The sequence below is a fragment of the Anolis sagrei genome, chromosome 13, assembly GCF_037176765.1.
Source record: "Anolis sagrei isolate rAnoSag1 chromosome 13, rAnoSag1.mat, whole genome shotgun sequence".
In the NCBI taxonomy this organism is placed as follows: domain Eukaryota; kingdom Metazoa; phylum Chordata; class Lepidosauria; order Squamata; family Dactyloidae; genus Anolis; species Anolis sagrei.
The window spans coordinates 11891211-11963122 of record NC_090033.1 but is presented as its reverse complement, the minus strand read 5'-3'; the positions used below and the strand labels follow the sequence as shown (position 1 = coordinate 11963122).

Here is a 71912-nt window from a genome sequence, read left to right as displayed (position 1 = left end):
TGCAATGCATTGCCTCTGAGACCTGACACCTCTCCCATTCCCCCTAAAAGGGTCTCATAGGAACAATAGCATCATCATAATAATAGAAATAACAACCTTTACCCGCCACGTATTACTGTGGCCAATCTTCCCTCTTTCTCTCCTTCTTTCCCTCCCTCCCTCCCTCCCTCCTTCCTTCCTTCCTTCCTTCCTTCCTTCCTTCCTTCCTTCCTTCCTTCCTTCCCATCTTTCCTTCTCCTCTTCTTTCTCTATCTCTTTCCTTCCTTCCCCCTTTTTCTTTCTCTTCTGCTGTCTCTCTTTTCTTTCCTTCCATCTTTCCTTTTCTTTCCTTTTCTTCTTCCTGTAACTTTCCTTCCTTCCCCCTTTTTCTTTACCTCCCTTTCTCTTCCTTCTTTCCTTCCTTCCTGTCTTTCCTAGATTTTGAAAGGGCGGGAAGGGGCGGGGTGGGGTTTGGAGGTGGCGTGAAGTAAAAGGAGGTAAGATTGGGGCAGGGGAGTGATGGAGCGTGGGGTTGCGTGTGTGTGTGCGGCGGCGGGGGGAGTGATGGAGCCTGGGGTTGCGTGTGTGTGTGTGGTGGCGGGGGGAGTGGGGTTGCGTGTGTGTGTGCGGCGGCGGGGGGAGTGGGGTTGCGTGTGTGTGCGGCAGTGGGGGGAGTGATGGAGCGTGGGGTTGTGTGTGTGTGTGTGGCGGCGGGGGGAGTGGGGTTGCGTGTGTGTATGTGGCGGCGGGGGGAGTGGTGGAGCGTGGGGTTGCGTGTGTGTGTGCAGCAGGGGGTGTGTGTGTGCGGGAAGCGGCGCGGCGGGGCTTGGAGTGGGCATGGTTTCCGCAGAGGGAACGTTGGCCGGAAGGCCATGTGCGTGCGCCAGGGAACTTGCGGCTGGGCGCCAATGCGCATGCTCAGTTGTTTTGCCGTTTTGTGTGTTGTTTTGTTGTTTTTCATTTTGAGTAGATATGTTTGTACCTTGTGGGTTGTGTTATGGGCATGGCAATTTTGGTTAAGTTTCGTTGGGTTTTTTGAGTTTTGTTGTTTTGCCGTTTTGTGAGTGTGTTGTTGTGTTGTTTTTCATTTTGAGTAGATATGTTTGTACCTTGTGGGTTGTGTTATGGGCATGGGAATTTTGGTTAAGTTTCGTTGGGGGGTTTTTGAGTTTTGTTTCCTCGTTGGATGCCCCTAACAAATTTATATATATAGATGTTACTACTATATATTACTATATTAAATAGACTTAGAAGGGACTCTACCATGGTATTGGGGGAGAACAGAGAGGAAGGAAGGAGAGAAGAAAGGAGGGAAGGAAAAAGGGAAGGACTGAAGGAGGGAAAAGGGGAGGGAAGGAAGGAAAGAGAAAAGGAGGGAGGGAAAGAAGGAAGGAGGGAAGGAAGGAAGGAGAGAAGGAAGTACCAACGGAAGGAAGAAGAAAAGTAAAAAGGAAAGAAAAAGGGAGGGAAATGCAGGAAAGAAGTAAAGAAGGAAGGAGAAAAGGAAATAAAAAGTGAAAGAAGGAAGGAAACAGGGAGGGAAGAAAGGAGACAAAGGAAGAAGTAGAGAAAGGGGGAGAAAAGGAAGAAAGGAGAGAAGGAAGGATGAAACCAAAGAGGGAAAGAAGGCATGAAAAAATGAGGTAGAGAAAGGGGAAGGAAAAGGGGGGAAGGAATAGGTAGGTACCTCTCTTTCATATTATTATTATTATTATTATTATTATTAATTTTATTTGTACCCCGCTAGCATCTCCCGAAGGACTCGATGTGGCTTACACAGGCCGAAGCCTCAGAACACAATACAGTAGAAACATAACACACCATAAACAAAGCAAATCAAATAATTAAGCGAAATAACAACAACAGTGACAATGCAACAAGACACTTTAAAACTGGGCCGGCCGGCGCGCTGGGGTACAGGGTTAAAAGTGCTAAAATGGCAGGAGGAACATCGGATTAAAATAGTGCGGTGTGCAGCAATATTGATTATACTAAAGTGCTTCTAGGACTTGGGATGGGGGATTCCTAATCTGAGAAGGCACATCGGAACAGCCAAGTTTTCAGGTTCTTTCTGAAAACTGCTAAAGTAGGGGCCTGTCGAAGATCTTTTGGAAGGGCATTCCAGAGTTGGGGGGCCGCCACAGAAAAGGCCCTGTCCCGTGTCCCCACCAAGCGTGCTTGCGACGTGGGTGGGATCACGAGCAGGGCCTCCCCAGATGACCGGAGCGAGCGTGTGGGTTTGTAGATGGAGATGCGGTCACGCAGGTAGGGTGGTCCCAAACCGTTCAGGGCTTTGTAGGTAAACACCTGCACCTTGAATTGGGCTCGGAAAATAAATGGCAGCCAGTGGAGCTCCTTAAACAGAGGGGTAGACCTCTCTTGATAATGAGCCCCGGTTAACATCCTGGCTGCTGCCCGCTGGACCAATTGAAGATTCCGAGCCGTCTTCAAGGGCAGCCCCACGTAGAGAGCATTGCAGTAATCCATTCTAGAGGTGACCAAGGCATGGACCACCCCGGCCAGATCAGCCTTCGCGAGGTACGGTCGCGGCTGGCGCACAAGTCTCAGTTGTGCAAAGGCCCTCCCGGATACCGCCGATACCTGAGCCTCAAGTGTGAGCGAAGAATCCAGGAGGACTCCCAAACTGCGGACCTGTGGCTTCAGGGGGAGTGTAACCCCGTCCAACACAGGTAGCCACCCTATACCCCGATCCGGTTTACGATCGACTAGGAGGACCTCTGTCTTGTCAGGATTGATCTTCAGCTTGTTCCTCCTCATCCAGATCGATACAGCGGCCAGGCACTCGTCCAGCACCCGAGAGGCCTCCTTGGAATTAGGTGGAAAGGAGTAGTAGAGTTGTGTGTCATCCGCATAAAGATGGCACCCAACTCCAAAACCCCGGATGACCTCTCCCAGCGGTTTCATGTAGATGTTGAAAAGCGTGGGAGACAGAATAGAACCTTGCGGGACCCCACAAGTCAAAGGCCAGGGGTCCGAGCAGGCGTCTCCCAGCTTCACCATCTGGGTTCGTCCCTCCAGGAAGGACTGGAGCCACGACAGAACCGTGCCCCCGAGGCCCATCCCAGAGAGACGACCCAGAAGGATACCATGATCGATGGTATCGAAAGCCAGTCTACTCCTCCATCTCCATAGTCCAGATATCTACCTCTACTTTGAAAATTCTTACTATAGGCCACAGCAACGTGTGGCAGGGCACAGCTAGTTATAAATAAATAGAGGAGATGCAAGTAATATAAAAATAATATAAATATAAATAAATTGAGGAAATGCAAGTAATAAGTAAATTACAGGTATTATTATTATTAGAGTCATCGCAGATCAGAAATCATTTGAATGCACACAAGGACAAAGAGCCAAAACGTGGCAAGGCTCTTGTGTTTGCAATACACTCCTCGTCTATCCGTGACTAATGTGATAAATTAAAAAAAAAGTCCTTGGGGGCATCAATGGAAGAAGGAGGTAACGATCCTGAAAGTACAATTGCAAAGGCTGGATGGGCATCTGTCGGGAGGGATCGGGTGGTGTCTTTCTACAAGGAGGACAGACTCAATGGCCCTTGGAGGTCCTAGGATTCTACGAAAATAAGATAAGCCCTTTGAACTGGGAACGGCACTTTCTTTTGGCGACAAACAACAAATAGCAATGGCTTTGTATGGAACCGCGTATATGGCATTTCAGGGATCCTTGTTTACCAAATTGACAGCATTCATCTATGCGAGTGGATTAGCCTCTTGTGACTCCACGGAGAGAAAGAGAAGTTCACAAGAAGAAGGAAACAAAAGCAAAAAAATATAATGTTTTGTTCCCCGAGAGAGAGAAAGCGAGAGAGAAGGGTGGAAATGCCTCCTACCTGTGTGCAGAGCCTCTTGTGCATGGGGTCCCCTTCCAACAAGGGCCTCGGGATCGAGGCTTCGTAGGACTTCAAGCCACCCAGTAAGTAGCGTCCTGGTCTCCAAGGTGATGACAAGGAGTTGTGTTAAGAGCTCTTGCACACGCGCCTCCCTGAAGCAGCAAAGCAAGCCTGGCAGGGAGGGGACCAAGGCCCAACCAAGACATGGATGGAGGCCTTTCAGGTCAGTAACCTCACTTAGTGTTGGAAGCCAACCTCGCACTGCTCAAGTCTACAGTCCTCAATGGGAACAGTTAGTTAACTTTAGACTAGGCTCCCTGGCTCCTGAATGCCAGTTGGAATGTATTCTATTTGTTCTCTCTGTTGTCGAAGGCTTTCATGGTCAGAATCGCTTGGTTGTTGTGAGTTTTCCAGGCTGTCTGGCCATGTTCCAGAAGTATTCTCTCCTGATGTTTCACCCACATCTATGGCAGGCATCCTCGGAGATTGTGAGGTCACTCATTCTGCAGTGGAGCTGCACTCAAAATATTCCTACTCCTCCCTTAATCCTTGGTGGTTTATTTGGTCACTGAAAAATGCATTCAAAATGCAAAAGTATTCAACTTAGATTACTATTTATCATAAAATATTTATCAGAAGGAGAAAGATAAGGCGCAGGAGCAGGAAGAGGAGGAGGTGGTGGAGGAAGAGATGGAGAAGGCGATAAGGAGGAGTTGGAGAGAGCTGGAGATGGAGAAGGAGATGGAAAAGGAGATGGGGATGGAGAATATGATGATGGAGGAGGAGGAGGAGGAGATAGTGATGGAGATGGAGATGATGGTGGAGGTGGAGGAGATGGAGGTGATGGATGAGCAGGAGGAGATGGAGATGACAGAGGAGGAGCAGGAGGTGAAGATGGAGATAATGGAGGAGGGGAAAATAGAGGTGATGGGGGAGGAGGAAATGGAGATGGAGGAGGAGATGGAGAAGATGGAGGAGGAGAAGATGGAGATGATGATAGAGGAGGAGGAGGAGAGGAGGAGGAGATCGTGATGGAGATGGATATGATGGAGGAAGAGGAGGAGATGGAGATGGTGGTGGAGGAGGAGATCGAGATGATGATGGAGGAGGAGGAGGAGCAGGAGGAGAAGATGGAGATGATGGAGATGATGGAGGAGGAGATCAAGATGATAATAGAGGAGGAGGAGGATATCGTGATGGAGATGGAGATGATGGAGGAAGAGGAGGAGATGGAGATGGTGGAGGAGGAGGAGATTGAGATGATGATGGAGGAGGAGGAGAAGATGGAGATGACGGAGGAGGAGGAAATGGAGATGATGGAGGAGGAGAAGGAGATGGAGGAGGAGGAAGAAGAGGAGATGGAGACTGAGACTGAGGAGGAGGAAGAGATGGAGATGAAGGACGAGGAGGAAGAGATGGCGATGGTGGAGGAGGAGGAGATTGAGATGATGATGGAGGAGGAGGGGGAGGAGCAGGAGGAGAAGATGGAGAGGAAGGATGATGGAGGAGTAGATGGAGATGGTGGAGGAGGAGGAGATCAAGAAGATAATAGAGGAGGAGGACGAGGAGGGGGGGAGATCGTGATGGAGATGGAGATGATGAAGAGGAGGAGATGGAGATGGTGGTGGTGGAGGAGATTGAGATGATGATGGAGGAGAAGGAGAGATGGAGATGACGGAGAAGGAGGAAATGGAGATGATGGAGGAGGAGGAGGAGGAGGAGGAGGAAGAGGAGATGGAGACTGAGATGGTGAAGGAAGAGATGGAGATGGAGGAGTAGATGGAGATGATGGAGGAGGAGATGGAGATGGTGGTGGAGGAGATTGAGATGATGATGGAGGAGGAGGAGAAGATGGAGATGACAGAGGAGGAGGAAATGGAGATGATGGAGAAGGAGATGGAGGTGGAGGAAGAAGAGGAGATGGAGATTGAGATGGTGGATGAGGAGGAGGAAGAGATGGAGATGAAGGACGAGGAGGAGGAGATGGAGATGATGGAGGAGAAAGAGGAGAAAGGGAAAAAGGAGAAGAAGGAGATGGACATTGAGAAGGAGAAGGAGGAGCAATTGTGGGCAGCAGTTGTGGGCAGAGAAGGTTCGAGGCCTTGGGAAACTACGACTCCCAGAATTCCATAGCATTGAGCCAGGGCAGTTTAAGTGGGGTCAAACTGAATTGTTGATGCATCCGAAGACATATCTGTAAATACATTTTGCAAAGACACGCCATACTCACAAAACTTCCTCGATGAAGGCAATCTCCAATCTGCTATAATCCCCCCCCCCCCCCCCCGCTTTCGACTCAATTACCTCTATGTTTTCCAACATCTCACTTATCGTTTGCAAGCTTTTCTGACAAGCGGAGGGACACTTTCAGGCGCTGTTGACATTGATTTCCTCTTATTAGAGGCCATAATTAGTTAAGAAGAGAGCTGTGATCAGAAATTCGGGATTGGACAGCAAGTTCTAACATGTTTTTCTATCCAGAGATGGCGATATTATTTGGACCTTTTCTAATTGCATTGACACGTCTAGACTTTAGGGAATGCGTGACACAAGGAGCAAACGAGTGGTTAATTTCCCCTTGTTAGTGTGGTAGAGGTGCATAGAACGAGGACGAAACTCCCAAGGGCCACCTAGTCTGGCCTCATTGTGCCAAAATACACCATCAAAGCCCTCCCAGCAGATAGCCATGCAGTTTCCGATTGAAAACTTCTCAAGGTGCATCCAGCATCACGGCTTAATGCTATGGGATCATAGACGTTGTTGTTCATACTGCAGTGTAGATGCAATCTGAATTGGCAATGGCAATACTGCGGGAACGGGCAACACAAGAGATGGGCATCCCTTGGAGACTCCTATATAATTTGCAAGGAGCAGCAGGCGAGCAATTAAAAGCCCGCAGAACTGGCAAAGGGAGGAGAGGCCAATTGATTCTCCAGCTGGTCCCCAGCCCTTTCTCTCTCCCCTAAATACATTATTTTTTATTTCTCTCGCTGATCGGTTTACAAGGTGGTTGTCATTTCTTGAAAAAGTTCAATCCAGCCATACTGGCACAGGCCAGTTGGACTACTGCTCCATATTCCACATGGGGCTGCCTTTGGAGACTGGCCACTTATAAGGTCCATATAGCTCCCCCCCCCCCCTTGTTAATTGGGCACACACCCATACGCACTCACTGTTGCTCTGCTAACAAGTGTGTGTTGCCAAGTTGTAAAAGATAAATAGATAGAATGATTCCCAATTCATATAGCAGTTCAAAAACATGCAAATGTGAGTAGAGCAATAGGTACCACTCTGGCAGGAAGATAAGGGTGTTCCATGCAGTCATGCCAGTGGCCACATGACTTTGGAGGTGTCTATGGACAATGCCGGCTCTCTCTCTCTCTACCTCTCTCTCTCTGCCTCTCTCTCTCTACCTCTCTCTCTCTCTAGCTCTCTCTCTCTCCCTCTCCCTACCTCTCTCTCTCTCTACCTTTCTCTCTCTCTACCTCTCTCTACCATCTCTCTCTCTCTACCTCTCTCTCTCTCTACCTCTCTCTCTCTCTACCTCTGTCTACCATCTCTCTCTCTCTACCTCTCTCTCTACCTCTCTCTCTACCTCTCTTTCTACCATCTCTCTCTCTACCTCTCTCTACCTCTCTCTCACTACCACTCTCTACCTCTCTCTCTCTACCTCTCCAGCTCTCTCTCTCTAGCTCTCTCTCTCTCTCTACCCCTCTCTCTCCCTACCTCTCTTCCTCTACCTCTCTCTCTCTACCTCTCTCCCTCTCTCTCTCTACCTCTCTCTCTACCTCTCTCTAGCTCTCTCTCTCTACCTCTCTCTACCATCTCTCTCTCTCTACCTCTCTCTCTCTCTACCTCTCTCTCTCTCTCTACCTCTCTCTCTCCCCCTCTCCCTACCTCTCTCTCTTCCTCTACCTCTCTGTCTCTACCTCTCTCTCTCTCTCTACCTCTGTACCTCTCTAGAATTGGGAGGTTTGGCTCAATTCTATCGTTGGTCGGGTTCAGAATGCTCTGTGATTGTAGGTGAACTATAAATCCCAGCAACAATAACTCCCAAATGTCAAGATTCTATTTCCCCCAAACTCCACCAGTGTTCACATTTGGGCATATTGAGTATTCTTGTAGAGTTTGGGCCAGACCCATCATTGTTTGAGTCCATGGTGCTCTCTGGATGTAGGTGAACTACAACTCCCAAACTCAAGGTCAATGCTCACCAATCCCTTCTAGTATTTTCTGTTGGTCATGAGAGTCCTGTGTCCCAAGATTGGTTCAATTCCATCATTGGTGGAGTTCAGAATGCTCTTTGATTGTAGGTGAACTATAAATCGCAGCAACTACAACTCCCAAATGACAAAATCAAATTTTTTTTAGTGAAGGACATACATTGGACTGTTAGGTGTCTTGTGTCCAAATTTGGTGACAATTTGTCCAGTGGTATTGGAGTTCTGTTAATCCCACAAACGAACATTACATTTTTATTTAAATAGATTTAATTTAATTTAATTAATAATCTATTTTTATATTATATCCTACTTGGATAACGAGGGATCGCCTAAGTAAGTTTTTTTATTAAAGTATGTAAATGTTGTTGTTGTTGTTGTTATTATTATTATTATTAAGTTGCTACCCCTCTATTCTGTTTTGGTTAGACCACATCTGGAATATTGTGTCCAATTCTGGGCACCACAATTCAAGAGAGATATTGACAAGCTGGAATGTGTCCAGAGGAGGGCGACTCAAATTATCAAGGGTCTGGAGAACAAGCCCTATGAGGAGCGGCTTAAGGAGCTGGGCATGTTTAACCTGAAGAAGAGAAGGCTGAGAGGGGATATGATAGCCATGTATAAATATGTGAAGGAAGTCATAGGGAGGAGGGAGCAGATCAAGGGTCTGAAGAACAAGCCCTATGAGGAGCGGCTTAAGGAGCTGGGCATGTTTAGCCTGAAGAAGAGAAGTCTGAGAGGGGATATGATAGCCATGTATAAATATGTGAGAGGAAGCCACTGGGAGGAGGAGGGAGCAGGCTTGTTTTCTGCTTCCTTGGAGACTAGGACGCAATGGAACAATGGCTTCAAACTACAAGAGAGGAGATTCCATCTGAACATGACTGTGAGAGCCGTTCAGCAGTGGAACTCTCTGCCCCGGAGTGTGGTGGAGGCTCCTTCTTTGGAAGCTTTTAAACAGAGGCTGGATGGCCATCTGTCAGGGGTGATTTGAATGCAATATTCCTGCTTCTTGGCAGAATGGGGTTGGACTGGATGGCCCATGAGGTCTCTTCCAACTCTTTGATTCTATTATTATTATTATTATTATTATTATTATTATTATTAAGTTTTAGGGAGCTGTCCAAACAGGCTGCAATACCCCGACGAGGCTGGATGGTCATCTATCAGGGGTGATTTAAATGCAATATTCCTGCTTCTTGGCAGGGGTTGGACTGGATGGCCCATGAGGTCTCTTCCAACTCTTTGATTCTATGATTCTATTATTATTATTATTATTATTATTATTATTATTATTATTATTATTATTATTATTATTATTATTATTAAGTTTTAGGGAGCTGTCCAAACAGGCTGCAATACCCGGACGTGGCCACATGATGGCAGCAAAGGAGAGTACATTGGAGCAAAAGTTTTGGGGCAAAAGGCAATTTAATAGAGCAGAAAACCCAGGCGGGTGCAATCTGGACATGTCCCCTAGAGGGCAGCAAAGAGACCGCACGATTAGAACGAAGGAGCTCATTGGGACCCTGCCTGGGGATGATGGGATCCGTTGGCTCCAGACCTTGTCAAAACAAACCAAACAAACTACAACTCTCGCGATCCCATAGCCTGAGACCTTGTCAAAACAAAGTACAACTCTCAGGATGCTATAGCTAATGAATAAATGAAAGAATGAATTTTCTCTCCACCCCCGCAGTTTGGAATGGAACCTTCGGAGCGGCATTGAGTAAATAGGACTCTGGACGGAACCATTCCAAAGGAGGGGAGTCTTGGAGAGTTTGGGTCCCTTAATAGCCCATTTCCCGGCTTCCTCGCCCCTTACCTGCCTGGCTCTGGATTCCAAGGTGGCAAAGGAAGGTGCCTATTCCTGTGGCTTGGCTCTGACTCCCCTCCTTGCCTCGTCCAGCAGTCAATGGGTTTCTATGGAGGGGGAAAGTCGCCTGGTTAACCCTTTCCCTCCAGGGCAGAAGCAGAGGGAGAGGGAAAAGGCGCCTTTTGGAGGCCAACCGGCGGGAAGGGAGGGAGGGAGGAGGGAGGGCTGCATTGATTGGCTGCAGAACTATTATTATTATTATTATTATTATTATTGTTTCTCCCAAATGCAAACCATCTAAAACAGTGTTTCTTAGCCTTCCTAATGCCTCTTATTGTGGTGACCCCCAATATTATTATTATTATTATTATTATTATTATTATTATTCTCCTTGCAACTTCATAACTCTAATTTGGTTACTGTTATGAATCACAATGTAAACATCTATTTTGCAGGATGTATTTTCATTCACTGGACCAAATTGGGCACAAATACCTGATATGCCCAAGTTTGAATACTGTTGAGGTTGGGGAAGGGGATTGGTTTTGTCATTTGGGAGTGTAGGTGAACTACGACTCCCAGACTCAAGGTCAATGCCCAACAAACCGTTCCAGTATTTTCTGTTGGTCATGGGAGTTCTGTGGGGGAAGTTTGGTTCAATTCCACTGTTGGTGGAGTTCAGAATGCTCTTTGATTGTAGGTGAACTATAAATCCCAGTAACTACAACTCTAAAATGTCTATTTCCCACCAAACTTAACCAGTGTTCAAATTTGGACATATTGAGTATCTGTGCCAAGTTTGGTCCAGAGCTATCATTGTTTGTGTCCACAGTGCTCTCTGGGTGTAGGTGAACTATGACTCCCAAACTCAAGGTCAATGCCCACCAAAGTGTTCCAGTATTTTCTGTTGGTCATGGGAGTTCTGTGGGGGAAGTTTGGTTCAATTCCACTGTTGGTGGAGTTCAGAATGCTCTTTGATTGTAGGTGAACTATAAATCCCTGCAACTAGAACTCTAAAATGTCTATTTCCCACCAAACTTAACCAGTGTTCAAATTTGGACATATTGAGTATCTGTGCCAAGTTTGGTCCAGAGCTATCATTGTTTGTGTCCACAGTGCTCTCTGGGTGTAGGTGAACTATGACTCCCAAACTCAAGGTCAATGCTCACCAAACTGTTCCAGTATTTTCTGTTGGTCAAGGGAGTTCTGTGGGGCAAGTTTGGTTCAATTCCACTGTTGGTAGAGTTCAGAATGCTCTTTGATTGTAGGTGAACTATAAATCCCAGCAACTACAACTTCCCAATGACAAAATCAATCACCAGTATTCAAACTTGGGCTTATCAGGTATTTGTGCCAAATTTGGCCCAGTGAATGAACATATATTTCTGGACCATCTTAACAGCATCCACCCAAACATCCAATTCAGCATGGAAAAAGAAAATGAAGAGTCCTTTGTCCCACCCTGGTCATTATTCCACAGATATATAAACCCCTTTTCCTAGTTCCAACAGACCTCACTACCTCTGAGGATGCTTGCCATAGATGCAGGCGAAATGTCAGGAGAGAATGCCTCTAGAACATGGCCATATAGCCCGAAAAAACCTACAACAACCCAGTGATTCCGGCCATGAATCCTTCTACAATATATAACATTTGATGTGTAATATTTTATTATCTCTGGTTAACTTTTAATCTATAATATTTATATTTAATTAATAATATTTATATCCTATTTATTTAACATTTAATCTATAATATTTCTATTATATTTAATTAATAATATTTCTATTATATTTATATCACATTTGATCTATAATATTTTATTATATCTAGTTAACTTTTAATCTATAATATTTATATGTAATTAATAATATTTATATCCTATTTATTTAACATTTAATCTATAATATTTAATTATATTTAATTAATAATATTTCTATTATATTCAATTAATAATGTTTCTATTATATTTATTTAACATTTAATCTCATATTTATATTATACTTAATTAATAATATTTCTATTATATTTATATAGTATTTGATCTCTAATATTTTACTATGTCTAGTTAACATTTAATCTATAATATTTATATGTAATTAATAATATTTATATCCTATTTATTTAACATTTAATCTATAATATTTAATTATATTTAATTAATAATATTTCTATTATATTCAATTAATAATGTTTCTATTATATTTATTTAACATTTAATCTCATATTTATATTATATTTAATTAATAATATTTCTATTTATCTAACATTTAATCTATAATATTTTACTATATCTAGTTAACATTTAATCTATAATATTTATATGTAATTAATAATATTTATATCCTATTTATTTAGCATTTAATCAATAATATTTCTATTATATTCAATTAATAATGTTTCTATTATATTTATTTCACATTTAATCTATAATATTTTATTATATTTAATTAATAATGTTTCTATTATATTTATTTAACATTTAATTAATAATATTTTACTATATCTAGTTAACATTTAAGCTAAAATATTTCTATTATATGTAATTAATAATATTTATATCCTATTTATTTAACATTTAATCTATAATATTTTATTATATCCAGTTAACATTTAATCTATAATATTTAATAATATTTATATCCTATTGATTTAACATTTAATCAATCATATTTCTATTATATTTAATTTTTATATCCTTTTTTTGACATTTAATCAATAATATTTCTATTATATTCAACTAATATTTGTATTCTATTCAGTTAACAAGGTTTCTAATATATTTACTTAGTCACAATGTTAATATTATTTACCTAATATTTAAATAGCACTAATTGCAACCACAAAAAACCAGAAAAAGTGCTCAGTTTGAGAGGAAACCCTGCGAAACTACATTTCCCAGCATACCCTGGGCCGCCGCGCCTCCTCTAACCCCGCCCTTTCCGGTCTGGCTAAGGCCCGCGAAGATTCGTCCTGATTGGCGGGAATCTTAGAATCCGGCGCGGGAGGGGCAGCGTTGCGTGAGGGGTTCTTCTCCCCTCAGGGCGCATGCGCGTGAGCTTGGTCTGTATGTCTGCCTCTCTCTCCTTTTTGACCCATAGTTTGACCCAATTCCCTCTATTTCCTCCTATTTTTCTGTATTAGACATCTCTATATTGTCTCTAACTACATAGATAGCAGGCCTGGGCCAACTTGGGCCCTCCAGGTGTTTTGGACTACAACTCCCACAATTCCTAATAGCCGGTAGGCTGTTAGGAATTGTGGGAGTTGTAGTCCAAAACACCTGGAGGGCCCAAGTTGGCCCAGGCCTGCTATATACCTATATTATCAACTATATCTGTCTCAAACCCCTATATAACTCTCTATAGTCTCTATACCATCTATTCTATGTATTTATACATAATTTAATAATATTTCATTTATATTTATTTAACATTCAATTAATATTTCTGTTTTATTTATTTAATAATGCATTCCTTTAATATTTATATAAAATGTTCATATTTACTATTTATTATATTTGCTTAACATTCAATTAATATTTCTGTTTTACTTATTTAATAATGCTATCCTTTAATATTTATATAAAATGTTCATATTTACTATTTTTTCTACTATATCTGCTTAACATTCAATTAATATTTCTGTTTTACTTATTTAATATTTATATAAATATTCATATTTACTCATATTTTTCCTATTATATTTGCTTAACATTCAAGTAATATTTCTGTTTTACTTATTTAATATTTATATAAATATTCATATTTACTCATATTTTTCCTATTATATCTGCTTAACATTCAATTAATATTTCTGTTTTACTTATTTAATATTTATATAAATATTCATATTTACTCATATTTTTCCTATTATATTTGCTTAACATTCAATTAATATTTCTGTTTTACTTATTTAATATTTATATAAATATTCATATTTACTCATATTTTTCCTATTATATCTGCTTAACATTCAATTAATATTTCTGTTTTACTTATTTAATATTTATATAAATATTCATATTTACTTATATTTTTCTACTATATTAGCTTAACATTCAATTAATATTTCTATTTTACTTATTTAATAATGCATTCCTTTAATATTTATATAAAAATTTCATATTTACTAATATTTTTTCCTATTGTATTTGCTTAACATTCAATTAATATTTTTGTTTTATTTAATAATGCATTCCTTTAATATTTATATAAAATTTTCATATTTACTAATATTTTTTCCTATTATATTTGCTTAACATTCAATTAATATTTCTTTTACTTATTTAATAATGCATTCCTTTAATGTTTATATAAAATTTTCATATTTACTAATATTTCTATTATAGTTGCTTAACGTTCAATTAATATTTCTGTTTTACTTATTTAATATTTATATAAAAATTCATATTTACTTATATTTTTTCTACTATATCTGCTTAACATTCAATTAATATTTCTTTTACTTATTTAATAATGCATTCCTTTAATATTTATATAAAAATTTCATATTTACTAATATTTTTTCCTATTATATTTGCTTAACATTCAATTAATATTTTTGTTTTATTTAATAATGCGTTCCTTTAATATTTATATAAAATTTTCATATTTACTAATATTTTTTCTACTATATCTGCTTAACATTCAATTAATATTTCTGTTTTATTTATTTAATAATGCATACCTTTAGTATGTATATAAAATTTTCATATTTTTTCTATTATATTTATTTAACATTCAATTAATATTTCTATTTTACTTATTTAATAATGCGTTCCTTTAGTATGTATATAAAAATTTCATATTTACTAATATTTTTCCTATTATATTTGCTTAACATTCAGTTAATGTTTCTGTTTTACTTATTTAATATTTATATAAATATTCATATTTACTAATATTTTTCCTACTATATTTGCTTAACATTCAATTAATATTTCTATTTTACTTATTTAATAATGCATTCCTTTAATATTTATATAAAAATTTCATATTTACTATGATTTTTTCCTATTGTATTTGCTTAACATTCAATTAATATTTCTGTTTTACTTATTTAATATTTATATAAATTCATATTTACTTATATTTTTCCTATTATATTTGCTTAACATTCAATTAATATTTCTGTTTTACTTATTTAATAATGCATTTCTTTAATATTTATATAAAATTCATATTTACGAATATTTTTCCTATTATATTTGCTTAACATTCAATTAATATTTCTTTTATTTATTTAATGATGCATTCCTTTAATGTTTATATAAAAATTTCATATTTACTAATATTTTTTTCTACTATATTTGCTTAACATTCAATTAATATTTCTTTTATTTATTTAATGATGCATTCCTTTAATGTTTATATAAAATTTTCATATTTACTAATATGTTTTCCTATTATATTTGCTTAACATTCAATTAATATTTCTGTTTTACTTATTTAATATTTATATAAAAATTCATATTTACTTATATTTTTCTACTATATTTGCTTAACATTCAATTAATATTTCTATTTTACTTATTTAATAATGCATTCCTTTAATATTTATGTAAAATTTCATATTTACTAATATGTTTTCCTATTATATTTGCTTAACATTCAGTTAATATATCTGTTTCATTTATTTAATAATGCATTCCTTTAATGTTTATATAAAATTTTCATATTGACTAATATTTTTTCTACTATATTTGCTTAACATTCAATTAATATTTCTTTTATTTATTTAATAATGTATTCCTTTAATGTTTATATAAAAATTTCATATTTACTAATATGTTTTCCTGTTATATTTGCTTAACATTCAAATAATATTTCTGTTTTACTTATTTAATAATTCATTCCTTTAATATTTATATAAAAATTTCATATTTACTAATATTTTTTCCTATTATATTTGCTTAAAATTCAATTAATATTTCTGTTTTATTTATTTAATAATGCATTAATATATGTGTGTGTGTGTGTGTGTGTGTGTGTGTGTGTGTATATATATATATATATATATATATATATAGCTATATCATCTATATCTCACTTTATATCTTCCTCAAGCTGTACTTCTATAATATTGTTTCATTTTCCGCCCCTATTTTTTCCCTATTGGCATTTTATCCATTTTCTCCCATTGCTTATTTACTTATTTATTTACAGCATTTATATTCCGCCCTTCTAATTTGATCATATTCTATATTTTCCAGGTGGGGAGATGGTTGGCTTTCTTTTCTTCTTCTGGACGGATTGGGAGCCGATCCTTTCCCATTGAGAGGAGCTTCCTTCACATTATATATGTTTTAGGATATTAGTATCTTCGTTCTTATAGAACTAATATTGACCTTCGTGAACTTGGACAGTTTCATTCCAGAGCATTTTGGGAAGACTTTCCCCATCATTCCAGCAAAAAAAAAAAAAAAAAAAAAAATCAATTTCCCCTCATTATGTGGAATATGGATATTCTATATTCAAGGACAGGGCCCTTTGTCTGAGAGAACAACCAGCAAGACCTCTTCTTTCTTCAGTGGAGTAAAGGATCAGGAAAGAATTGGACAGCATGAATTTCTCCGAAATACTCAAACTCTCCAACCAGTTGTGCAAGTTCTCTCCAGATGGGAAATGCCTGGTGAGTTTCCTGCTTTGTTCCTATTACGTTTGTAGGAGGACTTAGAGGGTAGATTTATTTATTTAGAGGGTTTACTTATTTATTTCCTATATTTATACCCTGCCCTTCTCACCCCCCCCCCCGGGGGGGGGGGGGCTCAGCAGCCTCACAACAAGCACCATAACGGTGCCATCATAAACATAAAACATTTCAATAAATACATTAAAACTGAAACAATTGATTAAGCACACCAGTTAAAAACCAAATCCAAGTCTGGGTCCATTTATTGTCATAGGTTTCCACTTTCACGTTCAGCAGTGGAACTCTCTGCCCCGGAGTGTGGTGGAAGCTCCTTCTTTGGATGTTTTAAAGCAGAGGCTAGATGGCCATCTGTCAGGGGTGCTTTGAATGCAATATTCCTGCTTCTTGGCAGAGGGTTGGACTGGATGGCCCATGAGGTCTCTTCCAACTCTAGGATTCTATGATTCACTAGTTGAACGCCTGGGCCCATAAGCACATCTTAAGTTTCCTTCTGAAAGACAGGAGGGAGGTGGCCAGTCTGATGTCTCTGGGGAGGGAGTTCTACGGGGGGGGGGGGGCACTGCTGAGAAGGCCCTGTCCCCCATCCCCACCAGTCATGTTTGCGATGGTGGTGGGATCAAGAGCAGGGCCTCTCCAGGTGATCTTAAACTTCGTGATGGTTCGTAACAGGAGATATGTTTGTTAGGGATGTGTTAGGGATTCTTCAACTTTGGATGAGGAAGGGTAACAGGGAAATGCTCAGGAATTGGAGGGAGAAGAAGAATCAGACAATGAGGGTTTGAAAGTGCCCACATTTCTAGAGAGACAAAAATAAATAGAGCACAGACGGCGTTCAGCTAAGATAGCTGCTAAAAACGCTGAGCTAATTGGGAGACACCCTAGCACCTCCAGTATCAGGAGCAGTCAGCTTTTGCTGGTAACAAAGACCCTGATACTGTTGTTTTCCCTCCAATGAAATCTGTTTTGTGTTTACTTCTAAGAACTTAGTTCATTATCTGATGGAAGACTGGTGTTTCTTTTGCGACTTTGTAAGAGACTTTAATTTGTGTCTGGATTAAGACTTCCTTGTTTTCTTTTGCACTTTTCAATTGCATTTGCTTATCCTTTTTGTTTGCTGGAGTAAAGCTTTTTTCTTTTACTTTCAACATTGTCTAAAGGCTGTTTTTGAAGGGCAACTCATTTAATAGAGTGGGGAAACCCCCTACTAAATATTACCTCTCTCTCTACTTATTAACACTTACTAACAGGATAGTAGGATTCTTTTTTCACCTGTTAAATCCTCAACCCAGTTTAATGGACACTGGGGAACTATTTTCATAGAGGAAGTGTGTTAATAAATAGTGGTTGTTGTTGTTGTTTACTAGCCTTGTCCAAATGCTGTTGCTCCCTACTTCCACCCCTTCATTCTCTTCACCTCCTCTCCGTTTCACCTTTGCTTACTTTCCTTCCCTCCGTCTTTCTTGTCCCCTCCCTTCTTTCTCCATTCCGTTTTTCCCCTTTCCCTTCCTTCCTTATTTCCTTCCTTCCTTAAAAGAACCTACGAAATCCTTCTCTTCCTTTTTGGAAAAAGAGGGCGAATCCTCTTTTGGAAAAAGAGGGAAGCATGTGAGACTAAAGCAGTATTTCTCAACCTGGGGGTTGGGACCCCTGGGGGGGGGGGGGTCACGAGTGGGTTTCAGAGGGGTCACCAAAGTCCATCAGAAAACACATATTTCTGATGTTCATAGGAACCCTTTTGACAGAGAAGGCTAAAGATCTCTCTGTCCTTCCGTTTTGGTGTTGGTGAACTACAACTCCCAGAATTCAAAAATAGCCCCCCCCCCCCCCCCACCACCAACCCCACCATTATTCAATGTTGGCCATGTAGGTAGTGTGCCAAGACTGGTTCAATTCCATCATTGTCAAAGTACAGAATGCTCTTTGATTGTAGGTGAACTATAAATCCCAGCAACTACAACTCCCAAATGTCAAGGCCTATTTTCCCCAAACTCCACCAGTCTTCACATTTGGGCATATTGAGTATTTGTGCCAAGTTTGGTTCAGTTCCATCATTGTCTGAGTCTACAGTGCTCTCTAGATGTAGGTGAACTACAACTCCAACACTCAAGGTCAATGCCCACCAAACCCTTCCAGTATTTTCTGTTGGTCATGGAAGTTCTATGTGCCAAGATTGGTTTAATTCCATCATTGGTGGAGTTCAGAATGTTCTTTGATTGTAGGTGAACTACAAATCCCAGCAACTACAACTCCCAAATGACAAAATCAATCCCAACCCAACCCCCAAGGGAAAGCTTGCGAGACTGGAGGGAGGCTCATGCCAGCGAGTCCCTTCAGGTCATGGGACAAATTACAGGGAGCAATCACCCCCCCCCCCCCCCCCCGGTTTAAGGAGCTCCATTGGCTTCCATTCATTTTCCAGTCCCAATTCAAGGTGCAGGCCATCACCTATAAAGCCCTAAACGGTTTGGGACCTGCCTACCTTTGTACCTTTGCATCTCCTACCATAAGCCTGCACGATCCCTTTGATCTTCTGGGGAGGCCCTCCTTTCTCCCCTTCCCCTATCATAGGCATGGCTAGTGGGTACGAGGCCTTCTCCGCTGTGGCCTTCTCCGCTGTGACTACCTGACTCTGGAACTCACTACCAGGTGAGATTAGGCAAGCCCCCACCCTAGCAGCTTTTAAGAAAGAGCTAAAAACTTTTCTGATGTGCCTTTGGAGAGTGACCACTTAACCCATTTTTGTAAGTCTCCACCTACGGTTTGTTTACACGATGCACTTTCCCCCATCCCAAATAAAGCCCAAGCCCCACTGCTCTCCACGTCTCGGACTCGTCCATTTCAAATACACCTTTTCTACTTCCTATCTCACCGAGGGTTTTAATGTTTTTAGCACTTTATCTTGCACACTGGGCCCACCCATTGTGACTGCATTTATGATGATTTTGTATTATTTCATTTTATTTTAGTTATTTTTTATTTTATTTTGATGTATTATGTATTTGTTGTATTTATTTTCTGTTGTCTTGTATATTATTTTGTGGTATTATTTGTGGGGAGATGGTGGCGGGGTATAAATAACGTTTATTATTATTATTATTATTATTATTATTATTATTATTAGTTTGGCCCAATTCTATTGATTGTAAGTTAACTATAAATCCCAGCAATTACATCTCCAAATGTCAAGTCTTATTTTCCCCAAACTCCACCAGTGTTCACATTTGGGCATATTGTGCATTTGTGCCAAGCTTGGTCCAGATCCAGGCATGTAGCCAGGGGGGGGGGGGGGGCTCGGGGGGCTTCAGCCCCCCCCCCCCCCCCGAAATTCTCATGGTGGTTCGCGAAAAGGCCTTACGGGTGCATTATTTAAACTGTTATGTTTATTAATATCATGATTTGATCACCATTCTCAATATATCCCATATGTATGGGGGTATTGGGGTAATGATACAAAAGGTTTGCTAGGCTAGACCCTCTTTCACTCAGACTCAGCCCCCCCCCGAAACTCAGCCCCCCCCCGAAACCCCCCCTGAAATTTTTTTAGCCCCCCCCCCCCCCCAAATGAAATCCTGGCTACGGGCCTGTCCAGATCCATCATTCTTTTGAGTCCACAGTGCTCTATGGATGTAGGTATTGTTGTTGTCTTTAATCATAATATAGTATTTATTTATTTATTTATTTATTTGTATACCGCTTTTCTCAGTCCTTAGGCGACTCAAAGCGGTTTACACAACAATGCAAAATATCACAAAACAGTATAATGCAATTAAAACAGATTATAACATCAACAATTAACAACAGTATAACAATCATAACGCCTCAACGCCTTATATGTATATTGTATATACATATAATATTTATAATATTATAATGGAATACAATATAATACGAGTAATAATAATACAATATTATAATTACAGTTATATATTTACATTACATGTAATATTACTAATATAATATAATGGTATGGTGCAATATAATGGTGTATAGTACTGATGTTGTGCTGTGCTAATAATATAATATATTGTATGAAAATATTTATTGTAAGCTGCTCTGAGTTCCCTTTGGGCATATAAATGCCGTAAATAAATAAATAAATAAATAAATAGGTGAATTACAATTCCCAAACTCAAGGTCAATGCCCACCAAACACTTCTAGTATTTTCTGTTGGTCATGGTAGTCCTGTGTGCCAGGTTTGGTTCTATTCCATCGCTGGTGGAGTTCAGAACGCTCTTTGATTGTAGGTGAACTATAAATCCCAGCAACTAGAACTCCTAAATGACAAAATCAATCCCCTCCCAACCCGATCAGATTTCAAATTTGGACGTATTGGGTATTTGTGCCAAATTTGGTCCAGTGAATGAAAATACATCCTGCATATCAGATATTTACATTACGATTCATAACAGTAGCAATGAAAATAATGTTGTGGTTGGGGGTCACCACAACATGATGAACTGTATTCAGGAATTGCGGCATTAGGAAGGTTGAGAAACTGATATAGTTATGTATGTTTTCTCGTTCAGGCTTCAGGAGTGCAGTATCGTTTGGTGATTCGCGAGGCCAACACCCTCCAAATCCTGCAGCTCTTCACCTGTTTGGACCAAATCCAACACATTGAATGGTCTTCGGACTCTCTCTTTATCTTATGTGCAATGTACAGGCGTGGAATTGTGCAGGTGAGGTTGTTTTAAAACTTTTACAGAAGTTTGGCATTTAATGACATTTCATAATGCTCTCATTCAAAAGCAATACACTATGTTAGCATAGGACAGAATCCTAGAGTTGAAAGAGACCCCCAAGGGGCATCCAACCCAACCTCTTTCTCCTATATAACCCAATGGTTCCCAATTTTTTTTTTTTACCAGATACTACTCTTACTACCAAAAGGCTTAGGAATCGGTTGTTGTTGTACTTTAGATTCGTGCTGCATGTCCAAGTTCCTGAAGCATTCTCTCCTGAACTTTCACCCACATCTATGATATTGTGATATTTATGATACTGTAAACCACCGCCTCCTTCTGAGAAAAATGTCACAAAGGACTACCACCTCACCTGTCTCATAGGAAACCTGCTACAAAAAAGGAGTTTTTTTGTTGAGTTCCAGGGTCCGAGAAGCAAATGGCAGAAACAGAAGCATGGCCTACCTCAGGGGAGCATGCTTGCTCCATCGATGCTTAACATCTACACAAATGACCAGCCACTGCCAGAAGGGACAGACAGTTTAATCTATGCTGATGATTGTGCCATCACTGCTCAAGCAGAGAGTTTTGAAATGTATTGTTGAAGGCTTTCATGGCCGGACTCACTGAGTTGTTGTAGGTTTTTTCGGGCTATATGGCCATGTTCAAACACGTCTTCCCAAATAGCTCTCAAGGACACATGAATACCCATCAACACCTTGCCGACTGCAAGGAACTCCATCTCCCAACCCCACTTTTATTCACAAATCATCCTCCGAACTGGAACCAGCTGACACTCTGTTACCAGCTGAAACCCCCTTACCCCAATTCCTCCTCAGAACTGGAATCAGACAACACCCCACCAGGCCTCCTTTCAGCTGAAGCCCTTTGCTGATCCCTCCAATTTCTCCATCTTCTATCCAGACCCAAAACTCCCCAAGACTCAGCCGGATCCCCAATGTTCCAACCAGAGAACCCCACAAACGTGTCGCTACTTGTGGGCTCTTCACAGACGTTCTGAACTTTAGTCCAGTCCATTTCTCCATCCTCTGAACTTGCCATACCACTCTCCACAGTCTCACACCCATTATTCCCTGCGAAGCCCTCAAATGATTCATCATCACTGGATTCCATAATTATTTCCCTGATCCGCTCTCTCTGTTGCTCCTCATCGGAGTCTTGCTCACGAGTAGTCTTTCTTCCCCTCCTAATACTCCCAGTAGTATCATTACTTGAAGACTCCATCACAACCGAAAACTTCAAGAGCCAAGGACCATTCGCCTGGAAGTGTGCTCTTAATGGTGGTGTCCTTGTAATTATTATTAATAATATCAATTATTAATAATTGATAGTTCCAACAGACCTCACTACCTCTGAGGATGCTTGCCATAGATGCAGGCGAAACGTCAGGAGAGAATGCCTCTAGAACATGGCCATATAGCCTGAAAAAAATCTACAGCAATCCAGTTTTGAAATGGCTGAACAGATGCTCTCTGAAGCTTTAGGTGCTTTTACTCCCAAATACTGGGAAAAGCAGCTGATTCTTAATCCATCTAAAACACAGGCGTGTGCTTTTCATCTTAGGAACAGATAAGTATCTCGAGCTCTGAGGATAACCTGAGAGTCAGTCTGGACTGTGCTCTGACTTAGAAGAAGCACTGCTTGAATATCAAGCTAAAAGTGGGTGCTAGAAATAATATCATACGAAAGCTGACTGGCACAACCTGGGGATCACAACCAGACACAGTGAAGACATCTGCCCTTGAGCTTTGCTACTCTCCTGCTGAGTATGCATGTGTGGAATACATCTCATCACATTAAAACAGCAGATGTGGCTCTTAATAAGACATACTGCATTATCACAGGATGTCTACGCCCTACACCCCTGGAAAAATTACAATATATAGCCAGTATCGCACCCTCTGACATCTGTTGAGAAGTAGTCTGTAATGAAAGGACCAAGGCATTGACATCTCCGGCCAACCCTCTGTTCAGATATCAGCCAGCATGCCAATGCCTTAGATCAAGAAACGGTTTCCTAAGATCTACAGAAACACTTGCAGGAACACCTCAGCAAGCAAGAGTCCAAAAGTGGCAACCTTAATCAGTGGCTGAGACTAGATGAGTGACAGCCTCCTGGGCACACAGAAGACTGGGCAACTTGGAAAGCGCTGAACAGACTGCCCTCTGGCATCACGACATGCAGAGACAACCTTAAGAAATGGGGCCCAAGGTTGAGTCCATGACATGCGAGTGTGGAGAAGAGCAAACTACAGACCACCTGCTGCAATGCAACCTGAGCCCTGCCACATGCACAATGGAGGACCTTCTTATAGCAACACCGGAGGCACTCCCAAGTGGCCAGCTTCTGGACAAAGGAAATTTAGGATAATGCCAAGTTTTTAACTTTGTAGTTTTTCTATTCATTATAACTATATCCTCAATTCACTTCGGACACAATAAGTAAATCAATCCGGAGAAGGGCCACATAGAACGACATGAGCTTGACTGGATTATAGAGTAAACAAGCCTTTTTCCTTGGAAAGGGTCTTGCACTTCTATGGCTTAAAGAAAAAAACGGAGAACGTAGCGGGATCTGTCACCAGTCTTTCATGGTCTTTGTTGAGTCTCCTAGAGATCTGTCCTCACTTGACCACTCTTCCTCCTTCTTGTCTCAGGTCTGGTCCTTGGAGCAGCCCGACTGGCACTGCAAGATCGACGAAGGCTCGGCCGGACTGGTGGCCACTTGCTGGAGCCCTGACGGCCGTCACATCCTCAACACCACTGAGTTTCACGTAAGTCTGAAAACAATATGGGGGCAGCTTCTCAGAGATAATCAATGTTACCATCTACAATCTTGCCCCACAAAATAGCTTGGAGCAGTGTTTATCAACCTGAGGGTTGGGACCCCTGTTGGGGGGGGGGGTCATGGGGAGTGTCAGAGGGGTTGCCAAAGACAAGGGTCATGAGGGTTCTGTGTGGGAAGTTTGGCCCAATTCTATCATTGGTGGGGTTCAGAATGCTCTTTGATTGTAGGTGAACTATAAATCCCAGTAACTACCACTCCCAAATGTCTATGTCTCTTTCCCCCCAAACTCCACCAGTGTTCAAATTTGGGTATACTGAGTATCCATGCCAAGTTTGGTCCAGATGTATCATTGTTTGAGTGAACTACAACCCCAAAACTCTTTTATTGTTGGCAAACTATAAACCCAAATGTCAAGGTCTATTTTCCCCAAACTCCATTAGGGATTGTGGCGCAGCTGGCTGAGTGTCAGCTGCATTAAGATCACTCTGACCAAAAGGTCATGAGTTCGAAGCCAGTCTGGGTTGGAGTGGGTTTCCAACCAATTGTGTGTAGCCTGTTGTCGACCTTTGCAACCCGAAAGACAGCTGCATCTGTCAAGTAGGAAAATTAGGTACCACCTTAAAGTGTGGGAAGGCTAAATTAACTGATTTATGAGCCCATAAAGAAGACTCCAGCAAAGCATTCCAGCGGGGAAGCATGCGGGGAATGCGGAAGTGCTTCATCAGCATCAGTGATGGACGATGAAAGCGACAGTTCCCCTGGAGGCCAGAAAAAGTTAAATAGCCTCTGTGTATGTCTGTATATGTTTGTATGTCAAAAATTGGCATTGAATGTTTGCCATATATGTGTGTACACTGTAATTCGCCCTGAGTCCCCTGCGGGGTGAGAAGGGCGGAATATAAAAGCTGTAAATAAATAAATAAATAAATAAATAAATAAATAAATAAATAGTGTTCACTTTTGGGCATATTGAGTTTTTGTGCCAAGTTTGGTCCAAAACCATCATTGTTTAGTTCCACAGTGCTCTCTGGATGTAGGTGAACTACAACTCCTATACTCAAGGCCCTTCCAGTATTTTCTGTCTCTCATTGGAGTTCTGTGAACAATAACTTCAAATTACAAGAGAGGAGATTCCATCTGAACATGAGGAAGAACTTCCTGACTGTGAGAGATATTCAGCAGTGGAACTCTCTGCCTCGGAGTGTGGTGGAGGCCCCCTCTTTGGAAGCTTTTAAACAGAGGCTGGATGGCCATCTGTCAGGGGTGCTTTGAATGCAATATACCTGCTTCTTGGCAGAATGGGGTTGGACTGGATGGCCCAGGAGGTCTCTTCCAACTCTAGGATTCTATGTGTGCCAAGTTTGGTTCAATTCCATCATTGGTGGAGTTCAAAATGCTCTTTGATTGTAAGTTAACTATAAATCCCAACAACTCCCAAATGACAAAATCAACACCTCCCCCAACCTCACCAGGATTCAAATTTGGGCGTATCAGGTATTTGTGCCAAATTTGGTCCAGTGAATGAAAATTCATCCTGCGTTTCAGATATTTACATTAAATAATAATAATAATAATTAATAATAATAATAATAATAAATACTTTATTTATACCCCGCTCCACCTCTCCCAGGGGGACTCGGTGCGGCTTACATGAGGCCACGCCCGTCAGTACAGCACATACATTGTAATACAAAAACATAACAAAACCAGAAAATAAAATACATAAAATGGAAAGAAATATAATAAATGATACAAACAATATAAAACAAGCAATTAAAAGCAGAGGATTTCACTGGGCAGGACCACACTCAAGGCGCTATTGTCTAATGTTTATTGCTATTGTTTGAATGTTTATTGCTTGTTTTTTGAGTTTATTTATTGTTGTATTTGTTATGCTGTTGTTTTATTGATGTGTTGGGCCTCGGCCTCTTGTAAGCCGCACCGAGTCCTTCAGGAGATGTTAGCGGGGTATAAATAAAGGATGATAATTATTATTTATTTTTTTAAAACACTGGGAGAAGGACCATATCTAATATATATAAAATTTCTGTGCATAATGAGTACCTTAAAAACAAAAGAACCAATGAACGAGATCACACCAAATTTGGCAACAAAACGTCTCAGTACACAAGGAGTGACCATCACTCAAAAATTATAATTTTGTCATTTGAGAGTTGTAGTTGCTGGGATGTATAGTTCACCTATAATCAAAGAGCATTTTGAACTCCACCAACGATGGAATTGAACCAAACTTGGCACACAAGACTCCCATGACCAACAGAAAATACTAGCAGCATTTGGTGGGCATTGACCTTGTGTTTGGGAGTTGTAGTTCACCTACATCCAGAGCGCACTGTGTACTCAAACAATGATGGATCTGTACCAAACTTGGCACGAATATTCCATATGCCCAAATATGAACACAGATGGAGTTTGGGGGAAATAGACCTTGGCATTTGGGAGTTGTAGTTACTGGGATTTATAGTTCACCTACAATCAAAGACCAAAGACCATTCTGAATGAACCCCACAAATGACAGAACTGGGGCAAACTTCCCAGAACCCCCATGACCAACAGAAAATACTTAAGGCTACCCAGTCCAACTACCTTCACAAGGGCAAGAAAACAGAGAGCCATCCAGCCATAGATATAGATAGATATATATGATTCACACACACAGAGATATAGTATCATAGATTTGAAAGGGACTCCTAAAGAAGGACTATAATATGTTGCATGTTCCAGAGTAGGCAAACCAGACAATCTCCACATCAACACTGTCAAAGAAACAGCAAGAAATACTGTTTACCCACAAGCATAAAGACATTACATATATTAGAAACCACCACTTTCTAATTACTTTATTTTCCATATCACCAGACTGGGCCACAGCAACGCGTGGCAGGGGACTGCTAGTAAATTATAAGGATGCGGATCCCAGAATGAGAGAGGATTCAATTGCAATGAAAATAATTTAATGGTTGGGCATCACCACAATATGAGGAAGTGCATTAGGGGGTCACGACATTAGGAAGATTGGAAACCACTGCTATGGGTCCTTTAGCGTGATTTTGTGGGCTTCTTCTGGTTCAAATTGACCATCAAATCAAGCTTAGAAGTTCTTACGAAGGTGTTTCTTCAAGTTAAAAAAAACAAACATTTTTTCTTTTGTGGTTTTCTACTTTTTCCTGCACTGTGATAGTGGAGTTACGTTGCTTTGTTTGTGCACTGGGTGATTGCTCTTATAGTTTCTTTGGGGCTGCGATGAGCACCAGCAGCCATTTCTGTTTTGTGGCCTTCGCAACTGGAGACGTCTACTTGGGTTGAACAATACTTTCTGTCCAGGAATGCGCCCGGCATAATCTTTTCTTAATCCTGTGCCGACAGACACAGCTATGTAAGAAGTCCCCTTGACCTAGTCAAGTCTGGGGCAAAAGTTGAGAGTCGTTTGAGAACGGGAGGTTATGGAAGCATGGGTTTGGGGCCACGGAGACCCACCTGCCTGGGGCTGTCAGGGCATGGGCGCCATTCCTCATCCCCAGCTCTTCAGTCCTTTTTATCACATTACTGTCTCAAGACAGTGTTTCTCAGCTGTTTTGAGGCTATTCAAAAAATGCTGCTGTAGCTTCGGATTTGCTCCTCACCCTTCCTTCCACTTTCCCACAAAACAACAGCTGGGTGCTTAGGAGACAACTTCCCAGACGGAGGCAAGTTTGAAAAATATCAACTCAGACAGTAAACCAATGTTAGGGAGAGAAATCTGGGGAGGAAAAGGTTGCTTGAAGGGTGAGTCCCTCCATCGGACAAGGGTTTGCTGGAATGGTTTGCATTGGGAACATCTCTTCCCCTAATGCTTCGCAATAACGGCTTTATAGGTTATTGTTGCTGGCTGTCTTCAAGTTCACTTTGACATATAGCGTCCCACTGAGTGGGAGCAACCATGACTTCCATGATGGAGTCCATCTGGAATGGTGTCTTTTTCTTTCCCTCCTACCTTCTGGCTTCCCAAGCATTGTTGTCTTTAAACATGACTTCCACGATGAAGTCCATCCATCTGGAATGGGGTCTTCTTCCTTCGCTACTACCTTCTGGCTTCCCAAGCGTTGTTGCCTTCAACCATGACTTCCATGATGGAGTCCATCAAATTGGAATGAGGTCTTCTTCTTTTCCTACTATCTTCTGGCTTCCCAAGCATTGTTGTCTTCAACCATGACTTCAATTATAAGAGTCCATCCATCTGGAATGGGGGCTTCTTTTCCTACTACCTTCTGGCTTCTTAAGCGTTGTTGTCTTCAACCATGACTTCCATGATAGAATCCATCCATCTGGAATGGGGTCTTTTTCTTTTGCTACTGCCTTCTGGCTTCCCAAGCATTGTTGTCTTCAACCATGACTTCCATGATGGAGTCGATCCATCTGGAATTGGGTCTTCTTTTCCTACTACCTTCTGGCTTCCCAAGCATTATTGTCTTCAACCAGGTCATCCATGATGAAGTCCATCAATCTGAAATTGGGTCTTCTACTTTTCGCTACTACCTTCTGGCTACCCAGGTGTTGTTGTCTTCCATGATGGAGTCCATTCATCTGGAATGGGGTCTTATTCTTTCGCTACTATCTTCTGGCTTCCCAAGCGTTGTTGTCTTTGACCATGACTTCCATGAGAGAGTCCATCCATCTGGAATGGGGTCTTCTTTTCCTACTACCTTCTGACTTCCCAAGCGTTGTTGTCTTCAACCATTTCTTCCATGATGGAGTCCATCCTTCTGGAATGGAGTGTTTTTCTTTCCCTACTACCGTCTACCTCTCCAAGTGTTATTGTCTTCAACCTATGGCAATTTATGCAGGAGAGGTCTCCAAATTGCTTTATCTTCCACTGTCCTGCAGATCTTGCAGACGCAGGGCAGCCAGGGGTTCCATGATAGGATTGATGGGCAGTGTGGTGTTTCTGGAGGATATCGGCAGGGCTCTTGTTCATGTTCATGGTGCTTACTATAACCTGCAATGTCATTGGGGGAAGCAATAGCTGTGGAGGCAGGAGCTTGTCCCTGTAAGTTGACACCCCAGCCATGAGCGGAGTGAGTGAGTGAGCGCGAGAGGGGTGGCGACGGCCTGTCAGCTCGTTTTGCGCTGCCGCCACCGAGGCCAAGGATGGCGCTGCCGCCTCCTCCTCCTCCCCCGCCGGCGCTGGGCCCTTCCCTGGCCTCAGAGCCGCCCCCTTCTCCTTCTGCTTCCCCTCTGGTTCCTTCTGCTGCTTCTCCTCCTCCTCCCCCGCTGGGGGTGCTTCGGGTGCCAGTGCTGTGCCTGGCCTAGTATGCCCTGAGTGCGGGTGGCAATGTGGTGAATAAGGTGCTGCTGGGCGGTTCCCGTGCCCGGTGAGGGTCTCGCTGTGCCACGTGCTGGGCCTGGTGGCGCTGCTCCCGCCGCTGCTCCACGCCTGGAGGGTGCCCGCCGCCGGCCCCACCCAGCTCCCGCCCCACGCCTACCCGCGCCTCATCCTCTCACTCACCTTCGGGAAGTACCTCGCCTCCGTCTCCGCACACGTCTCTCTCTAGAGGGTGCCCGTCTCCTACGCCCACACCGTGAAGGCAACCATGCCCATCTGGGTGATCCTGCTGTCCAGAATCATCATGAAGGAAAAGCAGACGACCAAGGTCTACCTCTCCCTCGTCCCCATCATCGGTGGAGTGCTGCTGGCCACCGTCATAGAGCTCTCCTTCGACACCTGGGGCCTGGTCAGCGCCCTGGCCGCTACCCTCTGCTTCTCGCTGCAAAACATCTTCTCCAAGAAGGTCTTGAGGGATTCCCGCATCCATCACCTTCGCTTGCTGAACATCCTGGGCTGCCTTCTTCATGATCCCGACATGGGTCCTGGTGGATCTGTCTTCCTTTCTTGTCGAGAATGACTTGAAGGAAATTAAAAACATGCATATGGGACCAGGCCTTTGGGTAATCTGGCAGACTGACAAGGACAATGATGACTAAAGCTTTGGAAACGGACTATGACAAGCGGAATGAATTTATTAATTACGGTCTTGGCGAAATGATGGCCACCAGGCTGGCTTTTAATTGTATTAATGTCATGTTTTAACTGTTTATAATTATTGTTACTATGTATTTTATTGTGTTAAATTGTAGACATCAAACGTATGCCGGTTGGAAGCTGCCCTGAGTCCCCCCCTTAGGAGGTTGAGAAGAGCGGGGTAGAAGTACCCGAAATAATAATAATAATAATAATAATAATAATAATAATAATATGCACACATACATATTTTCACTTTTATTATGTGTATAGATTAAAATGGTTAAAAACTATTTAGTTAAATCCAGAAAAAACCCAAAAACTACATAAAAACATTTCTCAGCCAACAGGCATTTTCTGAGAAGCAATGGAAAATGCTGCCTGTTTTGCAGTTTCCTCTGAGAATCCCCCTTTCACATTCTAATTCTGTTTTCAGGATGTCTGCCTTCTGCCGTAAAAAAACCATGCTATTGTTGAACGCAAAGGTGTTTTTTAAAAGAAATATGAGCCTTTTCACTCATATCAGCTGCGAGGATTAAATAAAACAAAAACGTAAACTTCCCCTGTCTCTTTCTCTTGTTTCCAACAGCTGCGGATAACTGTATGGTCCTTGTGCACCAAATCCGTGTCTTATATCAAGTATCCCAAGGACTGTCAGCAGGGTAAGTGGAGCTAACATGAGATAGCAAAGTATTTTTTAAAAAGAAACCATGTGTCCACGAACAGGGCCTAAAAAGCATCTGCCGTAAATTTATTTATTTATTTATTTATTCATTCATTTACGGCATTTATATGCCGCCCTTCTAACCCCGAAGGGGACTCAGAGCGGTTTACAAGGTAATATATTACATACAATATATTATATTATTAGTACAATATCAGCATTAAACATTGCTATATTGCACCATGCCACTATATCGTAATATAAATGAAAATACAGCCAATCCTCCGTGCTATCCATTAGGCTTATGCATAATTTTGAATCATAATCGTATATCAGATTAAATTCATTAAATTTGTGCATACAACATGCAGGAAAGGTGTGAGTATGTGAGTGGATTTAAATATTGAAACACCAGGTTTTTTTCGTTAGTCTTCTATACCGTTGGGATGTCTCCCAGGGTCAGTTTAATTTTCAATATAACAATTAAGCAACTTTGGTAAAGCCAAGAGAATATGAAGCGCTTTAAAAACCATCCCTTTTGCCCCGTCGTCGTCATAAGGAACGTGCTGTGGGTGGGACTAATAGAGATTGAGAACACAGCCATTTTAAATATGGTTTGGTAAAGTGAGGGCCCCAATGGCAGAGAATGCAAAAGGCCCTGCTGTAAACTACATTTCCCAGAATGCAATGCTGCTCAAGACCTAAATGAGGACTGGCTCCATCAGTCACTGTTTACAGTTAGGCTAGTATAAAACTGATAAAAAATAGAAGGCACGCAGGCGGCTAAATATCTTTTGACCAAAAACAGGCAACAGCAACGGCATTGTCTGTAGCCTCCAACATTTCCTCCTCTGTACATGAGGCAGGGAACAGTGGACAAGCATCCACATGCGGAGTTGTCTGTTCTGCTCCACAGTCATACAAGGTTTGGGATTCTTTTCAGTCGTGCCATTTTGCCAGGTTGTCTTTTGATCTGCCCACTCCGCTTCTGAGTCTGTTCAGGGACTTCCAAGTTGCCCATTCTTGCCCCTGGAGGAAGACCCTCCCTCTTGGGGAGCCATCCAATTGGGATTTCCAGGTTGAGCTGCCCAGAGGGATATCCTTGCTGTTGCTGGAAGGACGCCAAGAGGAGTGGTGGTTCTCATAAGCTTTTCCTTGATTTGAGTCTACTGGGAGGAGGCTGGTAGCCATGCAGTCGGTGGCTTTCACAGTGTTCATCCTTATTTCTCTCACATTTATCAGCAACTTCCCATCACACAAACTGGGAGGTGGGGGGGGGGGGGGGGCGGCATTGCCAGGTAGCGTGTAGAGTTTATCAACATATGTATGTTGGAAAGAGAGGAAAGAGCCATCAAGATGGCCTTGATGCCATGGAGACATTGTGAGGGAGTCCCTCTCAGAGCTGGAGAAGGAAGAAAGGAAGAAAGGAAGAAGGGAAAGCTGAAGTAGGGAAGGCAAGAAAAAAGAGAAAGGAAAAGGGGAAAGGTATGATGGGGAGTGGGGGAAACAAAGAAGGGGAGAAAAAGGGGTTGGAGAAAAGGAGGGAAGAGAGAAAAGAGAAGGGAAGAGAAAGGAAGAGAAGAAAGAAGAGGGGGATGTACTGTATATACTTGAATATACTTGCATATAAGCCTAGTTTTTCAGCCTTTTTTTAGGATGAAAAAGTCCCGCTCGGCTTATATTCGAATCAAGCTTATTTATTATTTTACCCTGTTATAAATACACCTAACAACCCAATGTATGTCCTTCACTCAAAAAAAATTGATTTAGTCATTTGGGAGTTGTAGCTGCTGGGATTTATAGTTCACCTACAATCAAAGAGCATTCTGAACTCCACCAATGATGGAATTGAACCATACTTGGCACACAGAACTTCCATGACCAACAGAAAATACTGAAAGGATTTGGTGGGCATTGACTTTAAGTTTGGGAGTTGTAGTTCACCTACATCCAGAGAGCACTGTGGACTCAAACAGTGACGGATCAGGACCAAACTTGGCACCAATACTCAATATGCCCAAATGTGAACACTGGTGGAATTTGGGGAAAATAGACTTTGACATTTGGGAGTTGTAGCTGCTGGGATTTATAGTTCATCTACAATCAAAGAGCATTCTGAACCCCACCAATGATAGAATTGAGCCAAACTTCCTACACAGAACCCCCATGATCAACAGAAAATACTGTATTTTCTGATGGTCTTTGGCGACCCCACTGACACCCCCTTGCGACCCCCACAGGGGCCCCGACCCCCAGGTTGAGAAACACTGCTCTAAGAGTTAAGTTACATTGAAACCATCAAGCTCCTTCTACATTTCAATAAACTTGTTACTGTTTTTCCTAAAGTCTTGTCTCTGATAAGTTAAGTCACGCTGCACAGAAGAAAGACCAAATCAATATTATTAGCTATAAGCTATGCTATCAATTTAATAAGCCCTTACAGAGTGGTGGCTCCTTTACAAACGTTTACAAATTGGTGGCCTCATCACATCTTAGCAAATCGTCACAAATTGGTGACATCGTTACATCGAGTATATGGCGGAAACGGAAGAGGGGAGGAAGCTTTGGCTTCCTTGGAGACATTGTGAGGTAGACCCTCTCAGACCTGGAGAAGGTAGAAAGGAAAGAAAGGGAAAAAGAAAGGAATGAGAAAAGGAGGGAGGGTAGAGGGGAGAAAGAAGGAGGAAAGGAATGTGGAAAAGGTTTGGAGGGGTAAAAAAAAAAAGGAAGAAGGGATGAAAGCAGAGGGGCAAGTGGGCCCTTCAACACCTAAGCTCAACTTCAATTAAATTCACATCCTGATACCTGATATTCACATCCTTATACCTGAAACTTGATATTCGAGGCCACCATTCTGTTTTCTTTTCACACACATTCAGCCTTTTTCTCATCCAAACTTGTCAGCATGAGAGCTATTCCGAAGTGCCTTGAAGAGCTGAAAAAAACCACTCCAGAGCAGATGTAATGTGTGTTTTATGCACGTCCTCTTGGACGACAGAGTCCAAATATGGCACCAAGAGCGCCCCAAAAGACAATGGCTCTTCTGTCCAGGCTTTTGTTGGTTTTCCCCTTCTTTTGCGGTTTTGATCTTTCCACCTCCTTCAAGCACTGCTCTCTTTCCTTTTTGGCAGGAATCGCGTTCACGAAGAACGGGCGCTACATGGCCTTGGCGGAGAGGAGAGACTGCAAGGACTACATCAGTCTTTTCGTCTGCAGCGATTGGCAGCTCTTACGGGTAAAAACCCATCTTGGATCCAGCTCTAGAGAGTCAGATTATTGGTTCACCAATTGGTCAATGTAGAAATTTGGTTGTTGCTAATTCGTTCAGTCATTTCAGACTCTTCGTGACCTCATGGACCAGCCCACGCCAGAGCTCCTTGTTGGCCATCACCACCCCCAGCTCCAAGGTCAATCCAGTCACTTCAAGGATCCCATCCATCCATCTTGCAATATAGACTCCGGCCCAGTTTACCTGTCCGAACGGATTCTCCCCTATGAACCATCAAGGTTGTTAAGACCTTCTGGAGGGGCCCTGCTCTCGGTCCCACCACCCTCGCAATCGCGTCTGGTGGGGACGAGGGACAGGGCCTTCTCTGTGGTGGCCCCTCAGCTCTGGAACTCTCTCCCACTGGAGATTAGATCTGCCCCTTCTCTCCTGACTTTTAGAAAACTGGTGTGATGTTTTAAACTATTGTTTATGAATCTTTTGTTTTGAACCAGACTGAGTCCCTCTGCAGAAGTCGAGAAGACGGGTATATAAAAGTTCTAAATAAATAAATAATAAATAAATGCTATATACCATTATACACTCAAGTATAAGCCAACCTGAATATAAGCTGAGGCACCTAATTTAACCACAAAAAAACCTGGGAAAACTTTATGACTTGGGTATAAACCAATGGTGCAAAATACAGCAGCTACGGGTAAATTTCAAAATAGAAATATTATTTATCGTGTCAGGAGCAAACCAAACAGTTGTGTTGCATTTTTAACAAACAAACAAACAAAACACAAAGTTTGCAAGCTTGGTAGTTGATTAAATGTCCTTTGACCAGTATCTGGCCACTTGGAGTGCCTCTCTTGTTCCTATAAGAAGGTCCTCCATGGTGCATGTGGCAGTGTAGAGAAGAGCAAACCACAGACCACCTGCTGCAATGCACCCTGGTGCATTGCAGCAGGTGATCTGTGGTTTGCTCTTCTCCACACTCACATGTTGTGGATTCTACTTTGTAGCCCCATTTCTTAAGATTGGCTCTGCATCTTGTGGTGCCAGAGCGCAGTCTGTTCAGCGCCTTCCAAGTCGCCCAGTCTTCTGTTTGCTTGGGGGGAGTCTCTCATTTGGTATCAACCATTGATTGAGGTCCTGGATTTGAGCCTGCCACTTTTGGACTCTTGCTTGCTGAGGTGTTCCAGCGAGTGTCTCTGTAGATCTTAGAAAACTATTTCTAAATTTAAGTCATTGACGTGCTGGCTGATACCCAAACAGGGGATGAGCTGGAGATGTCATTGCCTTGGTCCTTTCACTGTTGGCTACAAACAGAGGCACAACTCTGTGGCAAAAATGATTCACTGGAACTTATGTCACAAGTACCACCTGGTGGGATCATAAACCTGCAAAGGTGGTGGAAAAAGAACACACAAAAATACTGTGGGACTTTCGGATCCAGACTGACAAAGTCTTGGAACACAATACACCTTGTGGAAAAGAAAAAAAGTTTGGTTGTACAAATTCCACACCAATGGAGAGAATAGGAAACACTGGGATGTCTATTTTGGATGAAACACATAAAATCTAGGATGAAATTGTCCCCAAATTTCACTTCATAGTGTGGTGTTTGTGGAGGACATTGGCAGGGCTCTTGTACATTGGTGCGCACTATAACCTGCAATGCCATTGGGCAGAGGGCCATCAATGTCTCCTGAGCAGTGGAACCTATAGCTGTTTATGGAGGCACCAGCTTGTCTGTGTAAGTGGACAGCCCAGCCCCCCCCCCCCACACATATTTTCACTTTTGTGTATAGATCATCAACCCATTGCAGATCTAGTTCTGGGTGGTTTCTGCAATTTATTTATCGTGTCAGGGGCAACCAGACCATTGTATTACATTTCTAACAGAACAAAACAAACAAACAGATAAAAAAACACAAAGTTTGCAAGCTTGGTAGTTGATTAAATGTCCTTTGACCAATATCTGGCCCCTTGGAGCGCCTCTGGTGTTGCCGCAAGGAGGTCCTCCATTGTGCATGTAGCAGGGCTCAGGTTGCATTGCAGCAGGTGGTCAGTGGTTTGCTCCTCTCCACACTCGCATGTTGTGGATTCCACTTTGTAGCCCCATCTCTTAAGGTTGGCTTTGCATCTTATGGTGCCAGAGCGCAGTCTGTTCAGCGCCTTCCAAGTCGCCCAGTCTTCTGTGTGCCCAGGGGGGAGTCTCTCATCTGGTATCACCCATGGATTGAGGTGCTGGGTTTGAGCCTGCCACTTTTGAACTCTCGCTTGCTGAGGTGTTCCAACGAGTGTCTCTGTAGATCTTAGAAAACTATTTCTTGATTTAAGTAGTTGAAGTACTGGCTGATACCCAAACAGGGGATGAGCTGGAGATGTCTCTGCCTTGGTCCTTTCACTATTGGCTGCTACTTCCCGGCGGATGTCAGGTGGTGCGATACTGGCTAGACAGTTTAATTTCTCCAGTGGTGTAGGGCGCAGACACCCCGTGATAATGCGGCATGTCTCATTAAGAGCCACATCCACTGTTTTAGCGTGGTGAGGTGTGTTCCACACTGGCATGCGTACTCAGTAGCAGAGTAGCATAGCGCAAGGGCAGATGTCTTCACTGTGTCTGGTTGTGATCCCCAGGTTGTGCCAAGATGGCAATGACTCTTGCTTTCCTCCAGTCTCTGCAATAAAAGCTGGCTTTGAGGAACTAAACAGGCCCATTGGCCTGCAAGACGATGAACTGCAACTTGTGGTAAGTAGTGTTTATAAAACTCTGGCTTGCTATTTATATTACTAACACTATGCACTTTCCTTTTCTCTGTTTGGGTGGAAGCATTTTGAAACTGAAACTCAGGATATGGCCGGGATTGAATGGGCTCCGAATGGCTGTGTATTGGCAGTATGGGACAGCTGTCTTAAGGTGAGAGGAACCATATTATTTTTAAAGTATTTATTCGCTGGGAATAACTAGCATTTATATAAGCAGATAATTTGTTTTCACTGCATTGTACTTGGAAGGAAGACAACAACAACATTTTTTTATTGATTAGCCAGTTGACCTTATCAAAAAACAGACAGTGCAAACACAACATACAACATACATCTAGTCCACTTAAAATAAAAATAAAATATATAGGTATTTGTCAACTTAAAACCAATATAGCTTAGTCGTAGATATAAGCATCAACTATCCGCATCTCCATAGAAAGGTAGACAGACAGACAGACAGATGGGTGGATGCATAGATGGAGTCCGTTTTTGACATGAGATAGAAAGATAACTGAATGTATAGATAGATAGATAGATAGATAGATAGAGACAGATATGATATATCTTTTTGTATAAGAGATGGGTGGATGGATGGATTGAAATGAAGATAGATAGATAGGTAGATGATAAATATGATACCTCTTTTTGTATAAGAGATGGATGGATGGATGGATGGATAGAAAGAAAGATAGATAGATGATAGACAGATATGATATGTCGTTTTGTATAAGAGATGGGTGGATGGATTGAAATGTAGATAGATAGATAGATAGATAGATAGATAGATATGATGTATCTTTTTGTTTTAGAGATGGGTGGGTGAATAGATGGATAGAAAGAAAAAAGAAAGAAAGAAAAAGATAGATAGATAGATAGACAGATATGATTTGTCTTTTTGTATAAGAGATGGGTAGGTGAATTGATGGATGCATGGATAGATAGATAGATAGATAGATAGATGGATGGATGGATGGATAGATAGATAGATATGATGTGTCTTTGTATAAGAGATGGGTGGGTGAATAGATGGATAGAAAGAAAGTAAGAAAGAAAGAACGAAAAAGATAGATAGATGAGTCTTTTTGTATAACAAATGGGTGGGTGAATAGATGGATAGAAAGAAAGAAAGAAAGAAAGAAAGAAAAAGATAGATATGATGTGTCTTTTTGTATAAAAGATGGGTGGGTGAATAGATGGATAGAAAGAAAGAAGAAAGGAAGAAAAAGATAGATAGATAGATAGATAGATAGATAGATAGATAGATATGATTTGTCTTTGTATAAGAGATGGGTGGGTGAATAGATGGATAGAAAGAAGGAAGGAAGGAAGGAAGGAAGGAAGAAAAAGATAGATAGATAGATAGATAGATAGATAGATAGATACGATGAGTCTTTTTGTATAACCAATGGGTGAGTGAATAGATGGATAGATAGATAGATAGATAGATAGATAGATAGAAAGAAAGGATGCAGCTTTTTGTAAAAAAGATGGGTGGCTGGATGGATGAATGGAAAGAAAGAAAGAAAGAAAGAAAGAGATAGATAGATAGATAAATGATAGACAGATATGATAGCTCTTTTTGTATAAGAGATGGGTGGATGGATGGATAGATAGATTGAAAGGTAGATATAGATATGAAACCTCTTTTTGTATAAGAGATGGACGGACAGATGGACAGACAGGTAGATAGATGGATAGATAGATAGATAATCAACAGATATGATACCTCTTTTTCTATAAGAGATGGGGAGATACCCCAAGAGCCATCCAGTCCAACCGCCTTCTGCTAGGAAAGAAAAGCACAATCTAATCACTCCCAACAGAGGGCCATGCAGCCTCGGCTTAGAAGCCTCCTAGAGAAGGAGACTCCAATGGACTCCCAAAGCTGTTGAACAGCTCTTCCCATTGGCCTTTTTCGCTGCTGCATTACACTGTTGACTTATGTTCAGCTTGGGGTTTTACAAAGGCTCCTAGATCCCTTTCACATCTCTTGTTTTCTTGCCTTTCAAGACGTCAATCTCTTCCTTTCAGTACAAAGTGTTGCTCTACTCGCTCGATGGCCGCCTGCTTTCTACTTACTCAGCCTACGAATTGTCGCTGGGTGTCAAATCCATTGCCTGGAGCCCCAGCAGTCAGTTCTTGGCCATCGGCAGCTTCGATGAAAAGGTAAACGTCTTATAAATAAGCTTTGAAAGAAAAAAAAGATGGAATCTGTTTTGTAATGTTTTGCTTTTCTTTGACCTTGTTCTTGTTGGGCTTTTCCCCTATTGAACAGGTGCGCATTCTGAACCATGTGACCTGGAAGAAAATAGCTGAGTTTGAGCATCCTGTCGATATCGTGAGCCCAAAGATAGTAAGTAGGACAAGTGGGGGATCATTAAAAAAGAACGGAGGCCAATAATAATACAGTTGAACTTTATTATTATTATTATTATTATTATTATTATTATTATTATTATTATTTTACTGACACAAAAACACAGTATGTCACAGCAAATGAGATCTATATGCTGGATTAATAATAATAATGTATAATAATAATAATAATAATAATAATAATGTGAGTTGTAGTTTATGCATTTTGTACAATTAAAATTTGACTTTTTCAAATGACTCGGGTAACGTTAAGCTAATAATAATAATAATAATGTTCAACTGAACTATTATTGAACATTATTATTATTATTGAACATTATTATTATTATTATTATTATTATAAATCCAGCTGTAGCGAAATTGCTACTCTATGTTAAATTTTTGGTGTATAGCTCTATGTTTACATATGGCAGATAGGGAAGAATAGGCACGGACAGGGTAGCAACAGCAGAGATATGATTCATTTGCATGTGGAAACCGATTGGTCATATGCAGATTAGCGTAGGCCCAGGATTTGGAAGGGTTGCTAGGCCGAAATGACAGTTGGGAAGAGCAGAGCTAAACATTCCAAAGGGGCGGAGCTAAAGTTTAAAAATAGGCAGTTATAGAGAGTCAAAAGTGTGAGTTAGGAATTGTTGTTTGTGAAGAGAGTTAGGGATTCCTGTTTGTGACGGACAGTTAGGAACTTCTGTGAGAGAAAAAAGTTAGGAACTCCTGTTAGAAATAAGCAGTTATGAAGATGTGTTAATGATTTCTGATATATAGAAGCAGTTAGTTAAATAGAGCTCAAGTTTTAGGAACATAAAGAAAGCCAGTGGTGCTTTAGTCAAAATATAATTTCAGTCAAGAGTGTGTAAAGCAAGTAACATGTTTGTGAATGTGAAACATTGAAAGTCTATTTCAGAAAAGTAAACCAAGTATATTATACTGACTGTAAACCTCAAGATTGCAACAAAACTCAAATGTAACCACAAGCGTTGGAGCCAGAATTTATAAATAAACTGTGTTACTTTGTTATACAGAAGAGTGTCTCAGTGCCTGTACAAAGGTTAAACAGCACACAGAAAGTCCCAGTTAATATAAAAGAAGAAACTGAATCATTATAAGAGCAAAGAGGTTTTTCTTAAAAAAAGAAATAGTCTCTCTCCCTCGCTATACCAGCCTATAGATTCATTTCCTGTGACATACTGTGTTTTTGTGTCAGTAAAATAATAATAATAATAATAATAATAATAATAATAATTATTATATTCGGGTCGGCTTATACTCGAGTATATACGGTATTTTAACATTGTCATGGTGGGTCTGTGTGCCATCGTTGGGGTTCACTGAGCTCTCTGGATGAGGGCAGACTACAATCCCCCCCCCCCCCCCCCAAAATCCCTCCAATATTTTTAGTTAGACACAATGGTGATATGTGCCAAGTTTGGTCCAGATATTTCGTTGCTGGGTTTTATAATTGTTATTCTTATATGTGTGAACTATTGCTCCCATCATCCAGGGTCAGGTCCACCCCCAGAACCCACCAGCATATCAAAGAATTGACTTGACTTTCTCTTTAGATTATTTATAAGGAAGTGGAGAAGTCGCCGGCAGTGGATACGGAGAAGCTGGCTTTTCCTCCAAGCAAGAAAATGGCCGGCTCTCTCTTCCGTACGAAGAGTAAATGTGAGCTCATGCATCTTCTTCTGCTTTTGTATGTTCATAATGTTGAGAGTTTTGTACTTTAGGATGGAAGTTGTGGCTTTTCTTGGTCTCCTAAACTTGGTCTTGTATTTGTTTCCTTACATACGAGAGGCGTTCATTAAAGATTTCCCTTGACCCACTTCTATTTCTCACAGGATGCTGAAACTACCCATGTGTAATGGTATAAGTCTCTATAGGTTACGTGCCAATTTACAACTCAGAATGGTATTGATGTTACAGATGCTGAAGTGATGTGAGATTTGATAATGGACCTAGTGGAATACAGAGTAGTCCTCAAGTTCCTTTACTCAAAAGTCCGCACACCAAAGGAGACGTTCGATGAGATAGAAGAGGTAGATAGTGAGGATTAACCATCATAGGATGGAGTCAAGAACTGGCATCGTCAGTTCCAGTGTGGTCAGACTTCTGTTCAACCATCTCTAAGCTCCCTGCTTGAGCGGCAATGGCATGATAATCAGCATAGATGAAACTCTCTGTCCCTTCTGGCAGTAGCTGGTCATTTGTGTAAATGTTGAACATTGAGGGAGCAAGCATGCTCCCCTGAGGCAGGCAGTTCTTCTGTTTTCACCATTTGCTTCTCTGGCCCTGGAACTCAACAAAAAAGCTCCTGTTTTGTAGCAGGTTTCCTATGAGGCTGGTGAGGTGGTAGTCCTTTGTGATATTATACATTTTTCTCAGAAGGAGGCGGTGGTTTACAAAGGAGATGAGATGAAAAGGTTTGTAACGATGATTTCCCACCGTCCATTCCAATGTCCATTCCAATGTGGTCAGACTTTGGTGCAAACGACTTTTTCCTTTAATACTCTTGGGTGTAGTTGATCTGGCCCCAGGGACTTGATCTCATTTAGAGTGGCCAGGTATTCCTGGACGACTTGTTTCCCAATGTGGGGTTGGATGTCCTCTAATCCCTCATCCACTCCATCTTGCTGAGGTTGAAGATGACTTTCTTTATGTGAGAAGACTGAGGCAAAGAAGGCATTAATTAGTTCTGCCTTTTCCCTATCCCCTGTCAGCACTGCCCCATCTTCTCCTCGAAGAGGCCCTATCGCCTCCTTGTTCTTCCTTTTTCTACCGACATAAGAAAAGAAGCCCTTTTTATTGTTTTTAATGTCCCTGGCAAGCCTGAGCTTGTTTTGTGCTTTAGCCTTGCAGACCTTTTCCCTACAGGAGTTGGGAAAATAATTTGTTTGAATTCTTCTTTGGTGATTTCTCCCTTTTTCCACTTCTTGTGCATGTCTCTTTTGTGTCTTTTTCATTCTGTGTCTTTTCCATTCCAGACGAAATTGTCCCGGTCCCGTTGTCTTTGCATCTTGTAAAGCCTGCTATGGACCAGGCAAACCCAAGGATTGGGGTTGGGATGTTGGCTTTCAGCTGCGACAATTGCTTCCTGGCCACTAGAAATGGTTAGTATGCCTTGCTGTATATACACTCTTTCGTTTTCAAATAAATGCAAAACAGTGATTGGCTGTTGCTAGATATTTATCATGTCCGAAGCAAATTGAGAATATAGTTATAATGTATAAAAAATCAAAAACAAAGTTAAAAATTTGGCATTAACCTAAATGTCCTCTGACCAGAAGCTGGCCACTTGGGGTGCCTCTGGTGTTGCTGTGAGAAGGTCCTCCATTGTGCATGTGGCAGAGCTCAGGTTGCATCATAGTCAGTGGTCTGTGGTTTGCTCTTCTCCACACTCGCATGTCATGGACTCCACTTTGTGGCCCCATTTCTTAAGGTTGGCTCTGCATCTCGTGGTGCCAGAGTGCAGTCTGTTCAGCGCCTTCCAGGTTGCCCCGTCTTCTGTGTACCCAGGAGGGAGTCTCCCATCTGGTCTCAGCCACTGATTGGGGTTCCACAATTTAACCTGCCACTTTTGGACTCTTGCTTGCTGAGGTGTTCCTGCGAGTATTTCTGTAGATCTTAGGAAGCTATTTCTTGATTTAAGACATTGGCATGCTGGCTGATATCTGAACAGAGGTTGAGCTGGAGGTATCATTGCTGGCTGCTACTTCCCGACGGATGCCAGGTGGCGCAATTCCAGCTAAACAGTATATCGTATATAGTTGAGTATAAGCCAAACTGAATATAAGCTGAGAACCTAATTTTACCGCAAAAAACTGGGAAAATGTATTGACCCGCGTATAAGCCGAGGGTGAGTGTAGCGAAATTGCTACTCTATCTTAAATTTTTGGTGTATAGCTCTATGTTTACATATGGCAGATAGGGAAGAATAGGTACAGACAGGGTAGCAACAGCAGAGATAGGATTCATTTGCATATGGAAACCGATTGGTCATATGCAGATTAGCGTAGGCCCAGGATTTGAAAAGGTTGCTAGGCCAAAATGACAGTTGGAGAGAAAGCAGAGCTAAACATTCCAAAGGGCCGGAGCCAAGGTTTTAAAAATAGGCAGTTAGAGAGTAAAAAGGGTTAGTTAGGAATTGCTGTTTGTGAAGAGAGTTAGGGATTCCTGTTTGTGAGAGACAGTTAGGAACTTCTGTGAGAGAAAAAGAGTTAGGAACTCCTGTTAGAAATAAGCAGTTATGAAGATGTGTTAGAGACTTCTGATATATAGAGGCAGTTAGTTAAATAGAGCTCAAATTTTAGGAACATAAAGAAAGCCAGTGGTGCTTTAGTCAGAATATAATTTCAGTCAAGAGTGTGTAAAGCAAGTGACATGTTTGTGAATGTGAAAGATTGAAAGTCTATTTCGGAAAAGTAAACCAAGTATATTATACTGACTGTAAGCCTCAAGATTGAAACAAAATGTAACCACAAGCGTTGGAGCCAGAAGTTATAAATAAACTGTGTTACTTTGTTATACAGAAGAGTGCCTCATTGTCTGTACAAAGTTTAAACAACACCCACAAAGTCCCAGCAAATATAAAAGAAGAAACTGAATCAGTATAAGAGGAAAGAGGTTTCTCTTAAATAAAGAAATAGTCTCTCTCTCCCTCGCTACAGTGGAAAATGCAGCAGCTACTGGTAAATTTCAAAATAAATAGGTATCAATAAAATTATATTAATTGAGGGACCAGTAGGTTAAATGTTTCTGGATATTTACATAAAACTGTAATTTAAGATAAGACTGTCCAACTCTGATTAAACCATTATTCTGACTTTCTTCAATGTAAATGTGCTTACATATCCTTCTGATAATAATAGAGTAGAATAATAAATGTAATAATAATAATAATAATAAAGTAAAATAATAAATGTCATAACATCAGAGTAAAATAGTAAGTGTAATAATAATAGAGTAAAATAATAAATGTAATAATAATAACAATAATAAAGTAAAATAATAAATGTAATATCAGAGTAAAATAGTCAGTGTAATAATAATAAAAATAATTAGAGTAAAATAATAAATGTAATAATAATAAGTAAAATAATGGAAATGTAATAACAATAGAGTAAAATAATGGAAATGTAATAACAATAGAGTAAAATAATAAATGTAATAACAATAATAACTATAATAAAGTATAGTTATACATAGGAAACGGTATAAGGACTATGAGAACGGATTCTGATTTTATTGAGGCGTTGATATGTTAACTGATTGTTGTTGTTTGTTGTATATGATGTGTTTTAACCACTTGCTATTGTTATGATTATGTGTATTGTGTAAACCGCATTGAGTCGCCGAGTTAGGCTGAAAAATGCGGTATAGAAATAAAGCAAATAAATAAATAATAAAATGAAAAATGTAATAATATCAGAGTAAAATAATAAGCTTAATGACAATAATAATAATTAATAGAGTAAAATAATAAATGTAATAATAACAACAACTACAACTACAACGACAGAGTAAAATAATAAATAACCTTGACTCGAGTATAAACTGAGAGGGACTTTTTCAGCCTGAAAAAAGGGGCTGAAAAACTAGGCTTATACTTGAGTATATACAGTAATTTCTCCAGTGGTGTTGGGCATAGACATCCAGTGATACTGGCCAAAGAAGGCTCTTCGTGGACAGTTCCTGGGAAAAATTGAGAGCCAATTTGACGAAGAAAAAACATGGCATTAGAACAAGTGCCATCAAAACCAGAATTGAAAAGTTGCTGACAGATCACAAGTGTAGACTCTGCAAGGAAGCAGATGAAACAATAGATCATATCCTCAGCTGCTGCAAGAAGATGGTGCAGACAAACTACAAGCAGAGACATAACACCGTTGCTCAGATGATTCAGTTTGAAGAGACCTCATCCAGTCCAACCCCATTCTGCCAAGATGCAGGGAAATTGCATTCAAAGGTTTAAAAGCCTCCAAAGAAGGAGCCTCCACCACACTCCGGGGCAGAGAGTTCCACTGCTGAACGGCTCTCACAGTCAGGAAGTTCTTCCTAATATTCAGGTGGAATCTCCTTTCTTCTAGTTTGAAACCATTGCTCCATTGCACAGGGATTGTGGCACAGCAGGCTGAGTGTCAGCTGCATTAAGATCACTCTGACCAAAAAGGTCATGAGTTCGAAGCCAGCCCGGGTTGGAGTGGGTTTCCAACCAATTGTGTGTAGCCTGTTGTCGACCTTTGCAACCCAAAAGACAGTTGCATCTGTCAAGTAGGAAAATTAGGTGTGAGGAGGCTAAATTAAGTGATTTATGAGGCCATAAAAAAGACTCCAGCAAAGCATTCCAGCGGGGAAGCATGCGGGGAATGCGGAAGTGCTTCATCAGCGTCGCAGATGGACGAGGAAAGGGACAGCTCTCCTGGCGGCCAGAAAAAAAGTTAAATAGCCTCTGTCTATGTCTGTATATGTTTGTATGTCAAAATGGGCATTGAATGTTTGCCATATATTGTACACTGTAATCCACCCTGAGTCCCCTGCGGGGTGAGAAGGGTGGAATATAAAAGCTGTAAATAATAATAATAGTAATAATAATAATAATAATAATAATTGCGTCTATTATTTATTTATTTATTTACTTTGCTTCTATACCGCTGTTCTCAGCCCAGGGGCGACTCACAGCGGTGTACAACATGGGACGAACAACTACAAAACACAGTATAAAAACAATTCTCAAACCATTATGCAAAAAACATTATACAAAAAGCATTATGACTTCCTCTCACATATTTATACATGGCTATCGTGTCTCCTCTCAGCCTTCTTTTCTTCAGGCTAAATATGCCCAGCTCTTCGAGCCGCTCCTCATAGGGCTTGTTCTCCAGGCCCTTGATCATTTTAGTCGCTCTCCTCTGGACACATTCCAGCTTGTCGACATCTCCCTTCAATTGTGCTGCCCAGAATTGCACACAATATTCCAGATTCATTGGAACTTGTGTCACAAAGACCATCTGCCTGGGACAAAGAATTGGTGGGATCACAAGTCACAGAAAATGAACATGTCAAGCTACTCTGGGACTTCTGATTTCAGACAGACAGAGTTTTGGAGCACAAGATTCCTGACCTCATGACTGTGTTAAAAAACAAGTATGGATCGTCGATATTGCAATCCCAGGCGACAGCAGGATTGAAGAGAAACAACTAAAAAAGCCGACACAATACGAGGATTTAAAGATCGAACTGTAAAGTCTCTGGCACAAGCCAGACAAGGTGGTCCCAGTGGTGATTGGCACACTGGGTGCAGTGCCTAAAGACCTTGGCCTGCACTTAAACACAATCGCACTGACAAAATTACTATTTGTCAGCTACAAAAGGCCACCCTACAGGGATCTGCACGCATTATTCGCCGATACATCATGCAGTCCTAGAGACTTGTGATCCAATACAAAAGCCAGTAGAGTGACCTTGCTGTGTACTAATCTTTTGTGTTTCAAATAATAATAATAATAATAATAATAATAATAATAATAATAATAATAATGTATTGGACTGTGTGCCGAATGCCCTTTCACGTGTGGTGTTTCCTTTGGATAGATAACATCCCCAGTGCGGTCTGGATTTGGGATGTCCAGAAGATGAAGCTGTTTGTGATCTTGGAGCAGCTCTGCCCAGTCCATCTCTTCCAATGGGATCCTCGTCAGCCCCGGCTGGCCATTTGCTCAGGGAACAACAGAGTATACCTGTGGTCTCCAGCAGGATGTGTCTCGGTCCAGGTGCCAATGGATGGTAAGAAGTCCCAAGCCTATCTGCGTGACTGCATTTCTGTGTACGAACCCACACGATCTCTTCGATCATCCGGAGATGCCCTGCTCGCGCTCCTTCCTCCTTCACAGGCGCGATTGGTGGGGACAAGGGAGCAGGCCTTCTGGGTGGTAGCCCCCCAACTCTGGAACTCACTTCCAAAGGATATCAGGCATGCCCCAACATTGGCAGTCTTTAGGAGGAGCCTGAAAACGTGGCTGTTCCAGTGTGCCTTCCCGGAATAAGGAAATAATTCCCAGCAAAATGTCCTTACAAATGCACTTTAACTACTGGATTGCGCTGGACTGCGCCCCTAACTTCTTAAAACCCTCCTACCTTGTTCATGCCCAGCGTTATTTTTTAAATTTTAAATTATTACATTTGGCCCGGCCATAGGTTTTTAAACCCTTGTGTATTATTGTTTATTGGTTAATGTTTATATGTGACTAGCCGTCCCCTGCCACGCGTTGCTGTGGCCCACATGGGGGTTCTGTGTGGGAGGTTTGGCCCAATTCTATCGTCGGTGGGGTTCGGAATGCTCTGTGATTGTAGGTGAACTATAAATCCCAGCAACTACAACTCCCAAATGTCAGGATTCTATTTTCCCCAAACTCTACCAGTGTTCACATTTGGGCATATTGAGTATTCGTGTAGAGTTTGGTCCAGACCCATCAGTGTTTGAGTGCACAGTGCTCTCTGGATGTAGGTGAACTATAACTCCAAAACCAAAGGGAACTGCCCACCAAACCCATCCAGTATTTTCTGTTGGTCATGGGAGAACTGTGTGCCAGGTTTGGTTCAATTCCATCATTGGTGGGGTTCAGAATAATCTTTGATTGTTGGTGAACTATAAATCCCAGCAACTACAACTCCCAAATGTCAAGATTCTATTTTCCCCAAACTCTACCAGTGTTCACATTTGGGCATATTGAGTATTCGTGTAGAGTTTGGTCCAGATCTATCAGTGTTTGAGTGCACAGTGATCTCTAGATGTAGGTGAACTACAACTCCAAAACCAAAGGGACACTGCCCAGCAAACCCTTCCAGTATTTTCTGTTGGTCTTGGGAGAACTGTGTGCCAAGTTTGGTTCAATTCCATCGTTGGTGGAGTTCAGAATACTCATTGATTGTAGGTGAACTATAAATCCCAGCAACTACAACTCCCAAATGTCAGGATTCTATTTTCCCCAAACTCTACCAGTGTTCACATTTGGGCATATTGAGTATTCGTGTAGAGTTTGGTCCAGATCCATCAGTGTTTGAGTGCACAGTGCTCTCTGGATGTAGGTGAACTACAACTCCAAAACCAAAGGGAACTGCCCACCAAACCCATCCAGTATTTTCTGTTGGTCATGGGAGAACTGTGTGCCAAGTTTGGTTCAATTCCATCGTTGGTGGGGTTCAGAATACTCTTTGATTGTAGGTGAACTATAAATCCCAGCAACTACAACTCCCAAATGACAAAATTGGGGATAGGGATAGGGGTGCTGGGCTGGGGCCCTTTCCAATGTTGAACTTCTGTCTATTTTTGATTGAATATGTAATTTACCTTTTTTTTAACCACCCGATGTCAGAGCTAGTGTCCCCATTCCTTCCATTTCTGTCTTTGCAGGTGACTTCCAGGTGACTTCCCTTTGCTGGCACTCCAGTGGAAACTCTCTGGCGCTCTTGAGCAAAGACAACTTCTGCATGTGTTACCTGGACAAACCAGAGGAAGATCCCAACTAGGAAAGCTAAGTGGCGGGAAAAAGAGATGCCCGTTTCCCAGCATTGTTTTTTGTTCAAGCAACAAAAAAGTTCGGAAAACTACTCTGACAAATGAATCCCGTTCAGTGTAGAAACTTGCAATTTGACTGCAAAAGGAGGGGAGGCAGTGAGTGATGACTGTGAATGCACTTTAAGCAATATCGTTGTTTTCGGTGTTTTTATTTTTTAACATGATGCTTTCATAAACTTGAATAAAAACTGTTTTTGCTAAAGCTTTGGGAAACCATCTTCCATCTCAAAAAAAAATACCACGGGACTTGAGATTTCAAAACAATGTAGTTTTTCTCTCTTCTTACATTAATGGCATTTAGAAGGAAACTGGCGCTGAGGTTTACTAACACTTTGCAGAGCAGACACATACATTTTGGTGTGTATGTATTGTCGAAGGCTTTCATGGCTGGAATCACTGGGTTGTTGTTGGTATATTTATTTATTTATTTGTCGTGTCAGAACAACCAGTCAAATTATATTACATTTCTAACAGAGCAAAGCAAACAAGCAGATTACAAAATTTGTGAGTATGAGAGTTGATTAAATGTCCTTTGACCAGTATCTGGCCACTTGGAGTGCCTCTGGTGTTGCTGCAAGAAGGTCCTCCATTGTGCATGTGGCAGGGCTCAGGGTGCATTGCAGCAGGTGGTCAGTGGTTTGCTCCTCTCCACACTCGCATGTCGAGGATTCCACTTTGTAGCCCCATTTCCGAAGGTTGGCTCTGCATCTCGTGGTGCCAGAGCGCAGTCTGTTCAGTGCCTTCCAGGTCGCCCAGTCCTCTGTGTGCCCAGGGGGGAGTCTCTCATTGGGTATCAGCCATTGGTTGAGGTACTGGGTTTGGGCCTGCCACTTTTGGACTCTCGCTTGCTGAGGTGTTCCAGTGAGTGTCTCTGTAGATCTTAGAAAACTATTTCTAGATTTAAGTCGTTGACGTGCTGGCTGATACCCAAACAGGGGATGGGCTGGAGATGTCTCTGCCTTGGTCCTTTCACTATTGGCTGCTACTTCCCGGCGGATGTCAGGTGGTGCAATACCGGCTAGACAGTGTAATTTTTCCAGTGGTGTAGGGCGCAGGCACCCTGTGATAATGCGGCATGTCTCATTAAGAGCCACATCCACTGTTTTAGTGTGGTGAGATGTGTTCCACACTGGGCATGCGTACTCAGCAGCAGAGTAGCACAGCGCAAGGGCAGATGTCTTCACTGTATCTGGTTGTGATCCCCAGGTTGTGCCAGTCAGCTTTCGTATGATATTGTTTCTAGCACCCACTTTTTGCTTGATGTTCAGGCAGTGCTTCTTGTAGGTAAGAGCCTTGTTGGTTATTTTCGGACTATATGGCCATGTTCTAGAGCAGGGTTTCTCAACCTGGGGGTCGGGACCCCTGAGGGGGTCGCGAGGGGGTGTCAGAGGGGTCGCCAAAGACTATAAGAAAACACAATATTTTCTGTTGGTCATGGGGGCTCTGTGTGGGAAGTTTTACCCAATTCTATTGTAGGTGCAGTTCAGAATGCTCTTTGATTGGAGGTGAACTATAAATCCCAGCAACTACAACTCCCGAATGTCAAGCTCTAATTTCTCCAAACTCCACCAGTATTCACATTTGGGCAAATGGAGTATGCGTGCCAAGTTTGTTCCAGATCCAACATGGCATGAGTCCATAGTGCTCTCTAGATATAGGTGAACTACAACTCCCAAACTCAAGGTCAATGCCCATTAAAACCTTCCAGCGTTTTCCATTAGTCATGGGAGCCAAGTTTGGTTCAAATCCATCGCTGGTGGAGTTCAGAATGCTCTTTGATTATGTGAACTATAAATCCCAGCAACTACAACTCCCAAATTACAAAATCAATCCTCTCCCAACCCCACTAGCATTCGCATTTGGGTGTATTGGGTAATTGTGCCCACTTTGGTCCAGTGAATGAAAATGCATCCTGCATATCAGATATTTACATTATGATTTATGTTATGAAGTAGCAACGAAAACAATATTATGGTTGGGGGTCACCACAACATGAGGGACTAGATTAAGGGGTCACGGCATTAGGAAGGTTGAGAACCACTGTTCTAGAGGCATTCTCTCCTGACGTTTCGCCCGCATCTATAGCAAGGTAGTGAGGTCTGTTGGAACTAGGAAAATGGGTTTATATATCTGTGGAATGACCAGGGTGGGACAAAGAACTCTTGTCTGTTGGAGCTAGGTGTGAATGTTTCAACTGATCACCTTGATTAGCATTTGATGGCCTGGCAGTGCCTGGGGCAATCTTTTGAGAGGTGATTAGATGTCCTTGTTTGTTTCCTTTCTGTTGTTTAGCTCTTGTAATTTTAGAGTTTTTTTAATACTGGTAGCCAGATTGTGTTCATTTTCATGGTTTCCTCCTTTCTGTTGAAATTGTCCACATTCTTGTGGATTTCAATGGCTTCTCTGTGAGGTCTGACATGGTGGTTGTGAGAGCGGTCCAGCATTTCTGTGTTCTCCAATAATATGCTGTGTCCAGGTTGGTTCATCGGGTGCTCTGCTATGGCGGACTTCTCTGGTTGAAGGAGTCCATGTTCCTTGATTCGTGTTTGGGCAATGCTGCTGCGTTTGGTGGTCCCTCTATAGATTTGTCCACAGCTGCATGGTATACAGTAGACTCCTGCAGAAGTGTGAGGATCCCTCTTGTCCTTTGCTCCAACAGACAAGAGTTCTTTGCCCCACCTTGGTCATTCCGCAGATATATAAACCTATTTTTCTAGTTCCAACAGACCTCACAACCTCTGGGGATGCTTGCCATAGATGCAGGTGAAACATCAGTAGAGAATGCCTCTAGAACAGTGGTTCTCAACGTTCCTAATGCCGCGACCCCTTAATACAGTTCCTCATGTTGTGGTGACCCCCAGCCATTAAATTATTTTCGTTGCTACTTTATAATTGTAATTTTGCTCCTGTTATGAATCGTTATGTAAATATCTGATATTCGGGATGTATTCTCATTCACTGGACCAAATTTGGCACAAATACCCAATATGCCCAAATTTGAATACTGGTGGAGTTGGGATGGGAGGATTGATTTTGACATTTGGGAGTTGTAGTTGCTGGGATTTATAGTTCGCCTACATTCAAAGAGCATTCTGAACTACACCAACAATGGACTTGAACCAAACTTAGCACACAGTTCTCCCATGACCAACAGAAAATACTGGAAGGGTTTGATGGGCATTGACCTTGGGTTTTAGAGTTGTAGTTCGCTTACATCCAGAGAGCACTGTGGGCTCAAACAATGATGGATCTGGATCAAACTTGGCACGGATATTCAGTATGCCCAAATGTGAACACTGGTGAAGTTTGGGGAAAATAGACCTTGGCATTTGGGAGTTGTAGTTGCTGGGATTTATAGTTCACCTACTACCAAAGAGCATTCTGAAGCCCACCAACGATAGAATTAGGCCAAACTTCCCACACAGAACTCCCATTACCAACAGAGAATACTGTCTGTGATGGTCTTTGGCGACCCCTCTGACACCCCCTCGCGACCCCTTCAGGGGTCCCGACGCCCAGGTTGAGAACCACTGCTCTAGAACATGGCAACACAGCCCGAAAAAACCTGTGCATTTTCCACAGGATAAGGTAGTTCTCCGAACGGATACTGCCCTTCTAGCCAAGGTGATTTCGCAGTTTCATGTGTCATATGAAAAGTTGAGAGCAAACCAAATATGTTATTTTGGTACTTCATTTTTGTCTCTTGAGTGCATGATAGAAAACAAGTTGTTTTATGGGAGAGTATATTTATTTGGGGCACTGAAAAAAAAACTTGTAAATCTCTGCTGGTTTTATGCACTGGAAAATCTTTTTTTCCCTAACAGACCAGAGCTAGCAGGTTATTCAGTTTAACAACTGAAACCATGGCCTTGCATAATTATATCTGGTTGTATACCACAAGAGAAGATCCTACTCCAAAGGGTTTTTGGCTCTTCTCTGGAGGGGCATGCTTTTCTAAAAGATGCTTTTCCCAAAAGGTTATGTTATTTTCCAAAAGGTTTTGGGTTTTGAGGCAGTATTTAGAGTTGTGCATAAAAACAATGAAAGAACCGATGATCCTTCAAATAATCGGTTCTTTCATTATCTTGGAAAGCATGTAATGGGAAGGCTCGACGCGAAAAAAATATCAGCTCAACACGAAGACAAGCAGGAGCTGATCCCAGCTCCTCGCCTGCTTTTTGTGGCGCTCCATGCCTCCTCGCCTTGGAAAGTGTAGGTGTGTGTGGTGTGCAGGCCCAGTAAGCACGAGCGCCTGCCTGTGACTGAGAGTCACCTCTGGAGTAAGATAATTTACCTCCTCGCCTTGGAAACTGTGTGTGTATGCAGCGTGCAGGCCCAGAAAGCGTGCATGCCTACTTGCCGCCAAATGCCTCCTCTGGAGTAAGAGAACTTGCCTCCTTGCCTTGGAAACTCTGTGTGTGTGTGGTGTGCAGGCCCAGAAAGTGTGCACGCCTGCTTACAGCCAAATGCCTCCTCTGGAGTAAGAGAACTTGCCGCCTTGCCTTGAAAATTGTGTGTGTGTGGTGTGCAGGCCCAGAAAGTGTGCACGCCTGCTTGCAGCCAAATGCCTCCTCTGGAGTAGAACTTGCCTCGGAAACTGTGTGTGTGTGTGGTGTGTGCAGGCCCAGAAAGTGTGCGTGCCTGCTTGCAGCCAAATGCCTCCTCTGGAGTAGAACTTGCCTCGGAAACTGTGTGTGTGTGTGGTGTGCAGGCCCAGAAAGCGCACGTCTGGTTGCAGCCAAATGCCTCCTCTGTAGTAAGAGAACTTGCTGGCTTGCCTTGGAAATAGTGTGTGGTGTGTGTGTGGTGTGCAGGCCCAGAAAGTGTGCACGCCTGCTTACAGCCAAATGCCTCCTCTGGAGTAAGAGAACTTGCTTCCTTGTCTTGGAAACTGTGTGTGTGTGTGGTGTGTGCAGGCCCAGAAAGCATGCACGCCTGCTTACAGCCAAATGCCTCCTCTGTAGTAAGAGAACTTGCTGGCTTGCCTTGGAAATAGTGTGTGGTGTGCAGGCCCAGAAAGTGTGCACACCTGCATGCCGCCAAATGCCTCCTCTGGAGTAAGAGAACTTGCTTCCTTGTCTTGGAAACTGTGTGTGTGTGTGGTGTGTGCAGGCCCAGAAAGCATGAACGCCTGCTTACAGCCAAATGCCTCCTCTGTAGTAAGAGAACTTGCTGGCTTGCCTTGGAAATAGTGTGTGGTGTGCAGGCCCAGAAAGTGTGCACACCTGCATGCCGCCAAATGCCTCCTCTGGAGTAAGAGAACTTGCCTCGGAAACTGTGTGTGTGTGTGGTGTGTGCAGGCCCAGAAAGTGTGCGTGCCTGCTTGCAGCCAAATGCCTCCTCTGGAGTAGAACTTGCCTCGGAAACTGTGTGTGTGTGTGGTGTGCAGGCCCAGAAAGCGCACGTGTGGTTGCAGCCAAATGCCTCCTCTGTAGTAAGAGAACTTGCTGGCCTGCCTTGGAAATAGTGTGTGGTGTGTGTGTGGTGTGCAGGCCCAGAAAGTGTGCACGCCTGCTTACAGCCAAATGCCTCCTCTGGAGTAAGAGAACTTGCTTCCTTGTCTTGGAAACTGTGTGTGTGTGTGGTGTGTGCAGGCCCAGAAAGCATGCACGCCTGCTTACAGCCAAATGCCTCCTCTGTAGTAAGAGAACTTGCTGGCTTGCCTTGGAAATAGTGTGTGGTGTGCAGGCCCAGAAAGTGTGCACACCTGCATGCCGCCAAATGCCTCCTCTGGAGTAAGAGAACTTGCTTCCTTGTCTTGGAAACTGTGTGTGTGTGTGGTGTGTGCAGGCCCAGAAAGCATGAACGCCTGCTTACAGCCAAATGCCTCCTCTGTAGTAAGAGAACTTGCTGGCTTGCCTTGGAAATAGTGTGTGGTGTGCAGGCCCAGAAAGTGTGCACACCTGCATGCCGCCAAATGCCTCCTCTGGAGTAAGAGAACTTGCCTCGGAAACTGTGTGTGTGTGTGGTGTGTGCAGGCCCAGAAAGTGTGCGTGCCCGCTTGCAGCCAAATGCCTCCTCTGGAGTAGAACTTGCCTCGGAAACTGTGTGTGTGTGGTGTGCAGGCCCAGAAAGCGCACGTCTGGTTGCAGCCAAATGCCTCCTCTGTCGTAAGAGAACTTGCCGGCTTGCCTTGGAAATAGTGTGTGGTGTGTGTGTGGTGTGCAGGCCCAGAAAGTGTGCACGCCTGCTTACAGCCAAATGCCTCCTCTGGAGTAAGAGAACTTGCCTCCTTGCCTTGTGTGCAGAAGTGGGTGAGGTGTGCAGGCCCAGAGAGCATATGCGCCTGCCTGCAGCCGAACGCCTCCTTTGGAGCAAGAGGACTTGCCTCCTTGCCTTGGAAACAGTGTGTGTGTGTGTGTGGTGTGCAGACCTAGAAAGCATGCAAACCTGCTTGCAGCCAAATGTCTCCTCTGGAGTAAGAGAACTTGCCCCTTTTGCCTTGGAAAGTGCGTGTGGTGTACAGGTCCAGAAAGAGCACGCACCCACCAGCAACTGAGTGCCTCTTCTAGAGTAAGAAACAGGTAGGAAGACTCCTTAAAGTGCGTGCCTGCCTGCAGCTGAGCACCTCTCCTCTAGAGTAAAACAGCTGAAATGCCTAAAATGATGGGAAGGGGAACCTCAGAAGCCCCCCTCCCCCATATGAGCTGATAAAAAACAGGTATCTGTCAAATCGCTCCCAAAAGTGGATCGGGGGCCCCACTGAAAGCCGGGACACAAAAAGGGTCAAGGTTTACCCTGAATGCACAACCCTAGTATGTATCCCTTACTTGGAGGACAAAAGCAGGAGGAATTGAAAGACTGAAACAAATCCTTCTTACTGGCAAACAGAATTAATTTCCCGGCAGCGATTCTCCGCTTCACATTTAGCTGTGTTTATTAAGCTTTGAATACACAGGGACTTCCAACAGCCCAAACCCCGACATGCTATCAGTTGCATTGCAGCAACATTTTACAGAAAAAATCTGAGAGGGAAAGAGGAAAGACACCTTTCATAGAGAGCAAGCACTATCAAATGTTGGATTATCATCATTTCCGTGAGAATAGCAGAGATTTATCATAAACAGCAGCTTTGTAGAAAGACGAACTCACTCTGTAAAGAAGAGACATTGACTGGGATCCACAGGAAACTCATGCAATGCACACGAGGAAAACGGTTGGGTTGCTTTTCTGCCCTTAATGGTGGACAATCTAGACAAGTCCTTGGGTGCTTAAGCAACCACGAATAATACTATATATGTATATATCTCCCACATGGCTGATGGGATCCCAGCTATAAGGCCTACATGCGACAGTGCAACATCACTATCTCCGTATAAGGGGCTGAAACAAATTTAACTCTAGTTTTCCCCTCGCAATCCTTTATGTGAAACTTTGGTGCTATTCATTTCGAGTGTATTTAAAAAAGTATAAAGTAATCCCAAATGCCCGTTTGTTTTGGTAGAAAAATTTGATCCTCTATGGCAAAAACTCATCGTAAAATGAGACGCTGTGCTGTGTAAGGTTCTTGCAAGGGCAAAAAACTATTTCAAACTTGTGTATGTTCTTGAAAAATGTACGGAAAATCACTCAAACAGAAGCAAAACAAGTCACACTGGGCACAACAGCTCACAACCTGCCGAAACATAATGGAATTGCGAACATACATAAGTTGGCGATCGCAGGATGTTTCTGTCAAAGGAAGGACGTGCTCAGGAACTCAACGGAGATGCAGACAAATAGAGAAAATGAACAAAGAAAATAAAAAATTACGAAGTGGCGACAGCGAGTTTAATTCCGAACTGAAGTCAATCACTCCCGCTGTCTTGTGTTGACCCATCTGTGAGATAAACGGGGAAAGTCCTCTACATGCTTCTCTCCCCAAATTATCTTCTGGGGATTTTCTAGACAATGTCCGCCCCTCCGCCATCTCCATCGCCTTTCAGAACCCGATTTTGCCCCTCGTCATGGAGTAGCCTAGCTTGGCCTCGTTGTTGATGAAAGACATCAGGCCCAAATAGGTCTCGATGAGAAGTGGGCGCTCCAGGAGCAGGACCCCATTGGCTCTCCCGGGGAGAGGGCACTCCTTGTGGGCCTTCTTCACGGCTTGGATCAGCTGCGTCTTGAAGTTCTCCAACTACGAAACACAAACATGGGCACAGAAATTGTAATGTTCATTTGTGGGATTAACAGAACTCAAAAACCACTGGGGGAATTGACACCAAATTTGGACACAAGACACCCTAACAACCCAATGTATGTCCTTCTAAAAGGACTTCTAAACTGCGTGTCCACAAAGGAGAAACTGCATACCAAGAAAGAGAGCCATGGCCACGCTCCCTCCTCCTCCTCGCGAAGAAATAGCCAGCCGTTAAAGCATGAGGAGCCAGGCGCACATGCATGGCCACACACACACACACACACACACACAAGCCAGAGTGGGCACCATGGGAGTGGAGGTGGAGGCTTGCCGCATGGAGCCCCTTCTCTTTCCCTGCTATGTCAGGAGGGCAGCCTCCTCCTCCTCCTCCTTTCCCTGCTGGAAGAGGAAGGGGCAGATGAGTGGCAACGGCAGCAGCGGAGCCCCCAGGCAAGGAAGAAAGGGACGAGGAGGAGGAAGCGAGGAAGGTCGACGGTGCTTGAGTGAAGGACCTTCCTTCTCTCCCTCACTCCCTTCCCTTCTTTCCTCCTTCCTTCCTCCCTTTCTTTCCTTTTCTTCCTTCCTTCTCCCTCCTTCCCTTCCTTCCTGTCCCTCCTTCATTCTTCCTTTCCTTCTTTTCCTCCCTCCCTCCCTTCCTTTCCTCCTTCTTTCCCTTTCTTTATTTCCTTCCCCTTCATTTCCTTCCCTCGCTCCTTTCTTCATCCCCCTCCTTCCTTTCCCTCCTTCCTTCTTCCTTCATTCTCCTTCCTTTCCTTCCTTCTTTCTTTTCCTTCCTTCCCTTCTTTCCCCCCTTCCTTCCCTCCCTTTTCCTTCTTTCCTTCCTGTCCCTCCTTCCTCCTTCCTTTCCTTCTTCTCCTCCCTCCCTTTCCTCCTTCTTTCCCTTTCCTCATTTCCTTCCCCTTCATTTCCTTCCCTTCCTCCTTTCTTCATTCCCCTCCTTCCTTTCCCTCCTTCCTTCCTCCCTCCCTTCCTGTCCCTCCTTCTTTCTTTTCCTTCCTTCCCTTTTTTCCCTCCTTCCCTCCCTTCCTTTTTCCTTCCTTCCTTCCTGTCCCTCCTTCCTTCCTTCTTCCTTTCCTTCTTTCTATGTAAGATATAAATACAATATTAAATGGAAGGGACAGTCAAGAAGTAACGAGAGAAGGAGGGAAAGAGGGAAGGAAGGAAGGAGGGAAAGGGGGAAGGAAGGAAGGAGAAAAGGAGGGAGGGAAAGAAAGAAGGAAAGAAAGAAAGGTAGAGAAGCAAGGAAGGAGAGAAGGAAATAAAAAAGTGAAAGGAAAAAGAGAAGGAAGGAAGGAGAGAAGGAATGAAAGATAGGGAAGGAAGGAAGGAAGGAAGGAAGGAAGGAAGGAAGGAAGGAAGGAAGGAGAGAAGGAAGGAGAGAAGGAAGGATGTAACCAAAGAGCAAAGAAAGGGAGGAAAGAAACAGGTAGGGATGGAAGAAAGAAGAGAAATAGGGAAAAAGAGGAAAGGAAGGAAAGAGGGAAGGAAGGAGAGAAAGAAGGAGGGAAGGTTGGCCATAGCAACGCGTGGCGGGTACAGCTAGTAGTAGTAGTAGTAGTAGTAGTAGTAATAATAATAATAATAATAATAATAATAATATACTTTATATACTTTATTTATATTCCACTCTATCTCCACAAGGGGACTGAGGGCGTATTACACAACACATATATGGCAAACATTCAATGCAGTTATACAATTAACAAGGACAAACAATACATAACAGTAGGCATGTGCGATCCAAAAAAAACTGCTTCGAAACTGTGTTCAAAAGTAGAGAGCGCTGGCGCTTTGTTTCTAAAGTCCTTCTTTAGAACATAATAGAGGGGACCTGGGGGGGGGGGGGGGTGGAACCTGAATTTTGGGAGTTGTTGTTCATTCGCATCCAGAGAGCACCCTGAACCAAAATGGCAATGGATCTGGACCAAACTTGGCATGCAGACCCAGCATGGTCAACTTTGAACACTTGTGGTATTTGGGGGGAATTGACCCAGGATGATGGTGATTAAGTAACTAACATCATTAGAACACTTTCTAACAGGACCCTCAACCATACCCCCTCCCCTCGCAAAAAAACCCAAACTAATCACCTCTCAACAAAAGATTGCCTAAGGCACTGCCAGGCCATCAAATGCTAATCAAGGTGGTCAGTTGAAACATTCACACCTAGCTCCAACAGACAAGAGTTCTTTGTCCCACCCCGGTCATTCCACAGATATATAAACCCATTTTCCTAGTTCCAATAGACCTCACTACCTCTGAGGATGCTTGCCATAGATGCAGGCGAAACGTCAGGAGAGAATGTCTCTAGAACATAGCCATATAGCCCGAAAAAACCTACAACAACCCAACCCCCCCCACCACTTCCAAAAATTATCTATATATATAAATTTGTTAGGGGCATCCAACGAGGAAACAAAACTCAAAACCCCCCCAACGAAACTTAACCAAAATTCCCATGCCCATAACACAACCCACAAGGTACAAACATATCTACTCAAAATGAAAAACAACACAACAACACACTCACAAAACGGCAAAACAACAAAACTCAAAAATCCCCCAACGAAACTTAACCAAAGGAAGGAAGGAAGGAAGGAAGGAAGGTTGCAACCAAAGAGCAAAGAAGGGGGGAAAGAAACAGGTAGAGATGGAAGAAAGAAGAGAAATAGGAAGGGAAAGAAATAGAGGAAAGGAAGGAAAGAGGAAAGGAAGCAAAGAAAGAGGGAGGGAAGTTTGGCCACAGCAACGTGTGGCAGGTACAGCTAGTCATTACTAAAGACGTAACAAAGGGGCCTCAGCAGGTTAAACTGCTAAGCTGCAGAACTTGCTGATTGGAAGGTTGGCAGTTTGAAGTGAGCTCCTGTTGTTAGCCCCAGCTTTTGCCAACCTAGCACTTTTGCCAACCAAGCTTTGGAGTGAGCTCCTGTTGTTAGCTCCAGCTTTTGCCAACCTAGCACTTCGAAAACATACAAATGTGAGTAGATCAATAGGTACCACTCCAGCAGGAAGGTAATGGCGGTCCATGCAGTTATGCTGGCCACATGACCTAGGAGGTGTCTATGGACAACACTGGCTCTTCGGCTTAGAAATGGAGATTAGTACCACCCCACAGAGTTGGACTCAATTAGAGTTAATGTCAAGGGGAAACCTTTACCTTTAAAGACCTAACCTGGGCATTGCTGGGTAAGTAATGTCTTATTGTTTGGTTTTGGACTTTCTAACAAAAGGACTAGAAACAATCCATACAAGAACAAAGCCTTACTTGGCAAAGAGAGGCAATCTTCTCATCCGCATTGGCCATGGGGTGCTCTGTGAAGGTGGCGTAGGGCACGTTTGTGGCCCATGGGTTCCATCTGTTTACAAAGGAGGCACGGCTTTGCTTGTCCCACTGGATTCGAATCCCAGTGCCTTCTCTCCTGAAGGAAAAGGAGACCCAAAGCTTTCGTGAGTTTATATGAATTATTGGACTGTTACAGGAAGTCGTATTCCCAACCAAGGTGTCGTTTGAAATCGACAGTCCTACATATGCACTGGGATTGTGGCGCAGCTGGCTGAGTGTCAGCTGCATTAAGATCACTCTGACCAAAAGGTCATGAGTTCGAAGCCAGCCCGGGTTGGAGTGGGTTTCCAACCAATTGTGTGTAGCCGGTTGTTGACCTTTGCAACCTGAAAGACAGTTGCATCTGTCAAGTAAGAAAATTAGGTGCCACCTTAAAAAAAGGTGTGGGGAGGCTAAATTAACTGATTTATGAGGCCATAAAGAAGACTCCAGCAAAGCATTCCAGCGGGGAAGCATGCGGGGAAATGAAGTCATTTCTCATAAACTATCTTTTTCCAACTTAACCTTGTTGATCCACGGAGCTGCCCAAATCTGCAAATGGAGATCCTTGTGTTTTCTTTTGAGAGTTTTCTATTGATTTGTCTTCACTCGTACCCTTATCTAAAGATGTTGTTTCTGGCTCCCGTGACTGGCCTTGGAGCTCACCACTGTCTGAGGCAATTGCACTCTCTTGGCCTACAACACTATCTGAGGCAAATTTCATCCCCTTGGCCTGTATCACTTTGAATCCCAGGAAATCCCACAACCCCTTCTGAATCTGAATAATCAGTGAACCCATCATCCCCTGACTGTTGTGGCTGCTAGGCTACAACACATGCAGCAACTGAAAAAAAGCCTATGGGATTTTGGGCTACATCAGAAGTCTAGTGTCCAGATCAAGGGAGGTCATGCCCCTCTCTTCTGCTTTTGGCCATCTGTCAGGGGTGCTTTGATTGTGCTTTTCCTGCTTCATTGGATGTCCCTTGGAGTCCTTTCCATTGTGATGATTCTGATTTTTATTCTTTAGGATATTTGCGCGATTTAAAGGACAATGGGGGCAGAGCAAAACATCAAACGCAAACGCAGCACTCACTTGTTCAGCGACTTGGGAGGAAACTCGAACTCTCCGACAGAAATGGTATCCACTGCGTTGAGCGAAATCCGGGTGACTTGCTGGCACTGCAGGCTGATGAAGTCGTACTTACAGATCAACAGGGACCAATCGGTGATCAGGACCAAGCGCTCCTTTTCATTGTTCCAGTGGTCGATCCTAGAGAGAGGGGGGAAGAAGCCGAATCAGGCGCATATAATGCTGTTTAACTGCACTGAACACAAAGGACGACCACCTCACCCGCCTCATAGGAAACCTGCTACAAAACAGGAGCTTTTTTGTTGAGTTCCAGGGCCAGAGAAGCAGATGGCGGAAACAGAAGAAGGGCCTGCCTCAGGGGAGCGTGCTTGCTCCATCCATGTTCAACATCTACACAAATGACCAGCCACTGCCAGAAGGGACAGAAAGTTTCATCTATGCTGATGATCGTGCAATTACCGCTCAAACAGGGAGCTTTGAGATGGTTGAACAGAAGCTCTCCGAAGCTCTAGGTGCTCTTACTTACAGTTGCGTTGCATTTTTTAACAAACAAACAGACAGAGAAAACACAAAGTTTGCAAGCTTGGTAGTTGATTAAATGTCCTTTCACCAATAGCTGGCCACTTGAAGTGCCTCTGGTGTTGCCGCAAGGAGGTCCTTCATTGTGCATGTAGCAGGGCTCAGGTTGCATTGTAGCAGGTGGTCAGTGGTTTGCTCTTCTCCGCACTCGCATGTCGTGGACTTTACTTTGTGGCCCCATTTCTTAAGGTTGGCTCTGCATCTCGTGGTGCCAGAGCGCAGTCTGTTCAGCGCTTTCCAAGTCGCCCAGTATTCTGTGTGCCCAGGGGGGAGTCTCTCATTTGGTATTTCTGTTAATTCGTCTTCACTCGATCCCTTATCTAAGGATGTTGTTTCTGGCTCCTGTGACCGATTGATTGAGGTTCTAAGTTTGAGGTTCTGAGTTTGAGCCTGCCACTTTTGGACTCTCGCTTGCTGAGGTGTTCCAGCGAGTGTCTCTGTAGATCTTAGAAAAGTATTTCTTGATCTAAGTCGCTGACATGCTGGCTGATACCCAAACAGGGGATGAGCTGGAAATGTCTCTGCCTTGGTCCTTTCACTATTGGCTGCTACTTCCCGGTGGATGTCAGGTGGTGCAATACCGGCTAAACAGTGTAATTTCTCCAGTGGTGTAGGGCGCAGACACCCCGTGATAATGCGGCATGTCTCATTAAGAGCCACATCCACTGTTTTAGCGTGGTGAGATGTGTTCCACACTGGGCATGCATACTCAACAGCAGAGTAGCATAGCGCAAGGGCAGATGTCTTCACTGTGTCTGGTTGTGATCCCCAGGTTGTGCCATTCTGGTGGCTTCTCTACAACAAAAGCTCTGACTGGACTTGAATACAGCTCTAACTGGACATGCTATTTGTAGCACTTCCAGAATTCCTTTCTGATCACCTTCCAGTCATGAAAAGGCTGACACTTCCAAGAACCAGAAGTGCCTTTCATGAGGCTCCACCCTCAAGGGGATTATTAAAGTGGAAGGGAGACAGAGGCTTCAAATGCAAAGCGGCTGTCTAGACTGACCCCCCAGAAACTGTACATAAAATATTATTCCCTCTAACTCTGTATTTCTCAACCTTCCTAATGTTTTGACCCCTTAATACAGTTCCTCATGTGGTGGTGATCCCCAACCATAACATTATTTTCATTGCTACTTCATAATTGTAATTTTGTTACTGTTATGAATTGTAAAGTAAATATCTGATATGCAGGATGTATTTTCATTCACTGGACCAAATGTGGCACAAATACCCAACACACCCAAATTTGAATACTGGTGGGGTTGGGGGGGATTTATTTTGTCATTTGGGAGTTGTAGTTGCTGAGATTTATAGTTCACCTACAATCAAAGAACATTCCGAACTCCACCAACAATGAAATTGAACCAAATTTGGCACACAGCACTCCCACGACCAACAGAAAATACTGGAAGGGCCTGGTGGGCATTGACGTTGAGATTGGGAGTTGTAGTTCACCTACATCTAGACAGCACTGTGGACTCAAACAATGATGGATCTGGGCCAAACTTGACATGAATACTCAATATGCCCAAATGTGAACACTGGGGAAAATAGACCTTGACATTTGAGAGTTGTAGTTGCTGGAATTTATAGTTCATCTACAATCAAATAGGATTTTGAACCCCACCAACAAGAGAATTGGGCCACACTTCCCACACAGAACCCCCTTGACAACTGAAAATACTGTGTTTTCCGATGTTCTTTGGCGACCCTTCTGACACCCCCTTGTGACTCTCCCAGGGGTCCCGACACACAGGTTGAGAAACACTGCTCTAACTAAAAGGGGTAAACAGTGAGGGTCTTCATGGGGAACAACAGGCCTGTTCTTGGATTTCTTTCTTTGGGGCACCGACTCAGAAAACCCCATCAGCTCTGGTTTCTTAGATATTACAAACATTGGCTTCTATGGGTGACTGATAAATGCTTTAACATTCTGTAGCTCAAAAACTAGGGTTGAATCAGCAGTTGAAATTACCCAGAAACAGGACTAAACTTTGTGGCACCAAAAGGTGTGTTTGGTCAATGCTTAGATCCAGGAATCTGACATAAAGAGCAAAGAAGGATGAATTCTTATTCGTAGGAGCCGGAAATGATATTATGAGAGGTGGGCTTTCCTGGAAAGCTTTCCTTCCTTGGAGAAAACAGGTCAGTCTGGTTCCTAGGCTGGGCATGCCACCAAAAGTAGAGAATGTTTCCTGCTCTTAGGTTCCGTTCAAGCAACATATGGCCAGCTTCTCCGTTTTGAAGTGCCTATGGCAGAAGGACCAGGGTCTTTCTTCTCCTGGCAGATCACAAGATTTCTGTGTGGGGGATTTTGCTTGTGAAGTTAAATGGGCATCGCCAAGACAAAAGACACATTGCGCTCTTGTCACTTAGATCTCTTACTTACTCCGTCAGCAGCCACACGCTTTGGACCTCGCCATCTTCGGTGGGCATCACCACCACCCGGATCTCGTTCACAGCTTGCTCTATGGTTCCGGGCTAAAAAATGTAAAAAAAAAAGGGAATCAGATGGTTTTCCTTCCAATTCACAGCCTAGGGTTGTAAACTGGAAGCTGCCATAGATGTGGGTGAAAGGTCAGGACAGAATGCTTCTGGAACATGGCTGGACAGCCTGGAAAACCCACAGCAACCTAGTACCTTGTTGTGTTATTGGTAACAGTAAAGGTTTTCTCCTGACGTTGTCTAGTCATGTCTGACTCTGGGGGTTGCTGCTCATCTCAATTTCTAAGCCGAAGAGCCAGCATTGTCCGTAGACATCTCCTAGGTCATGTGGCTGGCATAACTGAAAACGTGGTTGTTCCAGTGTGCCTTCCCAGAATAAGGAAAACTCCCAGCAATATGACCTCAAAATGCACTTTACCACTGATTTAGTACCCACTGCGTTCCCTCATCTCTCTTTGAAAAACCCCATCCCAGTTATATCCTACCTTGTTCGTGCCCAGCATTATTTTTTAAATTTTAAATTATTGCATTTGGTCCGGAAATAGGTTTTTTAAATGCTTGTGTGTTACTGTTATTGTTTATTTTTTGTTTATGTGATTTATATGAATCGTTTTGTATTGATTGTTTTTGTTATTTCTTTTGTTTATTATTATTATTAATAATAATAATAATTATTATTAATTATTATTATTATTACTGCATGGAGCACCGTTACCTTCCCGCCGGAGCGGTAACTATTGATCTACTCACATTTGCATGTTTTAAAAGTGCTAGGTTGGCAGAAGCTGGGGCTAACAGTGGGAGCTCACACTGTTCCCTGGATTCGAACCTGCAACCTTTCAGTCAGCAAGTTCAGCAGGTCAGCAGTTTAACCCACTGCGCCACCAGGAATATAATGTTTTAACTAGTGTTACTAATTGTTTACATTATTAGCAATAGTACTAATTGTGTTACTGTATTATTAATCGTTCCTGGGCAAGGTGATGGAGAGGGCAGCAGCGGAGCAGTTGCAGCAATTCCTAGACGACACAGCCGGACTAGATCCCTTCCAGTCCGGCTTCCGTGCGGGGCACGGGACAGAGACTGTGCTGGCCTCCATCACGGATCACCTTCGATGCCAGCTTGACCAGGGCGGGTTGGGGCTGCTTGTGTTATTGGATCTCACAGCAGCATTTGACACAGTCGACCACAATCTTTGGACCCACCGCCTTGCTGCTGTTGGAGTCAGAGGGAGAGCTTTAAATTGGCTGTCCTCCTTTCTTCACAACCGTGGACTGCGAGTGGAGAGGGGAGGCCTGGTCTCTGAGAGGTCCCCTCTCTCTTGTGGGGTTCCTCAGGGGGCCATTCTCTCCCCTCTGTTGTTTAACATCTCTATGCAACCACTTGCTAGACTTGTTCGAGGTTTTGGGCTGGAGTGTTACCAGTACGCCGATGACACTCAGTTGGTCCTGAAGATGGAAGGCTGACCGGACTCTGTACCCAATAGTTTCCATCAGTGCCTCGAGGCCGTTACTGGATGGCTGCGTGCCAGCAGGTTGAGGGTGAATCCAGCAAAGACGGACATGCTATGGCTGGGTCAACCAGGCAGTGGGGACATCCAGCTGCCTACCCTGGATGGTGAGGCGCTACGCCCGTCATCATTGGTCAAGAGTCTGGGAGTCCTTTTGGACCCTCTGCTGACGATGGAGGCCCAGGTCTCCGCCGTGAGCAGAACCACCTTCTTTCACCTGTGGCAGGCTAGACGGCTGGCCCCCTACCTGTCCAGGGACGACCTAGCTACGGTGATCCAGGCCACGGTCATCTGAAGACTGGACTACTGTAACGCCCTCTACATTGGCCTTCCTCTCTCGGTGATCCGGAAGCTCAAGTTGGTACAAAACGCAGCTGCTCGGCTTCTTGCGGGAATTCCGATGAGATGCCACATAGCCCCAATCTTACTACAGCTACATTGGTTACCAATTGAGCACCGGATCACTTTCAAAGTGATGGTACTCATCTTTAAGGCCTTGCTTGGTCTGGGGCCGATGTACCTGAGGGACCGCCTCACCCCCTACCAACCCCAGAGATCCCTCCGTTCTGAGGACCAAGATCTGTTGGAAATACCCAGTGTCAAGACCTTGCGTCTAACAGCAACCAGACGCAGAGCCTTCACAGCAGTGGCACCATCACTCTGGAATACTCTGCCACCTGAAGTCCGTGCCTTGCGGGACCTATCAGCTTTCCGCAGGGCATGGAAGACATCCCTGTTTTGACAGGCCTTTGATCTTTGATATTGCTGTTTTTAAATTGTTTTAAATCGTTTTTAAATTTTGTTAGATTTTAGCCATTCTTGTAAGCCACTCCGAGCCACAAGGGAGTGGCGACATAGAAGTTCGAATAATAATTAATTAATTAATTTATGTTACTTTTACCCCGCCCTTCTCAACCCCTGAAGGAGGACTCAGGGCGGCTTACCAAAAAGGCACAATTCGATGCCTGTACAACTTACACATACGTAGTTAAAAACAGTTATCACAATTAAAACCATCAAACAACCAGTACATAACACATCATATAAAACATCATATAAAACCATTCTCATAATCAGCGTTTCGTTTTCCAGAGTTCCATAGATCTCATCCATTAATCATTTCCTAGTCATCATCAAAGTTCTTTCTTTATCTGCCCGGTTGTCCGAATGCCTGGTCCCAAATCCATATTTTTAGTTTTTTTCCTGAAGGAAAGGAGCGATGTTGCAGATCTAATTTCCCCGGGGAGTGAATTCCACAGGCGGGGGGCCACCGCCGAGAAGGCCTTGCTGCTCGTCCCCGCCAATCTCGCTTGTGATAGAGGCAGGGTCGAGAGCAGGGCCTCCCCAGAGGATCTTAGGCTCCGGGGTGGGACGTAGAGGGAGATTACTGTATTATTAATTACTGTAATTATTATTGTATTTTTAATTACTGCTTGGTAATAGTAACCTCTAATTAGTAATACTATTTGGACTATTACTAATAATATAAATAATTAGTAACAATAGTTAAAACATTATGTTGTTGTTGTTCATTCGTTCAGTCGTCTCCGACTCTTCGTGACCTCATGGACCAGCCCACGCCAGAGCTCCCTGTCGGCCGTCACCACCCCCAGCTCCTTCAAGGTCAGTCCAGTCACTTCAAGGATGCCGTCCATCCATCTTGCCCTTGGTCGACCCCTCTTCCTTTTGCCTTCCACTTTCCCCAGCATCATTGTCTTCTCTAGGCTTTGCTGTCTCCTCATGATGTGGCCAAAGTATTTCAACTTTGTCTCTAGTATCCTTCCTTCCAGTGAGCAGCCGGGCTTTATTTCCTGGAGGATGGACTGGTTGGATCTTCTTGCAGTCCAAGGCACTCTCAGAACTTTCCTCCAACACCACAGCTCAAAAGCATCTCTCTTCCTTCGCTCAGCCTTCCCGAAGGTCCAGCTCTCACATCCGTAGGTGACTACAGGGAATACCATGGCTTTGACTAGGCAATGGATCTTTGTTGCCAGTCTGATGTCTCTACTCTTTACGATTTTATTGAGACTGGACACTGCTCTCCTCCCAAGAAGGAAGCGTCTTCTGATTTCCTGGCCACAGTCTGCATCTGCAGTAATCTTTGCACCTAGAAATACAAACCCTGTCAAGGCCTCCACATTTTCTCCCTCTATTTCCCAGTTGTCAATCATTCTTGTTGCCATAATCTTGGTTTTTTTAATGTTTAGCTGCAACCTGGCTTTTGCACTTTCTTCTTTCACCTTGATTAGAAGGCTCCTCAGCTCCTCCTCGCTTTCGGCCATCAGAGTGGTGTCATCTGCATATCTGAGGTTGTGAATGTTTCTTCCAGCAATTTTCACCCCAGCTTTGCATTCCTCAAGCCCCGCACATCCTTGCATGATGTGTTCTGCATACAAGTTTAAAAGGTTGGGTGAGAGTATGCAGCCTTGCCGGACGCCTTTCCCCGTCTTGAACCCGTCTGTTGTTCCATGGTCAGTTCCGACTGTTGCGACTTGGTCCTTGTACAGATTCCTCAGGAGAGAGACAAGGGGGCTTGGGATGCCCATCCCACCAAGAACTTGCCACAGTTTATTATGATCCACACAGTCAAAGGCTTTAGAGTAGTCAATGAAGCAGAAGTAGATGTTTTTCTAAAACTCCCTGCCTTTCTCCATTACCCAGCATCCGGATATTGGCAATCTGGTCTCTCGTTCCTCTGCCTTTGCCTGGTAATAGTAACCTCTAATCTATACACATAATAAAAGTGAAAAATGTGTATGTGGCAGAGACGTCCATTTACACAAACAGCCTCTGGCCTCTACAAACAGGCGATAGTTCCAAGTGCTGAGAAGACTCCAAAGGCATTCCCTCAACTCGCATTGTAGGTTATAGTGAGTGCCATGAACATGCAGCCAAACACTGCCAATGTCCTCCCCAAACCCTACAACCCACCACCCAAGGAATATTTTCATTTGGGGAGAATTGCATCCTAGATTTAAAGTGTTTTCTCGACCACAGGTAGGAATCCCAGGGTTCCTTGTGTGGAATTTGCATGACCCCGCCAACTACCTGTACCTTAACTCCTTTCTACCCTTTGCTATGGCAAACAGCAAACACAGAGGAATTTCTCAGTTCTTGTGGGTTTTCCGGGCTATATGGCCATGTTCTAGAGGCATTTCTCCTGACGTTTCGCCTGCATCTATGGCAAGCTTCCTCAGAGGTGAGGTCTGCTGGAGCTGGGAAAAAAGGGGTTTATATATCTGTGGAATGACCAGGGTGAGACAAAGGGCTTTTGTCAGTTGGGCTAGGTGTGAATCTTTTAACTGACTACCTTGATTAGCATACAATGGGCTGACTGTGCCTGGAGCAAACTCTTCTTGAAAGGTGATTAGATGTCCCTGCCTGTTTTTCTCTCTGCTGTTTTTGCTGTTGCAATTTTAGAATTTTTTAATACTGGTAGCCAGATTTTGTTCATTTTCATGGTTTCTTCCTTTCTGTTGAAATGCTTGTGGGTTTCAATGGCTTCTCTGTGTAGTCTGACATGGTGGTTGTGAGAGTGGTCCAGTACTTCTGTGTTCTCAAATAATATGCTGTGTCCAGGTTGGTTCATCAGGTGCTCTGCTATGGCGGACTTCTCTGGTTGGAGTAGTCTGCAGTGCCTTCCATGTTCCTTGATTCGTGGTAATGAGAGCGAGGGATTAATTACACGTTAATTACCAGGCAGTCGATTGCTTCTGGAAATTGCACAGAACAGAACGGGATCATCCCTGGAACACTGGGCGGACGTGGTATGAATAGTGTTGTTGTTGTTGTTGTTGTTGTTGTTATTATTATTATTATTAAAGTAAGGACCACACAACTAAGATTGTTCTCCTACGTGTAGAGAGTGTTTGAGGACTGAGACATCTGTAGGGAAGAAAACCTACAATCCACCTTTGCAAAAGCATATGAGAAGCTCGACCTGTCCTTGTACATGGGAAATAAACACGACGAATTCCAACTTTTAGCACACCACCACAAACATGATATCATAGGCATCACTGAAACCTGGTGGGATGGCTCCTATCGCTCGAACGTAGACATCGAGGGCTATAACCTCTTTCACAGAAACTGAACAAAGGGGAGAGGAGGCTTGCCATAGATGCAGGCGAAACGTCAGGAGAAATGCCTCTAGAACATGGCCATATAGCCCGAAAAAACCCACAAGAACTGAGTGATTCCAGCCGTGAAAGCCTTCGACAATACACAGAGGAATTGATCAGCAACTGAACAGACTGGAGGTGTTTTGGGGATGGAAGTTGTAGTTCACCTTGCATCAAGACCCCCTTCGAAAATGGATCTGGATTGTCCTTGGCATATGGGAGTTGTAGTTCACTCTTATCCAGAGAGCACTGAACCCAGCCCACGACAGATCTGGACTAAACTTGGCACACACCCCCAACATGGCCTGTTTTGGGGAGGATCGATCCATGATTCAGGGAATTGTAGTTCACCCACGTCCTTGGGCATTTTTTAATGGGAGCATTCATAAAAGGTCAAATCAAAAATAATAATAAAGAGTGTTACTAATGAACTAAATGATATTACCAAACACCTCAAGATAAACAATGCTAGTTAGTAATACTATTTGGACTATTACTAATAATATAAATAATTAGTAACATTATATGAACTATATTAATATGGAAACATTATAAAATATGGAATAATATGGAAACATTATAAAACTATATATACACACACACAAATATAAACAATTTCCCACTCAGCCCTTTCTTCCCCTTTAAGGGAGGCGCCATCTTTTCCGCCTACGTCACAATGGGGGCGTGGCGTCCCCATAGCCCCGCCCCCTCCTTACCCGGAAGACGAAGTACTCCTTGAGGCGCCCGCTGCGGGTGGGGTTGAGGACGCTGAGGGGCCGGAGCGTCTGCCGCGGGGACAGCGACGACGAGCCAGAGCCGGGCGGAAACTCCCCCGGAGGTGTGAAGGGCACCAGGACCGCCGCCGCGTCGCCGGAGCCCGGAGAGAGCGCCCCTCCGGCCCCGCCACCGCCGTCGCCCTCCGCCGCGTCCCGAAGCTGCAACATGGCCGACCAGGCCTCCCCTCCGACGCCGCCTCAGAGCGGACTCTTGGCTCCGCCCCTTGGCTCCGCCCCCGGCCAACTGCCATTCTTGGGGGCGTGGCTTCGGGCAAAGAGGGCGTGGCTTAGGGAAGGAGCGACGTGCAGCTTCCGGGTTTCAGATTCCAAGGGAATAATGTGTTGTCGAAGGCTTTCATGGCTGGAACCACTAGGTTCTCGTGCTTGCTCCATCCATGTTCAACATCTACACAAATGACCAGCCACTGCCAGAAGGGACAGAGAGCTTCATCTATGCTGATGATCGTGCCATTACCGCACAAGCAGGGAGTTTGAGATGGTTGAACAGAAGCTCTCCAAAGCTCTAGGTCAGGGGTCCTCAAACTAAGGTCTGGGGGCCGGATGCGGCCCTCCAAGATCATTTACCCGGCCCTCGCTCTGGGTCAACCTAAGTATGAAACTACTTGAAAGCCCACAATAACAACAACAACAATCCAATCTCATCAGCCAAAAGCAGACCAACACTTTCCATTGAAATACTAATAAGTTTATATTTGTTAAAATTGTTCTTAATTTTAATTATTGCATTGTTTTTAAATATTTTTTGCACTACTAATAAGATATTTGCGGTGTGCATAGGAATTCATTCATGTTTTTTTCGAGTTATAATCAGGCCCACCAACAGTTTGAGGGACTGTGACCTGGCCCTCTGTTTAAAAAGTTTGTGGACCCCTGCTCTAGGTGCTCTTACTGACTACTACAGGGAAAACCAGCTGATCCCTAACCCATCTAAAACACAGATATGTGCCTTTCATCTCAAGAACAGAGAAGCATCCCAAGCTCTGAAGATCACCTGGGAAGGAATCCCACTGGAGCATTGCAGCGCACCCACATACCTGGGAGTCACTCTGGACCGTGCTCTGACCTACAAGAAGCACTGTCTGAACATCAAGCAAAAAGTGGGCGCTAGAAACAATATCATACGAAAGCTGACTGGCACAACCTGGGGATCACAACCAGATACAGTGAAGACATCTGCCCTTGCGCTGTGCTACTACGCTGCTGAGTATGCATGCCCAGTGTGGAACACATCTCACCACACTAAAACAGTGG

The 71912-nt window shown here is 43.1% G+C and overlaps 2 protein-coding genes and 1 pseudogene across 3 annotated transcripts; 2 read left to right on the top strand and 1 right to left on the bottom strand.

The window, feature by feature from the left end:
• The first annotated feature begins 12862 nt into the window (after positions 1 to 12862).
• Positions 12863 to 48853, top strand: WRAP73 (WD repeat containing, antisense to TP73). 2 transcript variants are annotated; one of them, XM_060758736.2, is made up of 13 exons: positions 12863 to 12952; positions 16104 to 16522; positions 21071 to 21223; positions 23905 to 24021; positions 30644 to 30716; positions 33850 to 33953; positions 36766 to 36852; positions 38733 to 38867; positions 38977 to 39054; positions 40640 to 40745; positions 42062 to 42187; positions 46668 to 46859; positions 48487 to 48853. In XM_060758736.2, the coding sequence occupies exons 2-13, from the start codon at positions 16454 to 16456 to the stop codon at positions 48600 to 48602; spliced, it is 1356 nt and encodes a 451-aa protein (XP_060614719.2). In that variant the 5' UTR covers positions 12863 to 12952; positions 16104 to 16453; the 3' UTR covers positions 48603 to 48853. The 2 variants fall into 2 exon arrangements, with proteins under 2 accessions (XP_060614719.2, XP_060614720.2); XM_060758737.2 differs by having other exon boundaries at positions 12899 to 12956.
• Positions 29184 to 30017, top strand: LOC137097789 (solute carrier family 35 member E1 pseudogene; annotated as a pseudogene).
• A 6649-nt stretch (positions 48854 to 55502) lies between the features above and the next one.
• On the bottom strand, positions 55503 to 70838 carry TPRG1L (tumor protein p63 regulated 1 like). Its single transcript, XM_060759161.2, has 5 exons — positions 70581 to 70838; positions 64178 to 64269; positions 61207 to 61383; positions 60057 to 60210; positions 55503 to 56767 (listed from the first exon to the last, which is right to left on the bottom strand). The coding sequence occupies exons 1-5, from the start codon at positions 70806 to 70808 to the stop codon at positions 56573 to 56575; spliced, it is 846 nt and encodes a 281-aa protein (XP_060615144.2). The 5' UTR covers positions 70809 to 70838; the 3' UTR covers positions 55503 to 56572.
• Positions 70839 to 71912: the final 1074 nt, after the last annotated feature.

Bases quoted from the DNA above. Each gene is read 5' to 3' on its own strand.
- WRAP73 (XM_060758736.2), top strand. From the start codon at position 16,454: ATGAATTTCTCCGAAATACTCAAACTCTCCAACCAGTTGTGCAAGTTC. The intron at 16,523-21,070 runs GTGAGTTTCCTG...TTTCTCGTTCAG, and splicing joins CTCCAGATGGGAAATGCCTG to GCTTCAGGAGTGCAGTATCG. The intron at 36,853-38,732 runs GTGAGAGGAACC...TCTTCCTTTCAG, and splicing joins TATGGGACAGCTGTCTTAAG to TACAAAGTGTTGCTCTACTC.
- TPRG1L (XM_060759161.2), bottom strand. From the start codon at position 70,808: ATGTTGCAGCTTCGGGACGCGGCGGAGGGCGACGGCGGTGGCGGGGCC. The intron at 61,384-64,177 runs GTAAGTAAGAGA...CCCTCTCTCTAG, and splicing joins AGCGTGTGGCTGCTGACGGA to GATCGACCACTGGAACAATG. The intron at 60,211-61,206 runs GTGAGTGCTGCG...CTTTTCCTTCAG, and splicing joins CCTCCCAAGTCGCTGAACAA to GAGAGAAGGCACTGGGATTC.